General features: G+C 36.5%; 2 protein-coding genes and 1 non-coding gene across 6 annotated transcripts; 2 read left to right on the forward strand and 1 right to left on the reverse strand.

Moving 5' to 3' along the window:
• Nucleotides 1-30,262: 30,262 nt before the first annotated feature.
• Nucleotides 30,263-33,014, forward strand: LOC107630826 (gamma carbonic anhydrase-like 2, mitochondrial). Its single transcript, XM_016334077.3, has 2 exons — nt 30,263-30,766; nt 32,320-33,014. The coding sequence occupies exons 1-2, from the start codon at nt 30,376-30,378 to the stop codon at nt 32,694-32,696; spliced, it is 768 nt and encodes a 255-aa protein (XP_016189563.1). The 5' UTR covers nt 30,263-30,375; the 3' UTR covers nt 32,697-33,014.
• Nucleotides 33,015-34,257: 1,243 nt separating this feature from the next.
• Nucleotides 34,258-37,890, reverse strand: LOC107630827 (squamosa promoter-binding-like protein 13A). Of its 4 annotated transcripts, XM_016334080.3 has the most exons (5): nt 37,738-37,890; nt 37,469-37,522; nt 36,458-36,986; nt 35,681-35,814; nt 34,258-34,979 (listed from the first exon to the last, which is right to left on the reverse strand). In XM_016334080.3, exons 3-5 carry the CDS (start codon nt 36,937-36,939, stop codon nt 34,369-34,371), a joined length of 1,227 nt encoding a protein of 408 aa, XP_016189566.1. In that variant the 5' UTR covers nt 36,940-36,986; nt 37,469-37,522; nt 37,738-37,890; the 3' UTR covers nt 34,258-34,368. The 4 variants fall into 4 exon arrangements, with proteins under 4 accessions (XP_016189566.1, XP_016189564.1, XP_016189565.1 ...); XM_016334078.3 differs by lacking the exon at nt 37,469-37,522; XM_016334079.3 differs by having other exon boundaries at nt 37,469-37,890.
• A 25,434-nt stretch (nt 37,891-63,324) lies between these two features.
• On the forward strand, nt 63,325-63,432 carry LOC148572210 (small nucleolar RNA R71). Its single transcript, XR_015908374.1, has one exon. It is a non-coding gene; the product is annotated as a small nucleolar RNA R71 (small nucleolar RNA).
• Nucleotides 63,433-72,089: the final 8,657 nt, after the last annotated feature.

Genomic DNA, 72,089 nt, shown 5'->3' on the forward strand with positions numbered 1-72,089 from the left:
AAAGTCTTCTCTTGCAGGACCGAGCACCCCAAGGATCAGAGGAACCCCCGTTCCCCCAGAATAAAGGTTGTTAATTTTTAATTTCTGCCTTAACTCTGCGACAGTGTCTTTATAGAAGTTTACCTTAGGAGTCATATAGTAGTAATTAGTATCTATTTTGATTTTATCTCCAATTAAGCTATAGTTTATTTTTCTCATCATCAGCAAACATGAATAAAGTAGTAGATCTTTTGAATAAGAGGCAATAAAATTTCGAGTTTTAATAAGAGAAATTCTAATTAGTTAAATGTGGTGGCAATGCTTTCTGTCTTCTGAATGAATGCTTGAACAGTGCATATGTCTTCTGAATTTGTTGTTTAAGATTGTTAAATATGTTGGCTCTTGAAAGAATGATGAACATGAGACATGTTATTGATAATCTAAAAAATCATAAAAATGATTCTTGAAGCAAGAAAAAGCAGCAAAGAACAAAGCTTGCAGAAAAAAAAAATATATATATATATATAGAAAGAAAAAGAAAAAGCAAGCAAAAAAAGCCAAAAGCTCTTAAAACCAAAAGGCAAGGGCAAATAAAAGGGATCCCAAGGCTTTGAGCATCAGTGGATAGGAGGGCCTAAAGGAATAAAATCCTGGTCTAAGCGGCTAAACCAAGCTGTCCCTAACCATGTGCTTGTGGCGTGAAGGTGTCAAGTGAAAACTTGAGACTGAGCGGTTAAAGTCAAGGTCCAAGGCAAAAAGAAGAGTGTGCTTAAGAACTCTGTGTAAGACCCAGGACTTTGAAAAGTCTTATTATGATCAAGTCTCAAAATTATATAGTTATTTATAGCCTTAATTTCAGAAATTATTTTATTAAAGATAATTAAGGCAGATTGTGATTTATTGAATTTGAGACAAGTTATGATTTATTATCCAATTTGATAATTATTGGATTATTTTCTATAATTATATTATAAAGTTGGTAGTTGTGAAATAATAAGGATTTTATATGATTTGGACTAGATAAGTAATATTTTAAATATTAATACTGCTACTTTGGAAAAATAAAGGGGTTTAATTATATTATTTCTAATTATCTTGATTTGGGCATTTTATGAAAAATAATTTATGAAATTGATGAGCAAATTGTATTTCCTATATACAATTAGTGTTGGACTTAATTTGGGTTTCAATTACTATATTATTCCCAATTTTATGTGAAATTACCACAATGCCCTTAACCCTAATTTTATTCAAAAACCCTAACCCTAAAACTTTAACCCGGTTACCCGGTTTCCCCATCAGCAGCAGATCTCCCCTTCTCTCCATTTTGATGCGCAGCCCTATCCCACACACACTCACGGTTCCCTGAACCAGGGGATGAGAAAGAACGAAAATGGAAAGGAAGGGGGAAAGGGGAACGAGGTCGCTGCCCAATCCGCGCCGCCGTTGCCCTCACCGTGCCGCGCGGTGCTCCCGCCACAGTCCGACGCGTCTTGCCTGCGCCATCACTCGCGCCCATCGCCGTCGCAGGAGGAGCTAGCATCGCTGTCGAACGGTGCTGAGCCACCGGAGCCGTCGCCTCGCCGTCGTTCCTTGCCCTTGTTGCCGCACGAACAGAGGAGAGCGAGGGACCTAGAGAGAAGGGGCGAGGAACGAAGCCATCGCTAGGGCCCTGGTCGCCGCTGTCAGAGGCATGGAGGAAGGGAGAGCAGTCGCACATCCAGCTGCGTCGCCACCATGCCTTGCCTCGCCGCCGTTGACCTCTCTGCAGTCCACTTCCGTCGGAGCTCATGCCATCACCGACTGAGCACCACAAAGAACAGAGGGCGTGCGCGATGAGTGAGAGGGGATGGAGGCTGGGTTTTTGTCGCTGTACTACTCCATTTCTACCCCTACCGTGCCCTGTTGAAGCTGTCGGAGCCTCTGCCATCATCGGGGTGACTGTTCAGTTGATGCCGCTGCCCAGGTCGCTGCGGTACGGGCTGCCGTTAACGGAGCTGCCCTGTTCAGTGGTTTCGGCGAGTTTTGACACTGAGGTAAGGGTTTTAATTGAGATTTCCATTCTTTTGAATTCCGGGAAGATTGTTGATACTGCGTGGTTGTACAGCTGCTATTATCAAAAATTCGGGCCGCCGCCATCGCTCGGAATTTAACGGAGCCGCTGCCGGGTTGATATGGAGCTACGACCGTTCTGTTTTGTTAATTCAGAGCTAGAATCCGGTTTGCTTGTGCCAGTTGGGGCTGTTTCTACTTTTGAGAGAGCGGGCAGAGCTGAGATTTTGATTGTTGATTTCGGAGTGAGGCAGAAAGGACTCTGTGACGCGTTTGGATTATGGAATTGCGTTTTGAGGTAGGGGCGCTTTCCAAAAACTATAGTTTATTATTGGAATTATTACATATGGGTACTGACGTGAGATATTGTGTATTTGGTGATTGTATCTGCCTTATGTATTATTTGATTGACTCGAATGACTATGGATGTTGGTTTGGCTGAATTGTTGTGCGGCTTTGTGAAATGTAATGTCTGAAGTTGATTCTTTAAAGATTTGAAATGAGTTTAATCCGTTGAGGATTGGTTTGAATTGAGTCAATTATTTGGAAGATGTGAAAGATAGAACACTTTTGAATTCAGCCTGGTTTACTTTAATTGACTTGGTTTCGGACAAATGATTTATTGCTGAATCGATTCTTTAAAGCTTTGGAAATGAGTTAAATCGATTGATATTGAGTTGATTTTGAAATAGTATCCTTGAGATACGCCACTGAGGCGATTATTGGATTTAGCTTGCTTTTGAATTGATTTCTGGTTTTGAGCTGTTGAAAAGGAATGAGAAACAGTTTAGTTGGGACCCGAACCGGGTGGCAAAAGTCCAAGTTTTAGGGGAGGTGCTGCCGAAATTTCTATAGAACCCGAGTCCTTATTTGAAATGTTAATTGAGGAATTTTGAGTTTAATGCCTTTCCTATCTATTTTGAGGATTGTGAAATTATGGCTTCTTTATTACCTTTACTTAGAACAATTAAGAAAGCAATGAAGTTATGCTTTGAAAGAATTATTGAAAAGAGAATCATAATTTATCCTTATTTTCCAAGAAGAACAGTATGTCTTTGGGTACAAGTCATTTGAAAGAGAATTTTGCTTTGAGGCTGTTTTAAAAGGTAAAACGGGTTTATGTTTTTCTCTATTAAACACAAAGATTGTCCCTTGGGAGAGTTTTCGTGATTTTAAAAGGAATTGGATTTCGATTGATGAGCCTCATTATTTTGACGTTTTAAATAAGATTCAAAGTATCTTTTGAACTCTAGTTTAACACAACAAAAATGATTCTCTTATCAGTTTGAAACGCTTCAGATTTAATTATGGAATTGAAGCCGGTTTTGTTTAAGTAAAGGAAATGGTTTTGAAAGAAGTAAAGGTTACGTGACTCGGTTTGGCTTAGATCCTATTTTCTTACTCAAATCAGAAAGCCAATGTTTTAATGATTTTAAATGATTTTGGCGAAATGAGATATGTTATTCTCCCCTAAAGACTTGGGACTCTGCCGAAAAACTGTTGTTATAAAATCCCATCGTTGGATGGATGATTTTGAATACTGTGAAACAAATCCTTAACTTGCCATGGTTTTGGAAGTTTTGGAAAGAGAATGCCAAGAGTGGCTTTGTTTTAAAAAGGGGAACTCACTTTGAGTAAATTCGGCTTATGAGCCTGAGATGATTTGAGAAATGAGATTTCTAAAGCCATGGCTGAAAAGAGTTGAAACTCGATTTCAAAGTGAAATGAATTGAGAAAATGATTTATGGCTTAAATGCCGACTTTATGAATTTAATGATGTTGAATGGTGGAAGTGCTGTTTTGTTGTGAGCCGGAATGGCTGTGTATGATTATACATATTGGTTGGTTCTGGATTGAACCGTGAGCCGGAATGGCTGTGTATGATATGAATATTGGCTGGTTCTGGACTGAACCATGAGCCGGATGGCTGAGATGGATGTTGATCCATGGATGAGATTGAATGCATGTTTATGCTGAATCATTGATAAATGTGAATGTTGCACTTCCACTATCTGAGATACGAGTTTCCCTGGGTAGTAGCAGTGGCTAGCCACCACGTGCTCCGGGTCGAGACTTGATACTCTGTTGACCCTATGTCGTAAGTGTGGCCGGGCACTGTGAAAGGCTCGGATGAGCTCGCCCCCGTAAATATTCACCAGTGAGGGTGATGGATATGGATCATGATTATGATCAAGTTTATGATGAGTACAACTCGAGTTGGGGATGCACGACAGAGGGACAGTCCAATGGTTAGCTACCAGGACTTGTCGGGTTGGCTCTATAACCGACAGATGATATCATCAGCCACTAGGGACAGGCATGCATCATATGCATTTGTGTGACATTGGTTGGGTGTGCATATTATACTTGGTTTGCCTATGTGATTAATTGCTAACTGTTCTACTTGTAATAACTGTTTGTTTGTGCTTGAACTTCCTATCTGTGTTTGCATCTGGGACTCTGTTGGATTTATGGTGACTGGTTGTTGGTTGGATTATTTGGGCCTAGGGCCGTGGTTGGAAAGAGATGAACTGATGGTTGATTTCGGTTTTGTGTTTCTGGTTTGGAATAAAATTATGAAAGGCTATTTTGGTTCCGCATAGATAAACTGTTTTGAAAGGCTTTTGAGTTTTGAGAATTGAATGGTTCCTCTTTCAGTAAAGATTTTTGACTTTGCTTTTATTGAAAACCGTGTTTTTGAAAAGAGGCATAAGAAGGTTATTAATCACTGGTACGGTTTATCTTCATGTATCCTATTACAGTAATTCCCAAAAACCCTCTACTGAGAACCCTTTCGAGGATGATGTTCTCACCCCCCTACATTTTTCCCCTTTCAGGATATGGGCGCAGAAGTTACGAAGAGTTCTTTTAGTTGTGGTTGAAATGCTCTGTATTGCTTTAGACTATTATTTGTACCCTCGCCTTTATCTTGATATAATCTGTAAGAGGGATAGGAATTGTATTGGTTAATGCTTGTAAAGTTATTTATATGTATTTATGTATATATATATGGATGTACTCTTTATGAGTTTTTGCAAGTTGTATGGTATTTATAGATGTACGTTATCGAACGAAAGTATTTTTGGGAGCGGTATCACGGTTTAAAGTTTTAAACAGGCTCATATTTTAGTATTAAATAGTATAAGTGTCGTCGTAATGTCCGAGCTATCAGAGTCGCGCAGCCGGAAGTGTGAGCTCTGGTAGTTAGGGTGTTACATTATGGTATCAGAGCAGTTCTTCCTGTAGAGCCTGAGGAATGGACTGACTATGCTTCAGTTGCATACTCTGAGCGTTTGTCATGTATTAGGTCTTGTCGAATGACGAGAATTAGAGCTTTATGCACATGGCAGTCTATTGATTAACGCTGTTAGTCTTGCATTGCATAATTCCTGATATTAAGTTCGGCCGGCTTAATACTAGTGAAATATGTATATGAAAGCACTGATGGGTTATCATAGATGAAATCCTAGTTTTGAGTAAAGCGAATCGCGGGTTTTGGAAAAGTTGGAAACTACTTCTCGAGGCTATTCAGTTGTGTGTCTTGAATTCTGTTCGAGTTGACATGTTCTTTCATATCCTAACTTGAAGTTCTTATTTGCTAGACCTTTTGAAGAGTAATTTGATGTCTTCACTCTATTCCTCTATCCATATGTATTCTTGTTTGACCTTAAGTGCATATGCTGGATTAAGATCTTTGTTGCATCTATCTTCCTCTGTTTGAGTTCTTCTTGATTCAAGTATTCTTTGATATGGCCTTGAACCTGTCTTAATGTGCTGTGACTTTTAACTCCGGATTCTGAGTCCATTCTTTGAGAAATTGTTGATTCAGTTTTTCTCTTACTTGACAGTGATCACAGCCAATTTTGAGATTTTATAAATTGCTGTTGATTAGATATATGCTTTTCTATATATGAGACTTTGAAATTATTTATACAGTTTAACAACTATTTCTTTCTAATACTTTGCCTGTACTTTTACTGGTTTACGCAATTGTACTTATTTTAAAAGTAAATTCTGACCTTCTAGTAATTTTACTATAGTTCCAATGGACATCTTTATTTGATTGTGTATTTGGATATTTTCTGAAATACTGGAAAGAAAGAATTTTTCGCTTTCATTCCGGTTGAGTTTCGTTTGATAAGCTTTACTTAACTTATTTTGAATTGAGTTTGGTTTAGCATACTACATAGTTTATGCCATTGTTGTTCTTTTGAAAATGTTGGATTCATAGCTTCTTCTTATGAACGGACTGGTTCCTTCTTAAGCTTTTCACCTCTATGAATGTCATACGTGATTCTGTTTTTAACTAATCTTTTACATCTTGTGAACATTACCATTGATCTTGGTTTGTCCCCTCTTGTGAATCTCATCCTTATGTGGGTCAGCTTGATTCATTTCAAGATAGTGCATTGTTTATTCTCCCATTATCTCTACAAGAGTTTTTAGTTAAAGATTTATCATTGAAAAATTACAAATGATTGAGTTGTCTTTTTCTATGACTTTTGTATTCTTTTGGATCAATTGAAAGTTTGTTTGATGACTCATGCCTAGTGAATCTTGTTTGGACTACCTTGGTTTAAGATCCTTTCTTGCAAGGCTTGACTCCTTTTTAGTACATCTTAAACTTCTTGAATGTTCTTCTGAGATGGTAATTTTAAGGACACTTTTGGGAGTCTTGTTCTGAACTTTTTAAAGAAGTTTTGAATTCTCTTTGAAGAAATATTAAACGGAATTTACTTTCTGTTGCTTGATTGAGATTGGAACCATTGTTCAATTTTGATGAAGTTAATTTAAAAACCGGCATGCGCTATTTTAAATGAAGTTTTGAAAAGCTTCCTTGTTTAGTGGAAACCGGTTTGTTTGTAACGCACCACTTATTTCCTTACCAGATTGTAAGTAAATTTTTACCTCGGAATTTCTTTTCTAAAAAGAGTTTAACTTCCTCTTTCGTCCTTGCTATAAATGTTATACACGCTTGTTTGAATATGGACTTTGAGAATTTTTGAACAAGCATTTGATTTCCTTCCGAGTCTTCTGAACTACTTTTGGTTAAGATTGTGCACCTAACTATCTTTCTAAAATAGTTGAGGAAATATTTTTGCTCTTAGCCAAACCTGTGTGCATTTTGTTCTTAAAACTCTACATGATCTACTTCAACATGAAAACGTATTAAAAGCAAAACCACGTTTATGCTTTTATTTTGCTCTTGAAGGAGGCTTGTTGCTTAACTTTTCTTTTAAACTGCGAAGTGATTTTCCTGCAAGTTTTCGATTCTTTTAAGAACAATGTATTCAGAAGTACTTTTAATTATGCTCTTGAGTTTTGTGAGCTTTGCCTTGGGTTTGAGATATTCTCTTTTGTGAACCTCATACTTCTTCGACTCAGCTTGAATTTGTTCAAACTGATGCAATGATTTTCTTCTTATTGATCCTATTGAACTTCGATCCAAGGGTCATCTTTGAAGTTGCCAATTGAGTTGAGTCTAGCAAACTTCATTGCTTGAGAGTCCTTGTTTATCTGGACCTAGATACATTCTCCCAAATCTTTGAGTATTATCCTTGACATTTGACTCTCCTTTCTAAAGTCTTGTATCCTTCTGAGTAGAGTCGAGAACTATTTTGATATCACGTGCGACTTGTAGACGTAGTAACGCGATGCGTTAGTTCTTTAAGGCGTGATATGTGTATACGGAAGTTGAAGCGGTAGGTGTGCAACGTTATGAGTTGTGGATGTTCTGTTCCTTGTGAACGGGTTTGCGGAGGTTAGGCCTATGATTGGCTATGAGGTTATAAATGATTGGTGGAGTTGGGAAATTGAAGTTCTGAAGTAAGAACGAGATTTGTCGGCGAACGTTGTGGCCGTTGTTTTATTACCAACCTGTTTTGGTAGCCTTTATGTCACATTGATACCGCCTTGTTTTGTGAACGCCTATCTTGGTTTGCACCCTATTTTGTTACCTCAAGTTTTTGTAAAAGTCTTGAGATTATGTGACCTTGTGCATTGAGCCTACCTTGTAACGTTTGCCTTGCAATCACACTCCTACCTTTGCACCCTTATGCATATGACAATCAAAGTATTTGAAAATCGTATATATGATTATATTTTGAGATATTTTTGCTTCTTCCTTAAATGTGTTCAAAGGTGAACCGTTATGGAATTTCCTTCATTTTGTATCAATTTTCGAGGGCGAAAATTTTTATAAGGTGGGTAGAATGTAAGACCCAGGACTTTGAAAAGTCTTATTATGATCAAGTCTCAAAATTATATAGTTATTTATAGCCTTAATTTCAGAAATTATTTTATTAAAGATAATTAAGGCAGATTGTGATTTATTGAATTTGAGACAAGTTATGATTTATTATCCAATTTGATAATTATTGGATTATTTTCTATAATTATATTATAAAGTTGGTAGTTGTGAAATAATAAGGATTTTATATGATTTGGACTAGATAAGTAATATTTTAAATATTAATACTGCTACTTTGGAAAAATAAAGGGGTTTAATTATATTATTTCTAATTATCTTGATTTGGGCATTTTATGAAAAATAATTTATGAAATTGATGAGCAAATTGTATTTCCTATATACAATTAGTGTTGGACTTAATTTGGGTTTCAATTACTATATTATTCCCAATTTTATGTGAAATTACCACAATGCCCTTAACCCTAATTTTATTCAAAAACCCTAACCCTAAAACTTTAACCCGGTTACCCGGTTTCCCCATCAGCAGCAGATCTCCCCTTCTCTCCATTTTGATGCGCAGCCCTATCCCACACACACTCACGGTTCCCTGAACCAGGGGATGAGAAAGAACGAAAATGGAAAGGAAGGGGGAAAGGGGAACGAGGTCGCTGCCCAATCCGCGCCGCCGTTGCCCTCACCGTGCCGCGCGGTGCTCCCGCCACAGTCCGACGCGTCTTGCCTGCGCCATCACTCGCGCCCATCGCCGTCGCAGGAGGAGCTAGCATCGCTGTCGAACGGTGCTGAGCCACCGGAGCCGTCGCCTCGCCGTCGTTCCTTGCCCTTGTTGCCGCACGAACAGAGGAGAGCGAGGGACCTAGAGAGAAGGGGCGAGGAACGAAGCCATCGCTAGGGCCCTGGTCGCCGCTGTCAGAGGCATGGAGGAAGGGAGAGCAGTCGCACATCCAGCTGCGTCGCCACCATGCCTTGCCTCGCCGCCGTTGACCTCTCTGCAGTCCACTTCCGTCGGAGCTCATGCCATCACCGACTGAGCACCACAAAGAACAGAGGGCGTGCGCTATGTGATTAATTGCTAACTGTTCTACTTGTAATAACTGTTTGTTTGTGCTTGAACTTCCTATCTGTGTTTGCATCTGGGACTCTGTTGGATTTGTGGTGACTGGTTGTTGGTTGGATTGTTTGGGCCTAGGGCCGTGGTTGGAAAGAGATGAACTGATGGTTGATTTCGGTTTTGTGTTTCTGGTTTGGAATAAAATTATGAAAGGCTATTTTGGTTCCGCATAGATAAACCGTTTTGAAAGGCTTTTGAGTTTTGAGAATTGAATGGTTCCTCTTTCAGTAAAGATTTTTGACTTTGCTTTTATTGAAAACCGTGTTTTTGAAAAGAGGCATAAGAAGGTTATTAATCACTGGTACGGTTTATCTTCATGTATCCTATTACAGTAATTCCCAAAAACCCTCTACTGAGAACCCTTTCGAGGATGATGTTCTCACCCCCCTACATTTTTTCCCTTTCAGGATATGGGCGCAGAAGTTACGAAGAGTTCTTTTAGTTGTGGTTGAAATGCTCTGTATTGCTTTAGACTATTATTTGTACCCTCGCCTTTATCTTGATATAATCTGTAAGAGGGATAGGAATTGTATTGGTTAATGCTTGTAAAGTTATTTATATGTATTTATGTATATATATATGGATGTACTCTTTATGAGTTTTTGCAAGTTGTATGGTATTTATAGATGTACGTTATCGAACGAAAGTATTTTTGGGAGCGGTATCACGGTTTAAAGTTTTAAACAGGCTCATATTTTAGTATTAAATAGTATAAGTGTCGTCGTAATGTCCGAGCTATCAGAGTCGCGCAGCCGGAAGTGTGAGCTCTGGTAGTTAGGGTGTTACACTCTGGACACCTCTAATTGGGGACTTTAGCAAAGCTGAGTCACAATCTAAAAGGTTCACCCAATTATGTGTCTGTGGCATTTATGTATCCGGTGGTAATACTGGAAAACAAAGTGCTTAGGGCCACGGCCAAGACTCATAAAATAGCTGTGTTCAAGAATCATCACACTGAAATAGGAGAATCAATAACACTATCTGAATTCTAAGTTCCTATAGATGCCAATCACTCTGAGCTTCAATGGATAAAGTGAGATGCCAAAACTGTTCAGAAGCAAAAAGCTACTAGTCCCGCTCATCTAATTAGAATCTGAGCTTCACTCAAAAACTCTGAGATATTATTGCTTCTCAACCTATTAGTCTTATATTTTATTTGTCTAGTTGCTTGAGGACAAGCAACAGTTTAAGTTTGGTATTGTGATGAGCGGATATTTTATACGCTTTTTGGGGTTAATTTCATATAGTTTTGAGTATGTTCTAGTTAGTTTTTAGTTTATTTCCATTAGTTTTTAGGAAAAATTCATATTTCTGAACTTTACTATGAGTTGTGTGTTTTTCTGTAATTTCAGATATTTTTCTGGCTGAAATTGAAGGAGCTGAGCAAAAATCTGATTCAGGCTGAAAAAGGACTGCTGATGTTGTTGGATTCTGACCTCCCTGCACTCAAAGTGGATTTTCTAGAGCTACAGAACTCGAAATGGCATGCTTCCAATTGCGTTGGAAAGTAGACATCCAGGGCTTTCCAGCAATATATAATAGTCCATACTTTGCACAAGGATAGACGACGTAAACTGGCGTTCAACGCCAATTCTCTGCCCAATTCTGGCGTCCAACGCCAGAAAAGGATCAAAAGCTGGAGTTGAACGCCCAAACTGGCACAAAAACTGGCGTTCAACTCCACAAATGGCCTCTGCACGTGAATTGCTTAAATCTCAGCCCCAGCACACACCAAGTGGGCCCCAGAAGTGGATCTCTGCATCATCCATCATAGTTTACTCATTTTTTGTAAACCTAGGCTACTAGTTTAGTATTTAAACAACTTTTAGAGACTTATTTTGCATCTCATAACATTTTTAGATCTGAACTTTGTAATCTTTGACGGTATGAGTCTCTAAACCCCATTGTTGGGGGTGAGAAGCTCTGCTGTGTCTCGATGAATTAATGCAAGTATTTCTGTTTTCCATTCAAACACGCTTGTTCCTACCTAAGATGTTCATTCGCGCTTAACTGTGATGAAGGTGATGATCCGTGACACTCATCACCTTCCTCAACCTATGAACGTGTGCCTAACAACCACCTCCGTTCTATATCCGATTGAATGAGTATCTCTTAGATTCCTTAATCAGAATCTTCGTGGTATAAGCTAGAACTGATGGCGGCATTCATGAGAATCCGGAAAGTCTAAACCTTGTCTGTGGTATTCCGAGTAGGATTCAATGATCGAATGACTGTGACGAGCTTCAAACTCGCGAGTGCTGGGCGTTAGTGACAAACGCAAAAGGATGAAGAATTCTATTCCAGTATGATCGAGAACCGACAGATGATTAGCCGTGCTGTGACAGAGCATGTGAGCATATTCTTCACTGAGAGGATAGGATGTAGCCATTGACGACGGTGATCCCCTACATACAGCTTACCATGGGAGGACGTGCATGCGTGAATCAGAAGACAGAGGAAAGCAGAGATTCAGAAGACAAAGCATCTCCAAAACTCCAACATATTCTCCATTACTGCATAACAAGTAACCTTTAATTTATGCTCTCTTGGTTATTCGCAATTCAACTGATAAACATAACTGACTTCCTGACTAAGATTTACAAGATAACCATAGATTGCTTCAAACCAACAATCTCCGTGGGATTCGACCCTTACTCACGTAAGGTATTACTTGGACGATCCAGTGCACTTGCTGGTAAGTGGTACGAGTTGTGAAAAGTGTGATTCACAATTCGTGCACCAACCTCCAATATGAAGTTCGGACGGCCATCAAACCATAGTATCTGGCCGATTTTATCGCAGAATTCACAGATGCCCTAGAAACCCCCACAGAATGGAATCTTTACGTGGACGGTTCTTCAAATAAAACTGGAAGTGGTGCGGGCGTGATAATAGAAAGCAACCAAAGAACCCAAGTTGAGCTCTCCCTCAAGTTCGGGTTCCCGGCTTCAAACAACCAGGCGGAATATGAAGCATTATTAGCTGGTTTGAAGCTGGCTAAAGAAGTCAGAGCTCAAAAACTCAACATTTACAACGATTCACAAGTGGTCACATCACAAATAACAGGGAGCTACCAAGCCAAAGATCCCACCATAAAAAAGTATTTGGATAAAACCAAGCAACAGCTCGGACAAATAGGGGAGTATAAGATCTGCCACATACCCCACGAACAAAATGCCTGAGCTGACGCACTCTCAAAACTAGCCAGCACCAAACCAGGGGGCAACAATAGAAGCCTCATCCAGGAAATGTTGCAGAACCCGTCAATCTCGGAAGAGGAAAAAGTCCTGACTATAACAAGTCAGGACCAAGGATGGATGACCCCTATAGCCAACTACCTCAGAACAGGAACGCTCCCCACAGAAGAAAAGGACGCAAAAAGGCTAAAAAGGGAGGCACAGTACTACACCATCATAAACAACATCCTGTACAAAAGAGGAATCTCAACACCTTTACTAAAATGCGTGCCAACCTCCAACACAAGAGAAGTACTAGAAGAAATACACGGTGGTATCTGTGGCAATCATCTCGGAGCACGAGCTCTCACCAAAAAAGTGCTTCGGGCGGGATTTTATTGGCCAACTCTACAGAAAGAAGCCATAGAACTTGTAAAGACATGCCCACCATGTCAGAAACATGCCAACTTTCACATCGCCCCGCCAAAAGAGCTTATCAGCGTGACCTCGCCTTGGCCGTTCGCAAAATGGGGACTCGATCTTCTCGGCCCCTTCCCACAAGGATCAGGACAAGTTAAATTCCTCATAGTCGGGATAGATTACTTTACAAAGTGGATCGAGGCAGAGCCCCTGGCCAATGCCACTGCTCAAAGAAGCCAAAAAATTTTATATAGAAACATTGTCACGAGGTTCAGGGTTCCATATTCGATAACCACAGACAATGGCACTCAATTCACGGATGCAGGCTTCAGAAAACTAGTAGCCGACTTGAATATAAAGCACTAGTACACCTCCGTTGAACATCCATAAGCCAACGGACAGGCCGAAGCTGCTAACAAAGTCATACTGGCCGGATTAAAACGGAGATTACAAGATGCAAAGGGAGCCTGGGCAGAAGAGCTTCCACAGGTCTTATGGGCATATCGAACAACGCCACATTCCACCATGAAGGAATCCCCCTTCCGATTAGCATACGGAATAGAAGCAATGATTCCAGTAGAAATCGAGGAAGGGTCGCCCAGAGTAGTTCACTACAATGAGGGAGCAAACTCCCAACTTCAGAGAGAAGAGCTCGACTTGTTACCCGAACTCCAGGAAAGAGCTCGAATCAGGGAAGAAGCTCTAAAGCGCCGAATGGCTTCCAGATATAATTGAAAGGTAGTGCCGAGAAGTTTTGCAGAGAATGATCTAATCCTAATCCGAAACAATATCGGAACAACTCGACCAGGAGAAGGAAAGCTGGCAGCAAACTGGAAAGGACCCTACCGAGTTGTAGAAGTGCTTGGAAAGGGCTACTACAGACTGTCTGAACTCGTTGGACGAGAGCTTCCCAGGTCGTGGCACGCTTGCAACCTAAGAAGGTACTACAGTTAAGAAGAGATAAAAGATCTCATCATTGGATGCACTCTTTTTCCTGAAAAGGTTTTTTAATGAGGCACCAAGTTGAGACTCAGACAATCTCATATGTATCTATTCGCACTTTTCCTTTAAATAAAATATATTTTAGATATTCTACAAAGATTTCAAGACACATTAATCTGAAGCATTCATCGTCCGATTATAAAGCAACAGATCGGCAGAAAGTGAAAAAGAATTTTACTGCACGATCACGATAAAGACAACCGTCCGATAAAGGTGAAAACGCGATTCACTCAAAGGACGATCTAGAGATGACAACCACTTTCTACAAATTGGCAAAGATGAACACAGAATAATGTAAGAAGTTATCGAAAGTGATCTAAAAAAGAACCTGACGAGGTCTTACGGATCGCTAAAATAATAACTTAAAGACTGGTCGAACGTTAAGAAGTCGAACCAAGTCAAACCAAGTTATAAGTAAACCCTGGAAAGAGGTCTGGCCAACCCTATTAAAGAGGATTACTTTAACTTAGAAGGGCCCGACATAACAAAGTCAGCCCAAAACGAAAAGTTATTAAAGTAGTCCCTGAAAGATATCTGACAAAGATCCAAGAAAGAGGACTACAAAAAATAACTTAAGGGAGACCGACATAACCAAGTCGGACTCCTACTACCAAAAAGTTATCAAAGTAGTCCCTAAAAGAGATCTGACAAAGATCCAAGAAAGAGGACTACAAAAAATAACTTAAGGGAGACCGACATAACCAAGTCGGACTCCTACTACCAAAAAGTTATCAAAGTAGTCCCTGAAAGAGATCTGACAAAGATCCAAGAAAGAGGACTACAAAAAATAACTTAAGGGAGACCGACATAACCAAGTCGGACTCCTACTACCAAAAAGTTATCAAAGTAGTCCCTAAAAGAGATCTGACAAAGATCCAAGAAAGAGCACTACAAAAAAATAACTTAAGGGAGACCGACATAACCAAGTCGGACTCCTACTACCAAGAAGTTATCAAAGTAATTTATGAAAGAGACCTGACAAAGGTCCAAGAAAGAGGATTACAAAAATAACTTAAAAAGAGATCGACCTGACGAAGTCAATCTCCTACAAACAAGTTATAAAAGTAATCTCTGAAAGAAGGGATTACAATAATAACTTAGAAAGGGACCAACGCAAAGGAAACCGGCCACAAATACGGAAAACCGAGAAACAAGTTGGACCCCACAAATCGTAACCTCAAAGGATTCAAGCTACAAACAACATAGTAATCCAAGGAGGTCGAGCAGCAAGATTTCAAACGTCAATAGAAAACAAAAAAGATGTCAAGTCCAACAACTACTTCTACTTTATAAAGTTATCAGGCCTGGAAGGCCACCAAAACCTACCACAAAGAGATAACAAGTTACCTTTTGTTTTTCAAAATAAAAAGTTGCTAGAAAAGCAACTAGAAAGCGTCAGCAAATAAATAAAAAAGTTCTAAAAGAGCCCACAAGCCGGGCCAACTACACAAATTTTCAAGAAGAGATTAGCAAGCATCAGGAACCTTCTTGGCAGCATCAGGACAAGGAGAAGGAGGGCGAGTCTGGATCGGCACAGCATCCACAGTTCCATCCTCCCGATTTAGGATTTGGCAATCCGAGTTGGGCACAGCAGGAGGAACCGAAGAGGTCGGCACTTTGGTAGAAGACACAGGGGGAGGAACAACATCATCATCATCACCCTCATCATCAGGGACAATCTGGCCATCCCTGACTATATTATCCAGGCTAAAAAGGGTGAGATCGGCCTCGGGAGCAATGACCCGAACTTGCTCCTTCAAGTTCTCGTAAGCAGCAGTCACGCCGCCAACGAGATGACCTTGAAGCTCAGAATAATCTTCTCGGGCATGGTCGAGCTCCTCCCTCAAGCGCAGCACCTCTCGATAAGAGGTAACGTAACTATCCTTGTGCATCAAGACTGCGTCCTCAGCCAACCTCAACAAAGTTGCCAATGACTGAGAACTCGCCTCCTCATTCTTCAAGTCCTTCTCCAGCTTGGCCACCTTCGTCTCAAGCTCCTCCTTTAACTCTTTCATCCGATCAAACTCTTGTTTCGCCTCCTCCATAAACACTTTAGTGGCGTGGAGAGGGAGATTCTGAGCAGTACGATATATGGCAGCCGACATATACGCCATCTTCACATGATTTCGGGCCATGAATTCCAAGTGATGAAGGATGGACACATCGTCCATGGAGAGAGCGCCGTAGGGACCGATTTGTTGATCCACGAATTCAATAGCATTAAAATCAGGAGCATCGAGGTCGAAGGGCTCAGCAGTCTTTTATTTTTTTATTGGGAGGAGCAACAGAAGGAGCAGCAGAGGCAACGTGAGGATCTACCAAACGAACTCGGGGTGTAGGGATCACTTTCTTCACCCCGGCAGAACTCTGCACTAATGGCTTCTCGCGCGCCTGGGAGGATCCCTCCCCAGCTGCCCTGGCAGCAACATTTCTGGAAGCAGTCGCCCTCTGTGTCCTCTTAAAAGCTTTCATAACCTCATTATTCTTCATTGCCTCTGCAAACAAAACAGAAAATTCAGCTACAAGTCGGATAAGTCAGAAAGGACAGCTACAAGCAACATAAAACAAGATAATAAAAGAAACACAAGATACCCAGTTCAGTTTGAAGAAGAGAATGATTGGTTAGAAATTTCTTTGTGTCAAGATGGGGAGGTTGACCCCAGCGTTCTTCCAAGATAGTCACAAAGGCTCGCTCAGCCTCATCCAACATTTCCCACGAATACCTGGAGACCCTCACATCTTTTTGCCATTCCAAGGGAAAAGCAGGTTCGTCATTCTCATCCAGAAAAAAGGGCTGAGCTCCTTCAACAGCTCGGACCTTGAAAAAGTAGTTTTTAAAATCACGGAACGACTCGTCAAACATGGAAAAAACTTTCTTCCCCTAGGTAGAACGAAAGGAGACCCAGGCTGACTTCTTTTTTACTACACCGGGCTTAGTCAAGACAAACAGATAGAAAAAGAGAGATTGGGAAGCAGGAATACCAAAACCATCGCACAGCAATTGGAAAATTTTTATGAAACCCCAGGAGTTGGGGTGAAGTTGAGAAGGGGCAACATTACAAGACCATAACAGGTCGGTTTCAAATGGAGTAAAAGGAAGGGTAATACCCAGTTGACCAAAGAAAAAATCGTAAGCATAAAAGAAGGGGCGATTGTCAACAACTTGAGTCGAGAAGCAGACTCTCTCGTCAGAAGAAGGAGGAATAAGCTCGTAGTTCTTCTCATCACCAGAATTACTACAGACACTATGAAACTGCCTAAGCTAAGCACAAAACTCAGAATCAACCAGCAAGACACACATGAGAACCATGAAGTCCACCCAATCGGCCATACCCGCAGGGACCTGGGAAGGCATCTCTACAACGTTATTTCGGGAAGACATGAGGTCAACTAAATCCTACAAAAAGAAAAGAAGAATGGATTACTTAAAAACATCTCGACGGGCGGATAAACAAAAAAGGGAAAACCCCAAGATTTAAGACAAAAAGTCTCGGGGCATCCCTTGGAGGCAATAAACAAGCAAGGTCTTCAAGTTATTTCTACAGCCTACATCCTAGCACTCATCAAAATAAAATCCAGAAAGAAAACAAAGGAAGCAAAAACGCAAAAGGTCCACCCTTCTACAGTTTACCAGCAAAAAGCACTACTTCTACAGTATTTCAGAAATACCAAAAAGGCCAAGCAGCAAAGGCGCAAACTTTTTTAAATCAAGCAAAAAATCATCAGCCAAGGCACAAACAGAAACGGCGGCAACGTGCAAAAGAAAAAAGATTCAAGCAATAAGAAAAAGATTCGCACCAAAAAACGAAGAAATTCTAGAGCATGCAACAAATCAAGTATGATAAAAACAGAAAGATCCAAACTTTCTCCAAAAAGAAGATCAAAAAGAAAAACTCCATCGCAAAGTCAAAAACAACGAGGAAAATATGAAATGGGACTAACCTCGAGACGGAAGAAGCTTCGAGGAAGAGTGGAAGCGCAGAGATAAGGGCTGCCCAGAAAAACGCCAAGCGACGCCGCAAACACAAGAAAACAGAAGCGCAAGCGAAAGACAGAGAGCAGATGAGAGAAACAGAAAACAAGAGAGTAAAGGGAGAAGTTACGAAGAAGAAATGAAGAAGAGAAACTGTTTTTGATCGTGAAATTCAAAATAAAAGCCAAGAGAGAATGAAGGGCAAATTAATGCCAATTAAATGCAGATATTAAAACTGCTTGCGTTCCCAAAAAAGCGCTAATACAAAAGCGCGCGCTTTTAGAGGAAAACGTTCTACATTCAAAAAAGACTTTACAAAGAAAGGAATCAACAAATTCTTGAGTTCGACTTTAAGAAGGACCGAAGTCAAGGACTCGATCTCAAAAAGAAGATCGAGCTCAAGCAGGGGCACTGTTCATACCCTGAGTCGAGCTATCCGATCTGGGATGATTCGAGATAAAGCGACCAACCTCTTCAGGTCAGACTATCTGACCTCTTCTCAAAGAGCTCGGCCAAATCGACAGAAGAGCCCAGTTAAGGGCCCAAATAGAGGAGCACGACCCGAATCCTAAGGCGGCCTAAGCCTATAGAGATGAAGGCGGTTCCGTTGAAGATACACTGACCTCAACTCAAAGATAAAGATAAGATAAGATAACTAACTTATCTTATCCAAAAGGTCACATCTCACCATTATAAATACACTGGAGCACCCAGGTATAACTCATACTCTGATTCTACATAACACCTGTTTAATACCCATGCTAACTTAAGCATCGGAGTCTCTTGCAGGTACCCCCCACCCTTCGGTGACAGAGGATCAGCAGTACATCCAAGTCCAAACAAGTCGGACGCACCAGCTCCGGTCACCATTCACCAACCGGACACATCGGTTCCGACCAGCACAGAAGATCTCGTCCGAGATCGACCTACAGCTTCAGGTAACCCTCGGAACAAATACTATGTATAGTAAAAAATTGATATATTGAAGGATAAAATTAAAATTTAATTCTATGTATCATTTTTGTCCCCAACGTTTTCGTCCTATTTAAGTCCCTAACGTTTCAAAATCGTCTCAATTTTGTCCCGCCGTCAATTCTGTTAATGGATCCTTAATAGTAGGACAACATTGAGTCAGTTTTGAAACGTTAGGGACTTAAATAGGACGATTGAAATGTTAGAAACAACTTTGGGACTTACCCTAAACGTTGAGGACCAAAACGATACTTTACTCTAAAACTTAATAAATTTTAACTAAAAACAACTAGAAAATAAAGGAAAAAAGGATACAAGTTGCTCACGCATCAGGCTTCTCCTCCTCCCAAGGGCTCTAATACCCAAGTTGTTCCTCCCGTCCCTCCTTTTTCAGAATCAGAGAATGAGTCGAACTCGAACACCTTTCGCAAATGTAAAGCTCCTTCCATTAAGTACGGCAGTATCTATGACCATGGATTTGATGCTATTTCCTTTAGCAAGGAGTACATTCTCCCTGGGAATTCTATTGCCATGAATGATGTCTCTTTAGAGAAGAACATTGAAATGGTAGCAAAGGGGAGCGTTTGTACTGCCCTTTTGAAGAAGTTCCGTTAGACTTCTCTCAACACTATTCAGAAAGAAGTGTCCGACCTTCGTAAGGAGATGGGCAAGCTGAAAAAAGCCAGAAAAAATGAGAGGTTGAGAAGAATGTCTTTAAGTTGGATGCTATTACGCTGAGAGGGATGGTGAAGGACTCCAACGAGAAGCTTGATAGGGTGAAGGCTTTGAAGAAAAAAGCAGAGGAGAGTTATACCTAGGTCTATGAGGGAAACTTCGAGCTAATGTCCAAGTTAGAGGAGTTAAAGATGGAGCATGAGGAGTTGGAAGACTCTATTATAAAGGGTATGGATACTCTTGTAGAGAATTTGAAGGCCCAATTTCAAGTAATTGCCCTCGATATTGACCTCTCAACTATTGATCCCAATAAGATCGTGGTTAATGGTGAGATTGTCTTAATTTTGGAGGATGATAAAACCATAATAGCTCTTCAGAGCCTCAAAGCTTCTGCTTCAGTCATCAAAGAGATCCATGATCTGACTTCTACCCGATAGGTCATGTAGGCTACCCCTTGTGGGTCTTGTGAGAATAAATTTATTTTATAATATTTTAATATTGTTTTATCCCTTTCTTGGGATTTTGTTACAGTACTTTACTTCAATTGCTTGCTTTTTAATTACCATGATTTATTATTCTTATGATTTTGCATCATTTACTTAATAAGCATGCTTGTGTTCAGAAAGGTTACAAGTCATTTTTTGAATGAATTGTTTTTTTACCAAGTCGTATTTTGGATCTGACTTGCATAACTTGGCAGTCCGATTTATTAAAACTTAATGACTTGTGGTGGTATAAATCATTTCTAAAACCATTTTGATTTCATACGATTTGTTTTGATACAAATCGTTTTCTTTGAAACTTCATTTTACTAGTATAACCTCGTCCAACTTATTTGATGTGAGTAGTTTTAAGGTTTATTTGTAGCCTTTCAAATTGTTTAACCATAGCGATGCTTACTTTCTGGGTTTGATATTGTACAACTCGTTTAGATCCAAATTATTTTTCGAGATTTATGACTTTTTTAAGAACAACTCATATGAAATACATGTTATTTTTTGCTTGATTTCGTACAACTCATGAGCTGCTTCAAATTATCAAGTTGTATTATAACTATTAGACACTCATTTGAACCTCGTTGCTTTATCCGAACGCCACTTAATAGGTTGGCTCGTGATTTTTGCATTTTTCCGAGCATGAATTGGTGCGTTAGGTGAAGGGATTACATACTTATTCCTTCCCTTTTTAAGTTTTTATAAGGTTGTCCTCCTTGTATATAGAATAGCTCATTCTGTCCAAGCTGTTTTTGGAGAATTTATTCATATGCATGATCCAAAAACCTTTTTAACTTATTTTGACCGACCTTAAAAGATCGTTGTAAAAAAGAATTACGTAAAGAAATTTCGGAAAGGGAATTTATTATTTGTTCAAAATTATTTACAAGTATTTGCTAATTGCTACCAAGAGTTTTTTGATAACTTTAGCTCTTGCTATGATGCCTCGTTAAGGAAAAAGAGTACACCAGGGAGCAAGATTCGCTTTCTAGTTGTAGTATCTCTTCATATTACAAGCATTCCATAACTTGGGTAATTCGCTGCCCTTGAGGTCGGACACTTTGTAATAACCTCTTCCTAAGATTTCAGCAATCTTGTAAGGTCCTTTTCAATTGGCTGCTAGTTTTTCTTCACCCGACTTCTATATTCTGATGTAATTTCGGATTAGGATGAGGTCATTCATGGCGAATTTCCTCCTTATGACTTTCTTGTTGTATGTGGTTGTCATTCTTTGTTTTAGTGCCCTTCTCTTATCCGAGCTTATTCTCTGACTTTTGGGAGGAAGTCAAGCTCTTCTTTACGGGCCTGAATATTACCGACTTCATTGTAGAATCTTACCCTTGTACTTTCTTTATTGACCTCAATAGGGAGTTGTTTGATATGCCCATAAGACTTGGAAGTGCTCTTCAGCCCATGCTCCTTTTGCGTCTTATAGTCTTCTCTTGAGCCCTGTCAATATGACTTTATTTGTAGCTTCTGTATGTTTGTTTGCTTGACTGGTGTGAATTTATGCTTAATCTTTAGGCTTTCCACTAAGCTTTAAAATGTTGAGTCTGTAAATTGAATACCATTGTTAGTGGTAATGGAGAATAGAACTCTAAACCTCGTGACAATGTTCTTATAGAGGAATTTTTTACTTCGCTGAGCTGTGATTGATGCTAGGGACTCTGCTTAAATCCACTTATTGAAGTAGTCGATCCCTACTATGAAGTATTTTATTTGCCTGGCCACTTGTAGAAACGATTCGAGTAAGTCTAATCCTCATTTTGCAAAAGTAACACTGATAAGCTCTTCTGGTGGTGTCACATGGAAATTAGCATGTAGTGTAAGACCCCAGATTTTTGAAAATTTAATAATAAGTTATTTTATGATTTATTATATTTATTCAATATTATATTTTTAGAGATTTTTATATTAATGATATATTTTCTTGTTATTGATTTAAAATTTTGGTGATTGAAAAATAATGAAAATTTTATATGTTTAATTTTGAATATTTAGATTTTGAGTTTTATTTTATGATTTTAAAGGAAATTAATTTGATTATCTCTAATTATTAAATTAGAGTATTTCTTTGAAAATAAATCGTAATTTGATGATTAGTATTTTTATAAATATTAGTGTTGGATTAAAATTGGTTTTCAATTACTCAATTACCCATAATTTTACTAAAATTACCTAAACTACCTTAACACTAACCCTAATTTCAAAACACACACACACAAAATCCTAACCTAGCCACTACCTCACCGCCACTCACCCACCGCCATCCCCTTCCCATATACACACTCACACGGCAAATGAAAGAAAGAAAGAAAAGGGAGAAAGAAGAGGGAAAGAAAGGAAGGGGGAGAGGAAGGAGAGGGAGGTGGCGCGGTGGGCATCACTGCCACCGTCACCGCTACTGTCTTGACGGGAAGAGGGAGATCGGGAAGAGAGAGAGAAACTGCGTCTGTTGCCGCCATTGGAAAGCAGAGCCATCGTGGAGGAAAAGAGAGAGAGATGGAGAACGAATGCGAGAGAGGAGATGCGGAGGGAGTCGTCACCGTCGTCCGTTGAGCCGTCATCATGCCTCACCATTGATTCAGCCATTGCTGTCGCTATTCTGACGCCGTGGAGCTGCTACGTTGTCGTCCGTGGGTGAAGGTCGAGCTTTGAAGAGAGAGAAAGTATGCGAAGATGAGAGAGAGAGAGAGAGATGGGTCCAAGGCTAAGCAGATTTCGTCACCACCTCTTGCTGCCTTCGCCACCGTTGATGTCATCCTCCACCGTTGCCATAGTCGCCGATGAGTTGCACGCCATCATTGGAGTCATCGTTCTGTCACCGTTGCTACCAGAGGCCGTCTTCACCACTATTTGAGTCGCGGTGGTCAAAACCGCCGCTGATGGAGTTCACTGGACCCGTGCAGGGGTTGCCGCTATTCTGTCGTCTTGGTTCCTTCTTAATGCAGTAAGTTATTTTCCTCCGAAATCATTTTAGTCGCTGTTCTGTTATCTTATACAGAGGTTTTACGGTGTTATTTGTCATAGGGTTGAGTATCGGTACTTGTATGTTGTTGTTAGGATTACAGTTGTTGGCGAGAGAGCTATATGGAGCTGTGGTTGTAGCTGCCACCATTGCGGGCCAAGGGAAAACTGAGTTTTTGTCGCGTAGTTGAGTCGCGATTGAGGTAAGGGCGATTTCTTAAACTCATTTTACTTTCAAGAATTGTTATACGTTGTTATTAATCCGAAAAATATATTTTTATAATTTTGTAAGTCTTATGGTCTGAAGTGAGTTGCTTTGAATAAAAGTAATTACTTGCATGGTTAGTTGTTGTTGATGTGATCACTTGATGGTTATATTGGTTTCTTAATTGCATTAGAGTCATTGAGAATTCTGATTTATATTTTGTTAAATTGGTGGTTGCTGAAATAAATTGAGATCTGTAATTGTTTTAATATTGAAATTTGGTTTTGTTGATTTATCGGAAATGATTTTAAGAATTAGAAAATGATTTGATATTTGGAAGTTTGAATTTTGTTCGATTTTGGAAAAAGGATTTGAGATTTGAAAGTGGTTTGGATGGGACTTGAAAAGGGTGGCAGAGTCCGAATTTTAGAGGGGATGCTACCAAAATTTTATGAGAAATTGAAAGTTCTGCTTTGGTTAAATTGATTAAAGAACTATTTGATTTGATATTATTTTTTGCTAAAGGAAGGGATAGGTTCTGAGGTATTTTAGCAAATTTTTAAGTAGTATTAAAGGATAAGCGATTATGTTTCAATTAGAATCTATAATTAGGGATTTAAAATAGTTTTAAATCTTTTGGAAAGGGTTTTTAAAACTTAAAATGAGATTTATTCAATTAAGTCTAATTTAAAAGTTATGTTTCGGGGTTTCTAATAAATCTGAAGGAATGGATTATTAAAGTCTACTAAATGATTTATTGAATCTTTTGAAAAGAGTTTAAATTTGAAAATGGTTTTGAAGTTAGCTCCAGGAATTTGAGAATGAATGAGACATGATTATGGCAATGATGATACCGATGAGTTAGCTGTGGGGAAGGCGGTAGGGCGCTAATCCCTCGATTCATTCTCCCGCATTCTTTGTGAATTATGTTTTGTGGGATGTGGGAAAGGTTGTAGGGCATTAATTCCTTGATTCATTCCCCCGCATTCTTTGTGATTTGTGTTTTATGGGATGTGAGGAAGGTGGTAGGACACTAATCTCCAACGTTTTTCCTCGCATTCTATCTCTCTCTGTCTGCAAGGTGGTAGGGCACTAATCTCTCGACACAGCCTCACTAGAGGAAGGTAGTAGGGCACTAATCCCCCGATTTATTCTCGCTAATTTTTGCCTCCAGAAAAAGGTGGCAGGACACTAATCCCCCGATCTTATGCCTCTTGGAGATGCGCAGTCAAGAGACAGTATCCGGGTTAGCTATCGGATATGTCAGATTCTTGCAGTATAACCGACACGTCATGGCCAGTAGGACAGAGATGCATCATGTTGCATTTATTTGTTTTGTTTGGGTGTGCTTAAGTGTTTTGGTTTGCCTATCTGATGAATTCTGTTTAACTGGTAATTGTGATACTTGCTGTAACTATTCTTAAAATGTGTTTGCCTTGTATTTGTTTGTACTTGTGATTGATTTATATTTTGAAGTATTGGTGGTGGGTTGATGATAGCGGTTATTTATTTTGGATTGGGCCGAAGGCCGAGTTGATTGATTTGATTTGGGTCAGAGACCGAAATTGGTTGGATTTTCTTAGTAAGCGGTGCAATGTATGGAGTGTTGTTTTGTGTGAAATTTTATAAGAAAAATATAAGTTTTAAATTTGGATAATGAAATGATGTTTATTACGACTGAAAATAATTTTATTTAAAATATCTTCTTATAACAATTCTTTAAAATCCTCTACTGAGAACCAGCGAGGATGATGTTCTCACCCCCTACAGCTTTATCTTTTCAGGATGGACAAAAAAGCTTGTGTAGTTTTCGTTAAGTACTTAGATATGTTATTTCTGTTTGTTTACATATGTTATAGATTTTTCCCTCGCTCTTATTATTATAATATTATAAAGGGATAGGAGTTGTATGTTTTATATGTATATTATATTTAGGGTAAAGTATACTTTTTATCTCTGAAGTTTGGCAAAAGTTTTAAAAATACCCCTAAGTTTTATTTTGTTTCAATTTTGTCACAGAAGTTTTCGATTTACATCAAATATACCCTTGATGGCTAAATTTTCAAAAAATTTAAGACCAATTCAACAACAATTTCATAAGAACAACCTTCAACACAAGCGAATCAAGCATAATTTTTATGCATTATTGTTAGATTGGTCTTAAATTTTTTGAAAATTTAGCCGTCGAGGGTATATTTGATGCAAATCGAAAATTTCAGGGACAAAGTTGAAACAAAATAAAACTTAAGGGTATTTTTTAAACTTTTACCAAACTTCAGGGACAAAAAGTATACTTTACCCTTATATTTATAAGCTACTTATGTAAGAAGTCTTGTATATAAATATATGCTTGTTTGTTTTCAAGATAAAGTATTTTTCCAATTTTTGAAGAAATCAGAGATATAGTTTTGAGTCAAAGGATCATATTTTATTAATAAGTATATGAAGTCTTCGTAATACTTCTCGCCATCAGAGTGGCGCAGCCAGAAGCATGACATTTTGATAGTAAGGGTGTTACATGTAGCTGACGAGGTGGCCATTTCTTGACGAAGTCGGTCGCATCATGCTTCAAGATCGACCAGTAAAAGCCAGCTCGTAGACTTTCTTTGTGAGTGATTTTGTCTCTAGAAAATTTTTACAGATGCCACTCTAGACTTCATTTAAGGCTTCTTTTGTTCTTAAGGTTGGGACACACTTTAACAAGGGAGTGGATTCTCCTTCTGTAGAGGACATTGTGAACTAGTGTGTAATTTTGAACTTTCCTTATTAACCTTCTTGCTTTCCTTTCGGAAGGATATCAAATTTTAAATATTTGATAATGGGGTCATCCGTACCAAGTTCATGTTAGAGACTGTCAATATGTCTGAGTGGCCTATTTCCTTTGCCACTGAGGGTGATTATAGGATTTCTTATATCAGACTTCTATTATTGCCTCTTGGCTTTATGCTGGCTAAATTGGAGAAAGCATTAACTCGGGTATTTTGCTCCCAAGTTATAGGCCTAATTTCATATTCCTAAAAATTGGCCAATTGTGCTAGTGTTTTCTCCAAATGCATCTTCATATTGTGATCTTTTGCTTGATAATCACTATTTACTTGCGAGGTTACTAGTTGGGAACCACTAAAAACTGTGTCCTTTAAGGCACCGACTTCTTTGGCCATTCGCAGACCTGCAAGCATGGCTTCAAACTCAGCTTGGTTGTTGGAGGCCAGGAAGTCGAACTTTAGTGAGAGTTCTACCCGAGTTTCTTCTTCATTCTCAAGGATGATCCGTGTCCCACTATCAGCTTTATTTGACGAGTCATCTAAATACAGGTTCGAAGTCCTGGGGCTCCCTTATTATTCCCCAATATATTCTGCAAGGAAGTTGGCCAAATACTACGACTTAATGGTTGTTCGAGCTTCATATTTTAAGTCAAACTCAAACATTTTCGTAGCCCACTACATCATTTTCCTGACAATATTTGTTTTTTTATAGGATATGCTTCATAGGTTGATTTGTTCAAACTTTAATGGTGTGATCTTGAAAATAAGGTCACAATCTTCTGAAAGTTAAGACAAGAGCATAGGAAATTTTTCTATCCTTTGATAGTTTAATTCTAACCCTTGCAATGCGTTGCTTGTGAAATAAACAGGCTTCTTCCTTTCTTCACCTTCTCATATGAAGGTTGAGACTATAGCCTTGTCAGCGACAGTTAGGTATAGTACGAGCTCTTTTCCCACTTTAGGTCTGGTTAATATGGGAGGCTCGCTTCAGAATTTTTTGAATTCTTGAAATTTTTGAAAGGCATATTCACATTCTTGAGTCCATTGAAAATCATACCATTTTTTAAGTATTGCAAACAATGGTAGAAGCTTTTTCAAGTAGGTCGGGCTTTGCAAATCTATAATGGCCCTACATTTGTCCGAGTTAGCTTCAATGCTTCCTTGAGTGAGAATGAATTCCAGGAAATTTTTTGCTTCTACTCTGAAAATGCACCTTGTGGTATTTAGCCTCATCCCGTACTATCTTATTATGCTGAACACTTGTGACAAGTCGGATAGTAGGATGGATTCATCATTGTTCTTCACTAGCACGTTATCCACATAGCATTTTTCAACCCAAAGGGAATGATAACATAATAATAGTTGGCCCTAGGGGTGATGAAGGATGTCTTTTTCTGGTCTGGTTCATACATCGAGATTTAATTGTATCCCGAGTAGGCATCCATAAAGGAAAGGGTAAAGGTCCTTTGGACATGCTTTGTTGAGCTCAGTATAACCAACATACATCCTCCACTTCCCATTTTGCTTCTTTACAAATATGACATTGGCCAGCCATAAAAGTTATTTAACTTACTTTATGAATTCGGCTTCTAGTAGTTCTTGGACTTGTTCTTTCACGACTTGTGCTATTTCGAGGCTGAGTTTTCGTTGTTTTTGCTACATGGGTCGGAAACTGGGATACGCAGCTAGCTTGTGGCACATGAAGTCGAGGTAGGCATATCCACAACTTTTCATGGAAAGAAGTTAGAGTTTTCTTGTAGGAGCTGAACAAGCTCTTATTTCAACTTGGAGTCCAGGTTGGCTCCCACACTTATGATTTTTTCGGCTTCTTCTCATATTTGTACATCTATTATTTCTTCAGGTTGAGGTCTCAATTCTTCACAAATTCGGAGTCCTCCAAGCTCTATTGAATTGGCCTCTTTTCCCTTTATGCAACCTCGTAGATTCAAACTTTTATTGTAACATTTTTTAGCTAACTTCTGGTCTCCCCCTAGGTTACTATTCTCTTTAGGGTAGGGAATTTTATGCAAAAATGAGGTATTGATACGACTATCGTAAGTCGATTTAATGTTGACCGACCTATCAAGGCATTGTAGGCTAATGATATATCCACTATGATGTAATCTATGCTTAGGGTTCTTGCCTTCATACCTGTATCAAAAAAGGTGGTGTAGAGGGATATGAACCCCAAAGGTTGGATAAGAAAGTTCCCTAGACTAAAAAGTATGTCTGGATATGCTCTCAAGTCCTTTTCTTCTAGGCCTAACTTCTTAGAGCTAGTTTGAATAGAATATCGACCGAGCTTCCTTGGTTTACCAATGTTCTGTGAAAGTTTGCATTAGCGAGGATCATTGTGATTACTACTGGGTCATCATATCCAGGCACGATACTGTTAGCATCCTCTTTTGTGAAGGTTATTGTAGGCAGGTCGGGCGTCTCAGTGTTCTTTCCGACCTGGTAGACCTCTTTCAAGTATCTTTTGTGAGAGGATTTTGTTATCTCTCCTTCTGTGAATCCTCCAGCGATCATGTAGATATGCCTCTCAGGGGTTCATTATAGTCGGTATTAAGCTCTCTTTCTTTTACTATTGTCGTCTGACCTCCTAGCTAGGTACTTGTCCAGCCGACCATCTCTGGCCAACTTTTTAGTTACGTTTTTGAGGTCATAACAATCGTCGGTAGAATGTCGTAGATCTTAGGATATTCACAATATTCTGAATAATTTCTCTCTTTCTTACTTTTAATGGGCTTGGAAGGTGATATTTTTTCAATGTGACAGATCTCTTTGTAGACATCAACTAGTGAGACCTATAGAGGACTGTAAGAGTGATATCTTCTGGGTTTGTCTGAGTTATTGTATTATTTTTTCTTGGTCTCCTTCTCTTTTTCCCAAAGTTGATACTGATTTTTTTAGAGGTAAGTCTTCTTAATTGTGCAGTTTGTTCCATATTGATATATTTTTCAGCTCGCTCCTAAACCTTATACAAAGAGGTCGGATGTCTCTTTGAAATGAATTGTGAGAAGAGACTTTCCTTGAGGCCATTAACGAGCCCCATGATTGCTGCTTCAGTAGGAAAGTTTTAAATTTCTAAACATGCTTTACGGAACAGGGGTATGACAATTGCATGATCGTCATTGTGTTGATCAGGTTCTGATTCTGATACAGTATGTCCATCTTTAGGATGGTTGTCCGCCATGGTTGGGTATAGACTTTCAGGTCCCCGATAATGACGCCAATGTTCCTAGGTTTACCTAGAATCAATGTGATCTGAGTCTGAACGTGAGGTCCAGACTTCTTTTGAAATGAGATACTCCTATGTCTCCTTAGTAAGGGGTTGTTGTCCGAGCTCTTTAGAGAGGATGGTGGGATAACCTGCAAGAAACTCTGATGCTCAAATTAACAAGAATTTTAGGCAGGATTTTAGTAGATTGGAGTTCGAAAAATACCTGAAGGTGTCAAGGTACTTATAATAGTAGGGAAAATAAATTATCTTTATGAATAGGGTTGGGTCTATTGTAGCTTCACTCCTTGGGATAAGTTATCCAAACAAGTGGAATAAGTTGAACGTAGTGAAACGAAAAGCTCTATACGTATAGTCGAGATCTTGAGTCGAGTCCTCTCCTTCAATCCGTTGCTTGTTTGGTAGCTTATCCACTTATCTTAGTAGTTATTTTCTCCCTTTTATCTAGGAGTTGTGTAGATATCCTTTCTAAATCAGTAAGAAAATATATAAGAGTTAGTTATTTATTTAAACAAGTAGGGTTAAACCCATATGCTATGTTCGACCTCTTTCAGGTCGGGTAGACCACGGTATAGATATGAATTCTTGCTCTATAGAGTGTTGATTGAACTTTTAATCATTTTGAGTCTGACTCTTGTAATGGACCATGATATAAACAAAATTTTTTTATTTTATTTTAGAAAAAAAATTCCGTTTAAGGAAGTTGTAGAACATATTAGACATCGAAATATGATTATTTAGTAAATTTTTTTTATTAATAATTTAATATAGATAGATATAGATTAATATTTTAGTTATTTATTATGGAGTTTTATATAGCAAAATATTCCTATAAAACTTAGGATATTAGTATTTATCATTTTTTTTTCAAAATTAATATCACTATACAAATTATTGAAAAAAATAATAAAAAGAATGTAGTGTAAGAGTAAACAAGCAATTGGACCGGGCTAAAATTGTTAGCCCAACTTGTGAAACCAGTAAATCATATATTGGGCTTAAAATACCCGGGTTCTCTTGGATAGTCCAGAGACACATTCCCCCTTCCCTCACTCTCTGTTGTCGTCTCACACCCACCATCTCCGATTCCACACTCACTGTTTCACCATCACAGTTCTCTCTTTCACTGTGTCTCATGGCGAGTCTAGCACGCTTCTCTAGAAGAGCCCTAAGGAGTGCTCACACAATAGCAAACCGCCACGTGGAATCGCCACAGCTGCTGCACACAGCTGAGCGCGCTTTTGCGACGCAAGCTCCCAATTCGATAACTGCATCGCCGGATCGGGTGAATTGGGACTACAGAGGGCAAAGGAAGATAATCCCGCTGGGTCAGTGGCTCCCGAAGGTCGCTGTCGATGCCTACGTGGCACCCAATGTCGTCCTCGCCGGACAAGTCACTGTCTGGGACGCTGCTTCCGTCTGGCCCGGCGCCGTCCTCCGCGGCGATCTCAACAAGATCACTGTTGGATTCTGTTCCAACATTCAGGAGCGCTGCGTCCTTCACGCTGCTTGGTCTTCTCCCACAGGTTAGGTTATTTTCCCCCTTTATATTTTTCTGTTAGGTTATTACCGTTACAATAGCTTGTAATTTTCGTTGAGTTTGTTTGCTTTCTGATGAAATATAACATCAAACAGCGGGAGTTTTGTTTTGGCGTTGCAAATTGTTCATTTATTTGAGCAGGTGGTTTCTTTCTGAGCAGGTAGCCACATGCTAGTTTCTAGGGGTTTAGATTCATAAAATTCATGCTTTGGAAATGTTTTATCCTATTAATTGGATTTTTCGCCTTTTTATTTTATTTTTTTAATGTTATGCCTATGTATATGTATATGAAAATTCTACAACAATCAAGATTGTGTATTTTAGCATGTTCGCCACAGTTTATGCCAAAATTGAAATCATAATTCACCTAATATAATGTCTTGCAGCTGAATTGCGTCCTAAGATTTTTATACATTGTTTTATTCGCATTATATCCTTATCCTTCATACTTGTCTGTGCTTCATATTTTTATATCGGATCTTGCGTGATGTAAGCCTTTAACTTGTAAATATGCTTGATGTTATGTCCTCTGCAACACTTGTAATGCCATATTGCAATGGTGAAAGATAAACTAGCTTAAATGAGTTCATTTGATAATCTGTTTTCAAATCTCTTAGTGTTGGCACATAATCATCATATATTATTAGCTAGCCTTTGATTTATTCTTTTTGTTTCACGATTTAATGGATTCTTAACTTCTAATAGTAAATTGATGAATGGTTCAGTTTTCTGGTCATTTTCAACCGTTTCCAATTGCTTTCTTCCCTTTCTCAACTATTGTGTCACTGTGTCATTTAACTCGAGAAGCTGGAGTACAATTGGATGGTTACCTGTGCCTCGATAGATATGAGCTTCTAGTATAAAGCCATTAATTTGCTTTTAGCAGGGACGGAAGCATGTAATAATTTTTGGCATCATCGAAATACTTTAATCCCTATATTTATGTTCTTTAATTGTTGAATTCTTTGCTGTTGGTGCTGTTTATGGTGGAAGTACAATTCAGTTTTTCTTAATTGTTTAGAGATTTACAAGTTCATTATGTTAATTCTGTTGCTTATACTTATAACTCTTAATACATCATAGATTTCCAAGCTCCTGCTTTCCTTTATTAAGAATCACCTTTGAAGGCTTGATAAAGAAATGTGGATAAGCCATATATATAAACCAAAAATTGTCGTTTCCTATCATATTTGGACTTTTCAGATAGAGAAATGTGGATAAGGGGGGTAATTAATCCAGTTACTTCACTTTTGAAGGCTCGATTCTTTTACAGTGTTGCATTAAATGAGTTGATACACTAATGTCTATGGAAGCTATGATAAAGAGAGTGAATTTGATGGGGGTAATCCAAGTAATGGTGGAGGGAGGCCAAGAAAAACTGTAGCATGGTTTGATATGACATCAGTGAATCATTTGATCCTTGTCTAATCATCCCCATCTGGTGGAATAAAACTTTGTTGTTGTTGTTGCTGCTGGTGGTGGTTATATATTTGTGTATGTATTGCTTATTTATTGCATATGCTTTCTTCTGTAAATTAGGCCTTCCAGCTGAGACTTCTATAGAGAGGTATGTGACGGTTGGGGCATACTCCCTGTTGAGGTCCTGCACTATTGAGCCAGAGTGCATCATTGGGCAGCGCTCCATCCTCATGGAAGGTTCACTAGTGGAAACACAGTCAATCCTTGAAGCTGGGTCAGTTCTTCCGCCAGGGAGGCGAATTCCATCAGGTGAACTTTGGGCAGGAAATCCTGCCAGGTTTGTTAGGTCTTTGACCCATGAAGAAATAGTAGAAATCCCCAAGCTCGCTATTGCGATAAACGATCTGAGCAGAGATCATTACTCAGAGTTCCTTCCCTATTCTACAGTATATTTGGAAGTTGAAAAGTTCAAGAAATCATTAGGTATTTCTGTTTGATATCCCAGGTTGCCATTCCTCAATGTTGATGTTAGCTGGAATTTTGCTTGTAAGGAAATAATAATGTGAACAGTGAGAGAAAACTTCTGTGTTTTTGTTGTATTCCTTGCTGCAAGTTACGAGAGTTAAGACATGATGTCCCATATAATTGACTCGAGTAATCTGTCAAGAGACGAGATGCATCTTGCGAGATATGGGCACTCTTTTTCTACTTCCCCATTTGATGGGGGTATGTCTCTTTTTGGTTGTTTGAAGCAAGTGTATTAAAAATGGACTTAATTTGATTAATAAGTTATATTAATTTGTACCAAAAGAAAACTGGATTCTGTGTTTTAAATTTGTATTACCTCGATGATCATTGGTAAATAATAGTTTTTTTTTTTTTCCAGTCATGGTTACATTTCATGTTTGATTTATATCCCATGATTTTAAAAGTAATAAATGGACCAGAGTAGACCCAATAGTTGTTTTTTTTTTCCAGTCATGGTTACATTTCATGTTTGATTTATATCCCATGATTTTAAAAGTAATAAATGGACCAGAGTAGACCCAATAGCATCAATCGTACTTGTATCTGATATGCTTTGCGTAGTTCTCCGGAGTCCGGAAATGTTTAGGTTGGGGCCTTTCGGTGTTTGTATCTTCTGAGACTGAATGGAAGAACGGTAATGCCATCAGCTTATGATTGTTTTGTTTGGCATTTCAATGCTGCGATTCAAGAAAGAGCGGAAGAATAGTTATGCGATTAGTTCGATTGGTATTTGACAGTTTGGCGATGCAATTTTTTTGAGGAACAGCAGCGTGAGCAAACCACTGCAGAGAAGAAGGATCCTCTATAACATTCTCCGGTTAGCATTGTTTTTCATTCAAATTAGTACCTCCTTAAGATTTAAACTTAGTTATCGTTAAGGGTTAAAATGAATCGAGTTGATTTGACGCAGTGAAGGATCTTACTAGTCTTCTTGATTTTGACTGCTCAGTTTTGCAGTATCAATGCTGCTGCCATGTTTGGCTTAACTTGCTGCTGATCAGTCCCATAGCCATAGGTAACTTTTGTTGGTGGTTTGGTATGGTCTCTCTTTTATGTTTCTAACATCATTGGGCCTCCTCTCCAGGTTCACCATTGAAGCACCAAGCACGTCAGCACAATCAATAGCAGAGAGAACGCCGGCAGCAACGTCAAAACGGCAGGCTGCACCATTTGTTGGTACTTGATACTTGACTTAGCGAAGCAGTAAAGCATGTGCATGGGACTCGATAGGGAACTTAATGAACTTATAGCGAATAACAATGCATGTTGCATCGTACTTGATAGGCACACAAGAATTCATCTTTTTTGTTAAAAAAATTGTTTATCAGACATAGTTTGGAGGGGAACAGATGAGTTAGGTCTATCCATTTGATGAATCATGCACTGATATAAAGCCAATTAAATTCACAATATAATTAAACACATAAGATTATAAAATACATTGAATAGGTGCTGTAAATTGTGGACCATGCGCAGCGTGGCAACCTCGTCGCTTTTAACCAAAAAAGAAAAAAAAAAATCATGCCAATGTTTTTCCTTGTGGGATAGACATCAACTTCTTTAAAGATTAAAGATACAATGATAACTCAAAAATTCATTCGAAGTTAATGAAAACAAGCAAAAGGGTGTGTGTCAGAGTCTTTATTCCCACTGAAAGGGGAATAGTTGAGGGGGATCACTCCCATGGGATCCATGAGAATCCATATTATACATTGAGGAACAATGTTCAGTCTCACTGTGGCCCATAACCGGGTCCACCGACTCCATGCTGCTGCTATCGTGGAGGCTGAGGCCTAAGGATTGTTGCATCAGGGAAGAGTGATGAGTATGATGAGTGTGAGGCTGCGGCACCAATTGGTTCAATCCATTCCCAGGATTGTGTGTTGTCTGTGGTGATGACAGAAGAGAGAGAGCACAGGAAGAGTCATGAACCGAGCTTGTTAGGGTGTTATCACAGAACATGTTCCTCAGGCACATGGAAGAAGCAGCACCAGCATGATGGTGGTGATGGTTATCAACTTGTAAGAATGCAAGTTGTTGCTTCCCTTCTTTGTTGTTATTGTAGGGTGTTGGTGAGGATCCAAGGAACAGGTCTTGTTTATCAACCATGTGCATCTGTTGCTGTTGCTGGCTGCTGTGGCTGTGGAGCCTGACATCTCCGCAGGATGTAACAAGTCCTGCACTCCACCCAGCATTCACCACGCCAGATGAGGGGAACACATGCGAACCTGAGAAGGGTAGCAACTGGCTGCCTGAACAAAAATTAATGACACAAAAGTACTAGTCAACTAAAATTTTCAAATAATAGGGATAGTATCACTCTTTGGGATTCATTACTTTATCATGATAGGATGAAGTGTAGCTCCTGCTTCAAATGGGAGCTCTGTCAGCTCACACTCCACCATACGATGATAATCCTAAGTCAATGCACTAGAAAAATGAAACATACATATATTTTTCATTTTCTAAAAAACAGTGACTTTATTTACTTTGTTGTTATCTTGCAGCCTGCAAGTCATGAACATTTATGTCCAAACAAAGCAAAGTAGATATCTGAGCAAAAGATAACTAATTCACAAATCATAGTCTCTCAAAATGTGAAAAGTCTATCTTGCCCTCTCAAAAAAGCAAGAACCTTTATTTTTATTTTAATTTTTACTAGTGTGTACTGACATGTTATTTTAGTGGCCACTAGATTGTGATATGAGAGAGGACATCAATGGACCAAATCAGGGATGTTGGCAGCGCACTGAGGTTAGCTAAGTGCATTGTGCAATTGTGTCAATTCCTTACTCTTTTTTAAGAGTTGTGTACCTGTTTGGGGGGGGGGGGGGGGGTGGGGGATCCTCAGAATGTGTCTGCCCCAAATCAAGACACATGTGGGTCCACTCAGATAATGCAAATGCAGCTAAGCTAAGCTAGAAACTGTAACTTGGGAAGAAGCTAAGCTAACCTTGGAAACTGGACAAAAAACTACCACCTCTTGTGATTGGTTCTGGTTGTGGCTTTCTCCTCCTTCGGTTGTGTCCATCTAAGCGTTTTCTGCAGCTTCTCTTTCCTTCATCAAACTCCTCCAGTGAATGAAACCTTTCAGGAAGGAAAAAAGGACAAGTCAATTTGAATTACTTCAGGAACTTTAGCACATGTCTTGTGTCAATAACTCAATAATGGCATGGAATATTGCAGCAAGTAAAAATCAAATGCACATGAAGCTAACAAGTAAAAAATGGAAGTAAAAAACCAACCGGAAATAATACAAGCAATGTGCACTGTACAGAGCTTATTAACAGAACAATGTACAGGCAAGTCATTTTCTCAGATTCCATTAAAGGTTTTGTAACTTTGTATAGTGTACCACTGATAGATATATATATATATATATATATATATATATATATAACTTCAGTTTGTTTCCCCCATTTGCAGAATCTACTGGTAACTGGTAAGAGGGCTTGCGAATGTTACATTGTAACTAAGCAGGAGATCATGCTGATTAATGTGCTAAAATTAAGATGCTAAGAGCGGCAGAAAGCAAAACAAAGTAACTGGCTCGCGTATTTGTGAAGCCAACATGAAAAATTAGATACGGAAGAAGCACCTGAGATTAGAATTTTGTAGTCAAATAAACAACTTAAAAAAAAAAGAACTAATTAAGAGAACAACAAATATAAGGCATAGGCAAACAAACAATAAACAAATAAATTTCATAGCAGTATAGCATAAGAGGTACCTGCTACACTGTTGGCAGAACCTTTGTTTGTGGCCAGCAATTGTGACCTGAGGAGTCTTGGAATGGAGTTCACAGACCTTATGGCGCCTGTGATAGTCTCTGCAAGTGCTGAGATCTGAATTGCACCCATCAACGAGGCATGACACTGTCTGTGTCCCATTGTTAATGGCTCTAGCTCTCTTTGATGACCCTGAGGAAGGTGATTGCATTACCATTTTGGAGTTGGACACCCCAACACCAACACCAACACCAACACCAGCAGCAACAGCATCTTTGTTGGACTTATTTGAATTAGTCACCAACACTGGTTCGGTTGCAGAATTCCCAACCTGGCCAAGTTTCAAGTCAACAGAGAATTCCCCTCCTTTTGTTCTGTAAACACCAAATCTGGTTGAGCCATCCACTGTTTCTATGTTTGGTAAGGTTGCCTCATCCACTTCTGTCAAATCCCAAGACGGTGGTGCTTTCAAATTCCAATCCATAACTAAATGAATGCTTCCACTTCCTCTATTGTTTGCTTCACTCTTCTCTGCTCTCAAATTGCATGGAAAAAAGAGAAGAGAGTTAACCAAAGTAAAATGAAAGGACTTCAAGAAATTGTGTGTCTTCATTTGGTTTCAGGGCAAATATATGAAAAATTCCAATTCGACAAATATATCACAGTAATATAACCGATAGAAGAGGAAACAGCCAATTAGCCATAGGCACTTCACTTATTAAACAAACACATTATTGGACCAATCTTTGTCTGTATTTGAGTAGAGAAAATTATTAAAAAGTAGGGAAGAAACATGCATCAGGGGAATAAATATCACAAGCAGATTAAACACCTAGTGGCCATGTTGTACAAGTTCCAAGGAAACTGGAAGTTACAAGTTACAATTTAGAAAAGATTACAACAGCATACATACATATAAAATAGTAAATAGTATAGTATCCTAATGAAGCAACTCAATGCCGAGAAATTCAAAATAAAAAAGTAAGTGGTAATTGGAAGAAGGAAGAGAATACTTTGCAGCAAGCAGCTAGAATGTTGCTTTCTACTTCTTCCCTTCACCAAGACCACTGCCAGCCATAGATTAGATTCCAGGAATACTCAATGGAGTAAGTGAGTGACTGAGTGAGTGAGTGGATAGTGAAATTAATGAACTAGATTTTTTTATTAAAAAAATTGAAACTTTCTTCATTTTAAGGAAGAAGTGAATGAATAAAATAATATAAAAGAGACAGAAGGAGAAAGGATTTAATGATGTGTTAAGAAGGAATCCCCACAGACCTACCTTGTTAGCCACTTAAGAAGATGAAGTTGCGGATTTATGCAGACAGGAATTCGGATAATGTATTGAAAGTTGAAGTAGAAACTCACAGAGAGAGAGAGAGAGAGAGAGAGAACACAATGGAAACTCAAAAAGGTGGGTGTGGGATGGGATGATATGCCGTGTTTAAGTGAGTTGAACACAATATTTTAATTAATATAAATTTATTTTGTTATATACATATTATATATTGTTTTTCCAAAAATAGGGGTTCTTGCGGGAATGCATTGCTTGAGAAAGGAAATAAAGATGATATATAATAAGGACAGGCTGTTGGTTGCTTTCAACTTTTACGAGTCAGGAAAAAGAAGTACAAAGAATGGATGCTCAAGACAAGGCATGTGGCATTGTGTTTCACATTTCATGGCATGCCTTTCCCCCTTCGGTTTTCCTTCTATCTTTCTTTCCCTTTCGTTTTTTTTTTTTTTTCGTGGCATTCAATTTCGAACTTGCAAGTGTAAAGTGTTGCCCACACCCTCTTGGACCCAGTCTTGGGGAACAATCCAAAATAATTCATTACCACTTCAAATCACATCAAATTTGAACACAATAACTCAAGGTCCTAGGCTCCTACCATAGTTCAAGGTAAAAATAAATAAATAAACTACTCTACTTATTATTTGAGTTTTTCTAATAAGTTTCTTTCTTAAACAAAATGTTTTTTATTTTTCCAATAATTTTAACAGTGTAAGATTTATATTTTTGTCTGTTTGTGCTTTTTAGTATGTTTGTATAGTTTGGTTTAGTAAGACTATAATCAAAGTAATAAATTGTATCTTTTAAAAGAATAAATAATTTTAAGATTTTGTTAACTTGTATCTTAGAAATATAGATTAAATATATCATAAAAAAATATTTTATAAAGTTATTGTAAAAATTAATTTTTTTTTTTATGTTTTCGACACACTGAATACATTAAAAATATTTAAAAAAAAATTATTATTATTTTTTAAAAATATATCCTTAAAATACAAGTAAATTAAATTCATAATTTTAACATTAAAAATTTATCCGAAGAAAGTCAGAGTAGAAAAGTCTTTGATGACGGTGATATTATCTCCTCCCCATGTTACTGTTCGGGAATGGTGTTGTTCTACTTCTCAGAAGTTGTCACCTATGGCCTATATATGGGTCTTTAATTAGTAAGGCATTGGATACATACTAGTTATAGTAAAAGCAGGAAGGGTTTAATTTAAGCCTTAGCTTAGGGTAATGTGAATACTTTATAGTAATTTGTTGAGAGAAGGCTAATGATAATGATGAGTGCATGTTGGTGGGCCTGAGAGTAGATGGCCACTATTAATTTAGAGGGCTCCAGGCTTAGGTGCCCTTGCTGATTTAAGCCACAGCAACCCATGACTCACCGTGACACCTTCCCATGCCCACCACACCCTCCATCCCCTCCCCCTCTCTTATCTACACGTGACCATTCTTTTTTTTTTACAGATTTATGATGCCACATAGTACACCATCACTTTTAATTATTAATTAACATAATAAGTTGCCCTACCATTATGTTTTTAATCCTTTTTAACCAAACTTGCACATCCATCTATCGCATGTCAGTCGTTAATTATGATGATGTCACGAGGGTTCTTAGAGTACGAACGCAATAATCAAATCCTCACACTCTAATTTAACTAGTAAAACATTACAAGCTAAGGGACGGTAGTTTTTTAAGAGAAATGTTGGTTACGTTTGACATTATATATAAATATTCTAATCCACATATGCCACATATCATTAAAATAATAAGTGGTAAATATTTATGTTGATTCCATAGGTTGGTTGGCCTGTAAAGTGAGTGTGTATGAATGACAATAATGAGCATTTTCAGTCCTGCTGCATATATATTCAATACTTTAATTATTCAGCTATGACAATCCTAGATATTTTATTGGGAACAAAATGTCAAAATCTCATGTTTGACCGCCATATCTTTCAGTTGTCAAAAAATATTATATATAATAAAGAATAAACTATCATATTCATAAATTTATCTATAGATAAACAAAATTAGTTTTGTATACGTAAAAAATTGTATAAATTGTAATTTGTATAAAAAAATTCAAAATACTAGCAAACTTATTCATAAATACAATTAACGCCAGGATATAATAATAATAGAATAAATATAAGGAGTCAATGGCTTAAGCGTATAATGTATATAATGGAGGTTTAGAAAGTATTAGAGATATGATTATTAGTGTTACATTGTCCTGTCAGGTTACGCTTTTGAAATGAGTAATTTCATGATATGGTATTAGAGTTCTAGATTTGAAAGGTCAAGAGTTCGATCTTTGGTGAATCCTAAAATCAGTTTAAGCTTATGGTTATTCTGGATAGTATGAATAGTATGAGTGATATGTTCATTTTATTCATGGACCAAAAATTTAACTCATTATACACATTGTACGCTTAGTCCATTGGCTCTTTAGTAGTACTCAACAATAATATGGGAGGTAGGAGATAGAAAGGAATAATGAATTAAAGTGTATGTGGGTAGGAGAGTTTTGTGTTATGGGAGGGAGGCAATTAATACCGATTAAGTTTGCATGGGGCCTTGCGATGTCATACATGTGTAGAATTGGTTAGCATCGTTTTAATTTGCATATAATTGGTATTACATTAGATTTGCACCACACTTATTCACGGTTCAGAGAAAATCTGATTTTGGTGGTTGTATTTAATGCCCTATTCACTTGCGACAAGATGATCAGTCTCAACCGATAATTCAACTCTGAACAAATAGTATAATGAAGTTGAATGTGTTGCTAGCTAGGAAACTGCAAGAATAATTCACAACTGATTGTAAATGTGGACGGTGTTAATATGCACGTAACGACGCTATCTCTTCATTCAAATAATTGCTTATCTGGCATAATATACGTTTCCAAACAAATCAATGTTAGAAAGCTAGTTATAAAAGCTACCTTAAATAAAATGAAGAATTGTTATGCCAATTCCTAAATTTGTAAGCCAAAGTTATCTTAAATAGCTTAAACCCTAAACTCTGTCAAAGTTAGGCTTGGGCAACTTAAAACATATTCACAAAGATGTTTAATTAATATAAAAAAACGATGAATTCTATGGTATTTATTATTTAATGTCTAAATTTTGTTTAATTTATTTTTATATTTTTAAATTAAATATATTAATTTTTTATTTTTTTAAATAAGTTAGATACTATGCCAAAGAGTTATAATTCAAATGGCATAATTTATTCATATTTACCTAGAAATTACGAGTTTTAGTCTCACTCATAACTTAAAAAAAAAAAAAGAAAGGTTAGATATTATCTTTAAGCACCATAACAATTACCTTTTAAATGAAGTTGGGTGAAAATAAAAATAAAAAATAATCTTTTAAAAGAGCATGTATTGCACGTAATATTTTAATTTTTTTTTATTTTTCCATTATAGAAATATATTTTTTTCTTTTTATTGAAAAATATTTTTCACTTTGGCTTATAGAGATCTAGCCATTTGAAGGGGGGATAGAGGATGGAGGGGAGGGGGGAATCTAATTAGCTGGATCATAGAGTTAAGAAAAGTCTAAAAATAGTCTGGATGACCCGAAAGAATTATATGTCTATACTCTATACTGATTATTTGAGGCTCTCTTGATCACCATTTCTATCTCAATAATCCATACAGTTTAAGAAATAAATTAATATAATACATAAAATAAATGAAAAAAAATATTGATATCTCTTGAAATTAAATGAAATTATAAAAATATTATTTTCTTAACTTTTATAATAGTCACACCAATTTCTTCGTTAAGTTTGTGCAGGCATGATTAAAAAGAAATAAATAAATAAATAATGACATAATCTCTAAAAGTATAATTTATCCTAAAATATGACGCAAATAAAACGATTAGGTCCGAAGCGTGATAGCTACGGAGGTGGAGAGCGATTGAGGGGAAAGATTAGAAAGTGATGAGATTTTTTTTTTTTTAACTCTCAATTTTAAGTATCACAACACACATCTACGCACCCGCACTTTAAGATTTTATCAAATCTCATCCGAATCTCAGCTGAGGTTCAAACTTGGTGTAGTTTGATTAAGAAGCAATATGATTATCACTTGGTCTAGGCTTCCGCTGCTGAAGAGGGGGTTGGATGCATGTAGCCATGTAGGTAGTTTTATGGTATTATCTTATGAAGCCCGTATTACTTGGACTCTCTCTCTCTCCAATTCAAAAGTTTAAACTTTGGGTTAATGCTTAAAATAGGGACTGAAAGAAAAATTACAAATAAATCAAATAGATTCTTAAAAGATCAATTAACTTATGTATGCTTTTTTATAGACTATTTTAATTTAAATATTGTTTATCTTTTGAACTCGATGGAATTTCATATTTTAAAGAATAATAAAATAAAATACTATAATAATCTGTAAATAAAATTTTTAGAAACGTCGGTTCCCAAATTTAAGAGTATTTAAAATTTCAGATTATCCGATCCAAAACAAATATAAATTACATGAAAGATTACTGCATTGTATTGTATCTAAATTTCCAGCAGGCATATAAATTTGGGGAAAAAACACATAGTTAGACCAAACCATTTTTAATATTTTATGAATGTTCTAAAACAAAAATTGATACATCAAAGTCCTATGCACATATTTAATTTGAATTGATCTAATTTAAATTAGTCTAATTTAAATTAATTTTTTAGTAATAAATTAAAATGATCTAATTTGATTTACATGGAATATATATAGTGAATACTAATAAATCGAATTGACCTAATTTAATTTATTATTGAACAGTCTATATAGTAAATCGAATCAGTTTAATTCGATTTAATACTGGTACAGATTATTAATATTTATTATTTTTAAATTAACTGTTATTAACTTTAGAACATAAACGTTAATAAAAAAATATCTTTTATTTGGATTCAAATAAAATATCAAAAAAATTAAAACAAATAAGAATAAATATCCAATTTTTGTGTTTTTTAGTTCAAATTCTAGAAAATCTATATTTTTATAAATTTATGAATTTAAAATGGAACAATAAATGATTTCTAAAAATTTTTTAAAAATCATTATTTGAATCATTAGCATGTAAAAAATTATTACCGGAATTTTTGATGTTGAAAAAATTAATATAAAGTATAGCCCTCCAAAATGACATAGGACTTAAAACTTGAATTTTTTTCAAAGTAAAAAATAACAGATAATTATACATTATAAAATGACTAAATATTATATTTATATAATATATAATTTGAGAAATAATATATTTAAAGTTTTAATTATTGAAATATATTATTTCTCAAATAAATATAATTGGTTATTTTAATATATTTCAATAATTAAAATTGTAAAAGGGGATGAGATGAAGATACAATTAATGAGTTATTGGCGTTCAAATCCAAATCGATTTAAATTAAATTGTTCATCTAATATAATTTAATTTAAAATTAATTAGAATCACACTAATTTAAATTTGATTGGATTATATTTTTAACAAACTCCATAGATTGAAATCCAATCTAATCTAAATAACATAATGTGATATAATATTATTTTTTAGTATTGTATTTAATATTTATTTATAATATATTTAATTTATTTTTAATAAATATTTTATAAATTAAAATTATTTATTTATTTTAATTAATTTATAATTTTATTTTTATTATTATATTATTGTTAATTATTTAAAATTTAATGTTAAAATTGATTATGTATATTTAATTTTTTTATTTATAAAATTATAAATCTAATTCAATCTAAACTGTTTAAAATTAGATCAAATTATCTAAAAAAAATTATTCAATTCAAATTGTACTACAAACACTCATAAATATATTATTTATCGAAAATATTTAATAATAAAAAATTAATTAAAAATAATTAAAATTTATTTTATTTAATATTTATTAATTATTTTTAGAATTAATAAATATTAAATAAAACAAATTTATATTTTTTTATTTTTTAGTATTACCCAATATAAAAGAGGTGAGTTGATGGTAATGGACAAATGGTTGGATGGTGAGAGTTGCTACAAGGAAGAGTATTATTATTATTTAAAAAAATGAAATAATAAAGGCGTAAATAAATAAAAGTAGAGAGGAATAGGGCGAAAGAGAGACAGTGCCTTTAAAACCCTGCAACCACCAAAAAGTCAGTGTGGCAGCTATGCCTGTCATTGCCATTGCCATTGCCATTGCCAGTAGGGACCAAGCTCGTAAGTATTTGTCAGTCTCTCTCTCTCTCTGCACTGTGCATCTCAATTATTTGCCATGTATATCCCCCCTTAACCGCAATGGACAAAATCCCCTCATCTTATGTGGTTTTTGTACAATCCCGAATCATATTGGTACCTGGTCTCCATGATAATAATTCATCACACAACGCAAAACAAACAATCTTCTTATATGTACACTTCTGTATATATCCTTGTTTGTGTATTTCTTTTAGTATTTAAATTAAATGATAGAAAAGAGAAAATGTAAAATATTCATTTATTATTATCGAAAAAATATATTTGAAGTACAACAAAAAAATTATGCACGGTATTGTTTCTCAAATTTAAATAGTATATGCGAAATTATGAATTCAAATTATGTTATCATTATGCATTTTTTTTTCTTTTTTTTTTCTAATAAAATCTTATTAGCACTGTCGCGTACTTGAAATGAGTTTCGTGTTGTTAACTGAGACCTATAGAACAATCCCTTAAAAAAATATTCACTATTATCCATATATTTTTTACATTAGACGCCTTATTTGTTTTTAATTTTTTACCGTATTTTTTAAGTTTTCGAATTTAGAGATGACAATAAGTAGAGTATGAAATGTATGATAAATTTGGACTCTACTCTAATCCTATCCGTAGGTTAAAAATCTTTTTTAAACTCAGCCCTATTCTATTCGCTGGTTGAGAATCTCTCAATCGACTCTAATCCTATCTGTATCTCTATCATTCTCAAACCTATTCTACCCACACAAAAAAAAATCAATTTTTTTAAACAAATATAAAGTTCAATCATTCTATATTTCATACATATTAATAAAATAAAAAATAAAAAATTAAATTAAAATTAAAATTAAAAATAATAAAATCTTAAAAAAATTTAACATAAAATTACAATAGCATAATCATCAAGTTCTTAATAAAACTAAAATAACACAAGTAAAAATAAATATCTTATCACTCTTCTTCTAACTCTAAATTCTTACAATATTACTCTTTAAATAACAAATGTACTAAATTAGTAATTTAAATTATTAACTTTAGTGGTTATTCTAAAGTTTTATAAGAAGGAAGTTAGATTTAATTCACACTTCCTTTACTACACATATAATTTTTAAATATATATTATATAATATATTAAGCGTGTAGATAGGATAAAATATGGTATATCCTGAATCTGTATCTGATTCTAGTCGCAAGCAAACTCGCACTGTAATCTATTCTATTCGCATTGAGTCAGATAGGCAATCCTATCCGATCGGATTGGATTGGGTTAGATATTCGTAAGTAGAGTATATGTTGTCAATCATATTTAAACTTTTGATACTTATTTAAATAGATTAATAAGTTAATTACTACACTAATCCAATTTGATTTTAGTGACTATATTCAGATAAGTTGATTTTGTCTGGACCTTCAAATTTTCAAACAATAATACCTTATATGCTAGTGGGTTTCATAGCTCCATCTAGACCAAAATTTTTGTTTGGCCCAAACTTCTTAGTAAAATCTAAGCATAAATGTATAACATTTGTATAGGCTTGTATAATTTAATTTTAGTATATATTTATTAATCAACTTAGGTTGATTGTTCGTCCTTTAAATTAGTGGTAAGAGTTCAAATTTTATATTATGCTATAATAACTCATTCATTAATGATAAATTTTTAAATAAAATTTTGATTCACAAAATCTATCGAGTTAGATAATACTATGAGAATAAAAAATATTATTTTAATTAATTTCTTTTATTTCCAATGCTCTTGATGTAAGCACTTTGGGACCTGTTTTTTCTATTATACTAATTCAATAATTCATACCAAGTAATTAAAATCTTAGTAAGTTGATTCAATAGCAAGATTATAAAAAAAAATGAGGGGAAATTATTTTGAAGGTAGCCTTTTATTTTAGGATTTAGTTAACATGTATTTTTTTAAGATATATGTTAAAGTTATTAATTAAATTTTTTTTTTTATAACAAAATCGTAAAATTTAGGTTTTGATATAAATATTATGCATCTATTAAAATAAAATATTTAAAGTTTTCTATTAGTAATAATCTTAACTGTTAGCTAAATTCTTTATTTTATTGGCCCCATTCATTTTCCACAATGCATTAAATTAAAGTAATCATCTTACTTATTAATGATCAATGATTAGAAAATTTGAATATACGACATGCCTAAATTTTGAAAGTATGGTGTATTTAATTAGTGAGGCTGGTCTTACCTTGCAGTGAGGCACTTGAGATTCCAGGAAATCAAAACAGGGAATAAATTTCTAAATAAGAAAAAAAGTATTCAAAATATTTGAATACATAAATGTACTTAATTTCTTTTAATCTTTCCACTTGTTGAAAACAGAGGAAAAATGACAAGGAAGATATTCTAAGAAGATACCAGTACTACATTATAATTGTTGTTGAAATTGAATCATAATGGTTTTCAAAGCAGCGGCAAATGACCCCACATACCAGAAAAAAAGCAAATGCAAATTTATTGAATGATAGCTTATGCGCCAGATGAGGGGAAGAGAAGTACAAATTGTTTTAACCATAACACTTAAAATAAAGAAGCCACAGATACCGTTGGATTTCATGACATGGTGATGTAAGAGTGGACCATGGTAGGAGCCCCCAACAAGAAGGTATATTCGCATGGATTAATACAAACACAGGTAAGTCCCTCTTAACTTGTTCTATCGTGTTGCCTTGTTGTTTTCAGTGATTATATTATTATTATTTTGTCTACCACCACTCCCACTGCCTTGCCCCAACATAAATCAACATCCCTAGTTCCTATAATTACATTTCAAATCGGCTTCCACTATGTATCGCAATTCGCATCTCTATATATATACGCCAAAATGTTTGCTACTTGCTATGCTTAAATTTAATTAATTAATGATCCTTTATTAGCTTTGGCAGGACCAAAATCGATATTGCTGTTTGCTCGTGAGGATGAAAGAAAGGACAAGGCATGTTTATCCATCTTTTCTATGTTTCCTAGGCAAATTACCTTCAGCCGATAATTTTGTCCCGGAAATTCAACAAACCATTGGAATATTGCGAAATAAGAGAGACTACACTAGCTCTACTACACCTACTATTCACCGTTGCCAAACAGAAGAAATTTCAAATTATCCATTTTTCTAAACAAACTAGTAGTAATAAGGTGATTTCTAGTCAACCCTTTTATAAATAGAGTTAAAATTTAGGATAATTCACACTAATAAATTAAATAAAATTTAAAATTACGTAAATGTTCTAAATCAATTTTCATTACCCATCCTAAAACATCTTTATATGAATCGAATTAATTGGATTCGATTTAGTTATATTAGTAGTAAATCAATTAGATTTGATTTACTATTTATACAACTAATTGACATATAAAAATCAATAAGCAAACATTCTTCTCATTTGAATTCAAATAAAATATAAAAAAAATCAAAACAAATAAGAATAGAAATCCAACTTTTATGTTTTAGTTTAAATTCCAAAAATTTATCTTTTTATAAACTTGTGAATTTAAAATGGAACAATAAACAATTTCTAAAAATTTATTAAAAATCATTCATTGATTCATTAGCATCTAAAAAATTATTACCGAAATTTTTGATGTTGAAAAAATTAATATAAAGTATAGTCATCTAAGGTGGCATAGAAATTAAAATTTGAATTTTTCTAAAATCAGAAATAACGTATAGTTATACAATATAAAATGACTAACTATATTTATATAATATGTAATTTTAGAAATAATTAAAATACTATATCAATTAAATTATCATTTAATTTGTGAAATTAAGTATCATTTAATTATCAAAGCATAACGTCATCATCAAAGCATAAATTTGTACCTAATTTCACAAATTAAATGATAATTTATTTAATATAGTATTTTAATTATTTTTTAAATTATATATTGTATAAATATAGTTGGTCATTTTATATTGTATAATTATCCGTTACTTCTGACCTTGGAAAATTTTAAGTTTTAACTCCTATACCATCTTAGAAAGCTATATTTTATATTAATTTTTCAACATCAAAAGCCTCGGTAATAATTTTTTTAGATACTAATTATAACACCCTCACTATCAGAATGTCACGCTTCCGGTTGTGCCACTCTGATAGCAGGAGGTATTACGACGACTTCATGTACTTAATAATAAAATATGAGCTTTTGACTCGAAACCATGTCACTATTTTATTTGAAAAACTAAAAAAATATTTTTACAATAAAATAAACAAGCATGTACATAAATAAAACTTCTTACTCAGATAACTTATATATATTAGATACATACAAATCATACAACTCTTATCCCTCTTACAAAAATTATAATATTAATGGCGAGGGAAAAATAATAATAACTAAACTAATACATCCATATCGCATAAGTTAAACTAAAAAAAACTCTTCATAAGCGTCTTCGTCCGTTTTCTGAAAAAAAAGTTTGTAGAGGAGTAAGAACATCGTTCTCGAAAGGATTCTCAGTAGAGAATTTTTAAGAATTGTCGTAAGAAGATATTGTAATTAAAACTATTTTCAAAACATAGTTTTAATCAAATCTAAAATTCGTATTTCTCTTACAAAAATTTCATGTGAAATAATATTTTAATCAAAACTTATCTCTAATCCAGTCAATCATGGCCTCCGGCCCAAACATAACTAAATCTTGGCCTTTGGCCCAAATCAAAATAATTTACCATCAAAACTCAATCTCAACATAATCAATCACAAACACAATCAAATTCAAGGAAAACAATATACAGAACAGTTACCGGTTAAACAGAATTCATCAAACAAGCAAACTAAAACACTTAAGCACACCCAAACAAAGCACACAAATACAACATGATGCATGTCTATCCCTAATGCAGGTAATGAGCTCATTTATCGGTTTCGACCCGCACCCAACGCAATCCGACTCACAAGTCAGATAAGGCATTCCAGCGGCATAACCTCTGAAGGTCCCAAACCTTTGCAGGCGCTGATTCTCCAGCTGAAGTATGCTGAACATGACCTCTGCAAGTACTTGCAAGCGCTGATTATCTAGCTGAAGCATGTGCCCCTTTCTCCTGGAAGCCATTCCATATACACCGGCATCTCCGCACAATCATTCACACATAAAGCCCTTGGCTTAACATTTTCACATAAGCACCTTAACCACTTACTTTTCGTCACCCTCTCGTGACCTTTTAATCATTTTATAAATCACACGTGTCGTGTTCTCCTTTCCCTTTCTTTCTTCTTCTTAATAAACCGAACTCAAATAATTTTTATTTAAAACCAACACCAACTTCAAGTCTTGAGACTTAGGAAAGACGACAATCAAACTCGTTCTTTAAAATTAATAAACTCCTTGAATCATAATTCCTTAAAATGTAGTTCTTTAATCAAATTCAAAACATAAAGTCTTCTTTAATGAGTAAAAATTCAATATACATAATCTTTTCTTAACAAATCACATTCAAAACATAAAGTTTTTCCTTAATAAATCAAACCCAAACATAAATCTTTTCTTAATAAATCAAAAACCAAACAATACAATTTCTCAAGTCCAACCTTTTTCTAAATAAACAAAGTCTTAAGTTTCATAATAAAATTTCAACAACATCTCCCCTAAAACTTGGACTTTGCCACCCTTTTCGAGTCCCAACCGAACCATTCTCAATCCCTTTTCAACCATTTCCAATAACTCAGACTAGTTCCAATATCAGAAATTATTTTCGATAAATCAATAAAACTCATTCCCAATATCTCAGATCGTTTCAAATACAGATTCATTCTCAATATCAAATTAACCTCAAACCAAGAAAATCATTTTACATAGTATTTAATCAAATCAACTTTCCAACTTAATAATCAGAAACAGTCAAAATTCAATCATCATCATAATAACCTTAAATCAAGTACAAAAGTCAACTAAACATTTCCAATCAATCAATAAACCATTCAAACTAGCATTTATATTCATTCCAGGCAACTCAATTCAATTCATAAAACTTGCAAAATCATAAAAATATATTTTCACTACTAATATCGACTTAAAACAATTCTTAGTAGTGAATTAAGTTTAGGAAATCGTCCCTACCTCGTTCGCGACTTAACTACGTGACAAATTCTGTTTCCTCTCAGCCTATACCCTCAGCAGTCACAACCACAGCCTATTCCACCCTTGCAGTAACGGCGGCACCCCAAACGCGACATGCAACAACCAAGAATCAATCCTACATTACCAAAACTTCAGAATTTTTACCAAAAATATAACATAACGCATATACACTAGCTGTGAGGGTTTTGAAATAAAAAGGCTTACTGTAACAAAGGGAAAACATAGAAACATAGCGGCAGTGGATCTCGGCAGCAGCAGCAGCGTTTCCCGGCAACAGAGGCGCGGTGGCGCAGCTGGTTCCCCCTCCGGCAGCAGGTGTAACGGAATCAGCTTCTTCTCCCCCTTCGAAGCCCCCCAACGGCGATGCGATGGATCTGACAGTGACGGGATTCTTGGCGGCGGCAGGAGATTCTGATGGCGACGGCGTCTGGTTCACGAACGACAGCGACGACGGAGCACGAACGGTGACGGCGACGGCTTCTTCCTCCCGCTCGCGCCCTTCCTCTCCGCCTCAAACTCGATGATGGCGACGCGCGGAAGACAGCTCCCTCTCTCGCACGGTTTGTTCAACGGCGTCCCCTTCTCTCCTCTTCGTCAGTGGAAGCGGTGGCAGCTTCGCAGCCCATAGCAGCGTCAATGGTGGTGGTGAGACCCACGGCGCTGGCACTATCTTTCTCTGCTTCTCTCTTCTCCTACAGCTCTGATTCTCCCTCTCTGTGCCATTTATCTCTTTCTCCCTTTTCTTCTGCTATGTGTGAGTGTGTGGTGTTGATAAAAATTATATTGGGTATTAGGGGTTATATCACAATAGATAAGGATTATTCAGTAAAGGTATACCCAAGACACAGTGGAAACATAAAAGATAGATAAGGATTTTTCTACTAGACCTTTAAGATACCTGTTCTTAGCAATCTAGGTCACCAGAAAGAATTTTCTACTAGACCTTCAAAGAACTTGTCCTTGACAACCTAGATCAGAGGGTTGAAAATTGAATCACTCAATTTTCTCCATGCAACAAGCAAAGCAAATCACTCACCTCACTTAATCACACTAAAAAAAACGTGCATAAAGCACTAAAGAAATTTTATTCATAAAAAATTATGTAAATTGTCTCACCAAAGGTGTTTAAATAGGCACCTAACAAACTAACTAAAAGATAAGATAAGATAACTTAATTTAAGTCTCTTAAAGATAAGATAACTAATTTAAATCAGATTTGATCTTATTGGATTAGATCAAATTTGATTTAAATTTTAAAATCCTAAAGATATGATAACTAATTTAAATCAAATTTGATCTTATTAGATTAGATCGGATTTGATTTAAATTTAAAATCCCTAAAAATACTACTAAGCAAATCAAAAGTAAATAAAATCTTCTAACAAACTCTAACAGCAAAACGAATTAAAAATAAGTGACTGAAATTCAAAAATTAATAAAAATTATGTCTCCCATTGAATTTGAAAAGCTTTATTGGACTTCTTGTTGTCTTGCCTTAGCCCAATGAGCCTTATGAATTGTTGCACTTTCAGCACCACTGTTTTTGAGACGGACTCTTGGTTTTCTTGATGTCCAAGACTGGCATGACACAATTCTTCTAGAATTCAGATCCTTGAATATGACAAAATTATCATTCCATCCCTTAGCTCTAAGATGACGGAAATGCCCTCCTGACCACGTAATAGGTGTTGTGTGTGTTTGTGTGTCGTGTGTGTGCTTGGGGAGGGTGAGAGAGGTGAGGCGGTTAGGTTAGGGTTAGATTTAGGACAAAATTAGGATTTTGTGTATGAAATTGGGGATTTTGGGTAATTTTAGTAATTTTAATAAAATTAGGATAATAGAGTAATTAAAACTAATTTTAATCCAACACTAATATTTATGAAAATACTATATTAATTATCAATTTATAAATTTATTTTCAAATAAATACTCTAATTCAATAACTAGAGATAATTGAATTAATTTTTTTAAATCATAAAATAAAATTTAAAATCTAATTATTTAAATTAAAGCAGATAAAACTCTTATTATTTTTTTGATCACTAAAACTTTAAATCAATAATAAGAAAGTACTCAATATAAAAATTTCTAAAAATATACTCTCGAATAAATAAAATAAATCCTAAATAGTTTAAATTTTCAAAATCTGGGTCTTACACTAATGAATCAAAGAATGATTTTTAATGAATTTTTAGAAATCGTTTATTATTCCATTTTAAATTCACATGTTTATAAAAATATAAATTTTTTCGAATTTGAATTAAAACACAAAAGTTAGATTTCTATTTTTATTTATTTTAATTTTTTGATATTTTATTTGAATATAAATGGAAGTATTTTCTTATTGATATTTATGTTTTAAAGTTAATATAGAATAAATAAACAATTAACTTTAATTTACTGTATCAATAAACTGGATAAGTAGTAAATCGAATCCAATTAATTCGATTTACATAAAGATGTTCTAGAATAGGAGTGTAACGAAAATTGATTAAGGCCATCTGCATAATTTTAAACTCTATTCCATTTATTAGTGTGAATTATCCTAAAATTTAATTGTGTCACCATAATTAATATTAACCATCTCTTCTTCCTTATTTTTAAAAATCAAATAACTTAACTATAGTAATTTTTTTCAAATTAAAAAATTTCAATTTTCAAATAAGTCTCAATTTGTAATTTTTTATTTTATTTCTTAAATCATCCAATTTATAAATCAGTTTTGATAAAAAAAAAGGGTGAAAATAATGATATATATGCATTGCTGTTGTATAATTTTATATGAAGCTGATAAACACATTTTAACACTTAATAATGTTATCTTAATTGATTATGTTTAATATAGTAGAATTTAGGTTGGATATCTGTTGATGTGGTGTTCTGCTAGTATATTTTGTATGTTTAGAAGTTTTTTGTGTTCCCTTATCCCTATATATGAAATTGGTGAGTGATAACAGGCTTTTTATTTTTGATATTAGAGAAGATTGTGTGTAATACCCAGAAATGAGACTCCGGTTGTGTTATGCACATATATAGGATTCATAAGTAGTGTCTTCAGGAATCGGCAATGTCGATTTCAAACAAATCGTTAGTAACGTTCTCTATTAGGAGAGAGAATGTAAAAAGATAAACAGGAAGCGTTGGATAAGTTAGGAACGGCTAGGATCAATAAAAAAAATGAGTACCAATTTTATGGGGGTGAGCACGTGGTGAGAGAGAAAGATAGAAAGAAGGAGATGCTCCACGGGAAGAGAGAGAGAGAGAGAGACAGTGGATAAAACCGTAAGATTGGTGATCAACGGTTGGGACGCATGAAAGAAATCGGTAGAACTGATTTGTTGTTGTGTCCACGTGGCTCGCATGCGAGGAGTCCATGTGTGGTCCGTGACTCCTCTCTTCCCACACTCCCTCACTTATCATTTAGAAGACCAAAACACCAAAACACAACTACTGGTTAACTCTCCGGCTCTCTGCTTCGGCTCCTTTCTTTCAAAAGCCATTGTTTTTTTCCATTTGAAGGTTGCATGTTCTTTGAAACTCCAGATTTATTTTTTTCAAGATGGGAAAGAAGAAAATTTCAATGGATAAACACATTGTGAAATATCTTAATCATCATTTATATGTAAGTAATTATTTCAATGGCTTAATCGCTTCTGCAATAGTGTTTGAGTCCAACTTCGAATGATCCTGAGAAATGATGGCTCTAGTACAAGTATGGTTGTCATTGTATCGTCTAATCTCCTATCAATACTTTCTTCGCATCATGCTAACCCTGATAAGCCAATCACAACTTTGCCCATATTGCACACATTTTGCGTAAAATGCCGTCGACTCAGACTCAAAAATCCGATAATCAACACCTCTGTGAATGGTATAATTTTTAACTACCTTTATCACGGCCTATCTAGAATTAAATTCCATCCCTATGACAAATTCACTATCTACGACCACAGGTGGATCTGCAGTAACACCGCAACACCATATTTATACAGTGCATAATATTAATATAGAAACATAATATTTAAATTACTAATCCAAATACCGTGTGATGCAACTACAAACCCACATTGGCATACTCTGAAAATTCTGAAGCATTCATGGCATCGAGATCCAAAGCGCACATGAAAGATGGTTCTTCGAATGGATGCTCACTTGCTAGTGCATTTGCAACGTCTTCCACGTCTGACTCAACGGTGCAGTCCTCTTGTTCCTCGTCTGCATTTAGATCAATGAAATCGTAATTGCCTTCATATTCCTCTTCGCTGTCACCGTTATAACTTTTCCAGTTGAAATCATGATCATGTTCTTCGACGGTATTTGGTAACTGCTCAAACTCCACATACAGCTCAATAACAGACAATTGTGATTGTGTTTGATAGTAGATTGAGAACATCTCTTGCAGACTTGTGTCATCATTGATGCACATCGCCTGAAATTGAACGAACCTACCAAACACTAATATAGGTCGTCTGTATAAAATATTTGTCACCTTCTTTAGCATATGAAAATCTATATTTTGACAAATATAACTCTTAAATTCTTCGAATGATACCATAAAAGAAAGAATAAATGTACAAGAATTATTACACATAAATATCACACCTTCAGCTATTTCAGATAAAATTTGACCATTATAATAAATTTTAAAACTAATATTATTATTCATTTTTGTGATTTACGAAAATTTAATTTCTATTATAATAAATAAAACGAATTAACTAACTATCATAGTCTTAAAAAAATTATATAACTAAAATGAATAAAAAAAATTACCCAAAATATGAATAAAAAAAACTTACACACAACAAAGAAGAGAAATAAGAAGAATAAGAAGTAGAAGAAGAGCATTAGAAAGAGAAGAAGAGATCGATAATTGCAAGACATTACATTCACACACTCTATATATAGAGAAGTTAATAAACAAATTGTTACTCACGTTTATAATTTCAGAATTTTTATACAAGAAAATTGGTACTACTTGTAACACCCTAATTAGCCTAAGCCTTACCTCGCGTCGTAAAGCAAATGTTAATCAAAGGTTACGATAATTCTAAAACTTTTACATATTTATATATGGAAGGAGTAATATATTCTAGAAGCCCGATGAAGGATACAGCTGAAAAACAGGATTTGAAAAGCGCAAAACGTACACACGAAGCTACTAACTTAATGCACAAGATATATATAATATAACAAAATATCATAGTATAATAGTATGAAGATCTAGCCATGGCTCACAGAGTTTAAGCCGGCTAGCTATATACAGACCATACAGAAAACTGAAAGTTTAAAAAATATCTTATACAAGTTTTCCTCTCAAAACAAGCCTCTAGGCAAAAGTAAATACAAAAGATGAGAGATATAAACAAAAGAAGCAAAAAGACTCTGTCACCATCGAAACAACTTACTGAGGTGGGTTGCGACCTGCATCTAAAAAATAACAACAGAATATGGTATGAGAACCGGAGGTTCTCAGTATGGTAACAGTGCTTAGTGATGTAAGATATAAGACTCCGGGACGCCAGAGGCAATCCTAGAACTTCATATCCATCACAAGATTCATCTTAAAGCATGACTAAAACAGTAAAGCATAACTTAAAACTTAACATAATAAAATGGTAATCTAACTTAGTGGATTCTCTAACTAACAACTCTCCGCTGTCCCACAGCCTTCACCAACCTATCCTCTATGCGATCCCATCGCCACCGCATTCCGAACCTCCTCAATCCCAGTAGAAAACATAATTAATTACAATGCAAGTAAAACACAAGTATAGGCATATATATCAAGTAATTCAAATAGGCAATTAGACATGTTATACAATTAGGCAAGCAATTACAAGTCGGCAAAGCATACAAGCAAATAGAAAATGCACATGATGAATGTCTGTCCTATTGGCTGTGATATCACATTGTCGGTTCAACTGCCAACCCGACACATCTCCATGAAGATGTCGCCCTTCGGAATCATAATTGGAAACCCCCGAGATATGGTGCTCGGAACACCGTCCAAGATTTTGTGCCTGCACACTCTAGTAATCTGAAGGGATGCGAGCGGGATACTCTTGCCACAGACCTCACATCTCAACGCAAGCGGGAGGAACCACCGCCCTTACGCTGCTGCCGCTACCTCGACTGGCAGGATCCAACCACCGTCCCTGCTGGCGCATAGCGTCTCAACAATCTCAATATAAAACAGTGATACAGTGGTTTTCAAAAAATATTTTTAGTATATCAATGATTCATCATTGCAATTCCAAGTCCTCGACTCATATCAATCACTGCCAATTCAACATTTCCATTCCGAACTCGTTAGTTCATCAGTTTCTCAATTCATATATCTTTCTCCTTTCTCACTCCACCAAACCCATCCTCAGTACACCAGAAATCTAAGCCTCCATTCTCTAACTTTTCAAAGTAATACCAATTTAAATTTTCTAGGACCATTCCCATGTTTTGTTAGCTAAAAATAAGTCAAAAAGTCTTAAATATGTGTCACAGAAGGTTACAAGCTTCTTGGGAAGGTGAAATAGTTAAAAACAAAGTTTTAGTTGAAAAAGAGGACATGTGCGTACACACAGGGGTGTGCGTGCGCACGCCCAAGGAGATTCTCAAAAAGTGTGCGTACACATAGAGGTGTGCGTACGCACAAGTTCAAGATTTTCCAATTTTTTTCACTCGCACAAGGCGTGTGAACACTCTCAACAGAATGCACCTTCTAATGTGTGCGTGCGCACATCTTGTAAAACTTCGTTGGTTGTATGTGCGCATGGTGCACGAAATTGTGATCATCAACAATGGTGCCAAAGACTTGGAGCTCTCCAACGTGAATCACACTTTGTCACAATTCTGCACAACTAACCAGCAAGTGCACTGGGTCGTCCAAGTAATACCTTACGTGAGTAAAGGTCGATCCCACGGAGATTGTCGGCTTGAAGTAAGCTATGGTCATCTTGTAAATCTCAGTCAGGAAGATTCAAATGGTTATGGAGGATTGATAATTAAAAGATGAATAAAACATAAAATAAAGATAGAGATAGAGATACTTATGTAATTCATTGGTAGGAATTTCAGATAAGCGTATGAAGATGCTTTGTTCCTCCTGAACCTCTGCTTTCCTATTGCCTTCTTCCAATCATTCATACTCCCTTCCATGGCAAGCTTTATGTTGGGCATCACCGTTGTCAATGGCTACTTCCCGTCCTCTCAGTGAAAATGTTCTACGCACGCTGTCACCGCACGGCTAATCATCTGTCGGTTCTCGATCATGTTGGAATAGGATCCATTGATCCTTTTACGTCTGTCACACGCCCAACACTCGCGAGTTTGAAGCTCGTCACAGTCATCCCTTCCCAGATCCTACTTAGAATACCACAGACAAGGTTTAGACGTTCTGGATCTCAGGAATGACCGCCAATAATTCTAGCCTATACCACGAAGGTTCTAATCTTAGATTAGAAACCCAAGAGATACACATTCAAGCTTGTTTGCATGTAGAACGGAAGTGGTTGTCAGGCACGCGTTCATAGGTGAGAATGGTAATGAGTGTCACATAATCATCACATTCATCATGTTCTTGGGTGCGAATGAATATCTTAGAGAAGAAGTAGACGTGAATTGAATAGAAAAACAGTAGTACTTTGCATTAATTCATGAAGAACAACAGAGCTCCACACCTTAATCTATGGTGTGTAGAGACTCCACCGTTGAAAATACATAAGAACAAGGTCTAGGCATGGCCGTGAGGCCAGCCCCCAAACGTGAAAAGGTCTATCTCAGTATATAAATACAATAGCAAAAGGTCCTATTTATAGAGAACTAGTAGCCTAGGGTTTACAGAAATAAGTAATTAATGCAGAAATCTTCTTCCGAGTCCACTTGGTGTGTGCTTGGGCTGAGCATTGAAGCTTCAATGTGTAGAGACTTTTCTTGGAGTTAAACGCCAGCTTCTGTGCCAGTTTGGGCGTTTAACTCCAGCTTTTGTGCCAGTTCTGGCGTTTTGACGTCAGAATTCTTAAGCTGACTTGGAATGCCTGTTTGGGCCATCAAATCTCGGGCAAAGTATAGACTATATATATTGCTGGAAAGCCCAGGATGTCTACTTTCCAACGCAATTAAGAGCGCACCAATTGAGCTTCTGTAGCTCCAGAAAATCTACTTTGAGTGCAGGGAGGTCAGAATCCAAGAGCATCTGCAGTTCTTTTTCAGCCTCTAAATCAGATTTTTGCTCAGGTCCCTCAATTTCAGCCAGAAAATTCCTGAAATCATAGAAAAATACACAAACTCATAGTAAATTCTAGAAATGTAATTTTTATTTAAAAACTAATAAAAACATAATAAAAACTAACTAAAATATACTAAAAACATACTAAAAACAATGCCAAAAAGCGTATAAATTATCCGCTCATCACAACACCAAACTTAAATTGTTGCTTGTCCCCAAGCAACTGAAAATCAAATAGGATAAAAAGAAGAGAATATACAATGAATTCCAAAAACACGTATGAAGATCAGTATTAATTAGATGAGCGGGGCTTTTAGCTTTTTGCTTCTAAACAGTTTTGACATCTCACTTTATCCTTTTGAAGTTCAGAATGATTGGCTTCTATAGGAACTCAGAATCCAGATAGCGTTATTGATTCTCCTAGTTAAGTATATTGATTCTTGAACACAGCTACTTTATGAGTCTTGGCCGTGACCTAAAGCATTTTATTTTCCAGTATTACCACCAGATCCATAAATGCCACAGACACATAACTGGGTGAACCTTTTCAGATTGTGACTCAGCTTTGCTAGAGTCCCCAATTAGAGGTGTCCAGAGCTCTTAAGCACACTCTTTTTGCTTTTGGACCACGACTTTAACCGCTCAGTCTCAAGTTTTCACTTGACACCTTCACGCCACAAGCACATGGTTAGGGACAGCTTGGTTTAGCCGCTTAGGCCAGGATTTTATTCCTGTGGGCCCTCCTATCCACTGATGCTCAAAGCCTTGGATCCTTTTTATTACCCTTGCCTTTTGGTTTAAAGGGTTACTGACTTTTTCTGCTTGCTTTTCTTTCTTTTTCTTTTTTTTTGCATTTTTTTCGCATTTTTTTTCGCATATATATTTTTTTTCTGCAAGCTTTTCACTGCTTTTTCTTGCTTCAAGAATCAATTTTATGATTTTTCAGATTATCAAATAACATTTCTCTTTTTCCATCATTCTTTCAAGAGCTAACAATTTTAACATTCATGAATCAACAAATTCAAAAAATATGCACTGTTCAAGCATTCATTCAGAAAAATAATAGTATTTCCACCACATCAAAATAACTAAACTATTTTAAAATTTGAAATTCATGCACTTCTTTTTCTTTTTCAATTAAAACACTCTTTATTTAAGAAAGGTGATGGATTCATTTTCATAGCTTTAAGGCATAGACACTTAGACACCAGTGATCATGTAATAAAGACACAAACATAGATAAACATAAAGCATAATTTTCGAAAAAATAGAGAAATAAAGAACAAGAAAATTAAAGAACGGGTCCACCTTAGTGATGGCGGCTTGTTCTTCCTTTTGAAGATCTTATGGAGTGCTTGAGCTCCTCAATGTCTCTTCCTTGCCTTTGTTGCTCCTCTCTCATGGTTCTTTGGTCTTCTCTAATTTCATGAAGGAGGATAGAATGTTCTTGGTGCTCTACCCTTAGTTGTCCCATGTTGGAACTTAATTCTCCTAGGGAGGTGTTGATTTGCTCCCAATAGCTTTGTGGAGGAAAATGAATCCCTTGAGGCATCTCAGGAATTTCATGATGAGAAGTTTCCTCATGCTCTTGTCCATGAGTGGGATCTCTTATTTGCTCCATCCTTTTTTTAGTGATGGGCTTGTCCTCATCAATGAGAATGTCTCCATCTATGTCAATTCCAACTGAATTGCAGAGGTGACAAATGAGGTGAGGGAAGGCTAACCTTGCCAAAGTAGAAGACTTATCCGCCACCTTGTAGAGTTCTTGGGATATAACCTCATGAACTTCTACTTCCTCTCCAATCATGATGCTATGGATCATGATGGCTCGGTCTATAGTAGCTTCAGACCGGTTGCTAGTGGGAATGATTGAGCGTTGGATGAACTCCAACCATTCCTTAGCCACGGGCTTGAGGTCATGCCTTCTTAGTTGAACCGGCTTCCCTTTTGTATCTCTTTTCCATTGGGCGCCCTCTTCATAGATGTCCATGAGGACTTGGTCCAACCTTTGATCAAAGTTGACCCTTCTAGTGTATGGGTGTGCATCTCCTTGCATCATAGGCAAGTTGAATGCCAACCTTACATTTTCCGGACTAAAGTCTAAGTATTTCCCTCGGACCATTGTAAGCCAATTCTTAGGGTCCAGGTTCACACTTTGATCATGGTTCTTGGTGATCCATGCGTTGGCATAGAACTCTTGAACCATTAAGATTCTGACTTGTTGAATGGGGTTGGTGAGAATTTCCCAACCTCTTCTTCGAATCTCATGTCGGATCTCCGGATACTCATTCTTTTTGAGCTTAAAAGGGGCCTCAGGAATCACCTTCTTCTTGGCCACAACTTCATAGAAGTGGTCTTGATGCACCCTTGAGAGAAATCTCTCCATCTCTCATGACTCAGATGTGGAAGCTTTTGCCTTCCCTTTCCTCTTTCTAGAGGTTTCTCCGGCCTTAGGTGCCATAAATGGTTATGGAAAAATAAAAAGTAACGCTTTTACCACACCAAACTTAGAAGGTTTGCTCGTCCTCGAGCAAAAGAAGAAAGAAGAAAGTAGAAGAAGAAGAAATAGAGGAGATGGAGGGGGCTTAGTGTTTCGGCCAAGGGGGAGAAGTAGTGGGTATGTTGTGTGAAAATAAATGAGTGAAGATGGGTTTATATAGGAGTGGAGAGGGGGGGGGTATGGTTCGGCCATTATGGGTGGGTTTGGGAGGAAAAGTGGTTTGAATTTGAATGGTGAGGTAGGTGGGGTTTTATGAAGGATGGATGTGAGTGGTGAAGAGAATGGTGGGATTTGATAGGTGAGGGGTTTTTGGGGAAGAGGTATTGAGGTGATTCGTGAATGGGTAAAGAAGAGAGAGAGAGGTGGGGTGGGTGGAGATCCTGTGGGGTCCACAGATCCTGAGGTGTCAAAGATATCTCATCCCTGCACCAAGTGACGTGCAAAAATGCCCCTTTCTGCCAATCCTGGCGTTAAACGCCAGGCTGCTGCCCATTTCTGGCGTTTAATGCCAGCTTCTTGCCCTTTTCTGGTGTTAAACGCCAGTCTGGTGCCCATTTCTGGCGTTAAACACCCAGAATGGTGCCAGACTGGGCGTTTAACGCCCATTCTGCTACCCTTACTGGCGTTTAAATGCTAGTAAGTTTCTCCTCCAGGGTGTTCTGTTTTTAATTCTGTTTTTCAGTCTGTTTTTGCTTTTTCAATTGTTTTTGTGACTTCACATGATCATCAACCTACAGAAAACATAAAATAACAAAAGAAAAGAGAAATTTAACATAGATAAGTAAAAATTGGGTTGCCTCCCAACAAGCGCTTCTTTAATGTCAATAGCTTGACAGTGGGCTCTCATGGAGCCTCACAGATGTTCAGAGCAATGTTGGAACCTCCCAACACCAAACTTAGAGTTTGACTGTGGGGCTCTGTTTGACTCTGTATTGAGAGAAGTTCTTCATGCTTCCTCTCCATTGTTACAGAGGGATATCCTTGAGCTTTAAACACAAGGGAGTCTTCATTCACTTGAATGATCAATTCTCCTCTGTCAACATCAATCACAGCTTTTGCTGTGGCTAGGAAGGGTCTGCCAAGGATGATGGATTCATCCATACACTTCCCAGTCTCTAGGATTATGAAATCCGCAGGGATGTAGTGGCCTTCAACCTTTACCAAGACATCCTCTACAAGTCTATAAGCCTGTTTCTTTGAATTGTCTGCTATCTCCAGTGAGATTCTTGCAGCTTGTACCTCAATGATCCCTAGCTTCTCCATTACAGAGAGAGGCATGGGGTTTATACTTGATCCTAGGTCACACAGAGCCTTCTCAAAGGTCATGGTGCCTATGGCACAAGGTATTGAGAACTTTCCAGGATCTTGTCTCTTCAAAGGTAATCTCTGCCTAGTCAAGTCATCCAGTTCTTTGATGAGCAAGGGGGTTCATCCTCCCAAGTCTCATTACCAAATAACTTGGCATTTAGCCTCACGATTGCTCCAAGATACTTAGCAACTTGCTCTTCAGTAACATCTTCATCCTCTTCAGAGGAAGAATACTCATCAGAGCTCATGAATGACAGGAGTAAATTCAATGGAATCTCTATGGTCTCTGTGTGAGCCTCAGATTCCCATGGTTCCTCATTATGGAACTCCTTGGAGGCCAGTGGACATCCATTGAGGTCTTCCTCAGTGGAAATCACTGCCTCTTCCTCCTCTCCAAGTTCGGCCATGTGAGATGTGGTTATGGCCTTGCACTCTCTCTTTAGATTCTCTTCTGTATTGCTTGGGAGAGTACTAAGAGGGAGTTCAGTAATTTTCTTACTCAGCTGACCCACTTGTGCCTCCAAAATTCTAATGGAGGACCTTGTTTCAGTCATGAAACTTTGAGTGGTTTTAATTAGATCAGAGACTATAGTTGCTAAGTCAGAGTGGCTCTACTTAGAATTCTCTGTCTGTTGCTGAGAAGATGATGGAAGAGGCTTGCTATTGCTAAACCTATTTCTTCCACCATTATTGTTATTGAAGCCTTGTTGAGGCCTCTGTTGGTCCTTCCATGAGAGATTTGGATGATTTCTCCATGAAGGATTGTAATTGTTTCCATAAGAATCTCCCATGTAATTCACCTCTTCCATTGTTGGGTTCTCAGGATCATAAGCTTCTTCTTCAAATGAAGCTTCTTTGGTACTGCCTGTTGCTGCTTGCATTCCAGACAGACTCTGAGAAATCATATTGACTTGTTGAGTCAATATTTTATTCTGAGCCAGTATGGCATTCAGAGTATCAATCTCAAGAACTCCTTTCTTCTGATTTGTCCCATTATTCACAGGATTCCTTTTAGAGGTGTACATGAATTGGTTATTTGCAACTATTTCAATGAGTTCCTGAGCTTCTGCAGGCGTCTTCTTCAGATGAAGAGATCCTCCAGCAGAGCTGTCCAATGACATTTTGGACAATTCATACAGACCATCATAGAAGATACCTATGATGCTCCATTCTGAAAGCATGTCAGAAGGACACCTTCTGATCAATTGCTTGTATCTTTCCCATGCTTCATAGAGGGATTCACCTTCCTTTTGTCTGAAGGTTTGGACTTTCACTCTAAGCTTGCTCAATTTTTAAGGTGGAAAGAACTTTGCCAAGAAGTCATTAACTAGATTTTCCCAAGAGTTTAGGCTTTCTTTAGGTTGTGAATCCAACCATGTTCTAGCTCTGTCTCTTACAGCAAAGGGAAAAAGCATAAGCTTGTAGACCTCGGGATCAACCCCATTGGTCTTGACAGTGTCACAGATTTGCAAGAATTCAGCTAAGAACTGATGAGGATCTTCCAATGAAAGTCCATGAAACTTGCAATTCTGTTGCATTAGAGAAACTAATTGAGGCTTAAGCTCAAAGTTGTTTGCTCCAATGGCAGGGATTGAGATGCTTCTCCCATAGAAGTCAGGAGTAGGTGCAGTAAAGTCACCAAGCACCTTCCTTGCATTGTTGGCATTGTTGTTGTTTTCGGCTGCCATGGCTTCTTCTTGTTTGAAAATTTCTGTTAGGTCCTCTCCAGAGAGTTGTAATTTAGCTTCTCTTAGCTTTCTCTTCAAGGTCCTTTCAGGTTCAGGATCAGCCTCAACAAGAATGTTTTTGTCCTTACTCCTGCTCATATAAAAAGAGAGAAGAAGAAAATATGGAATCCTCTATGTCACAGTATAGAGATTCCTTGAGATGTCAGAGGAAAAGAAGAATAGAAGGAGGAGGTAGAGAAGAGAGAATTTGAATTTATCAAGGGAAATAGAGTTCGAATTGCTCAGTGGAGGAGTGTTAGTCCTTAAATAGAAGGGTGTGAAAAGAGGGGAAGAATTTTCGAAATTAAAGTAAAAGATTTTGAAATAATTAAAAGAAATTTTGAAAATTTTATTGATGATTTTGGAAAACTAAGATTGGGAAAGAAATTAAGTGATTTTTGAAAGAGATTGTGAAATTAGAAATAAAAAAGATATGATTGAAACTTAATTTTGAAAAAGATGTGATTGAAAAGATATGATTGAAAAGATATGATTGGGAATCAAATAGAAAAAGGAAAGTTTGAAAATTAAAGTTGATTACTTGACTAACAAGAAATTAGAAGATATGATTCTAGAATTAAAACTTTTGATCCTTTCTTACTAGGAAAGTAATAACTTGAAAATTTTGAATTAAATCACTAATTGTGGCAAGGATTTTCGAAAATAGTAGTAATAAAAAAATTGAAAAGAAATTGATTTTGAAAAGATATGATTGAAAAGATATGATTTGAAAAAAATTGATTTTGAAAAATTATGAATATTTGAAAAAGATTTGAATTAAAAACAAAATCTTCCCTCTAGTGTCTTCCTGGCGTTAAACGCCCAGCCAAGGCGTTTAAACGCCAGTTTTCCTTCTTCACTGGGCGTTTTGAACGCCCAGCTTTTTCTGTGTAATTCCTCTGGTGAATGTTCTGAATCTTCAATTCTCTGTGTTATTAACTTGAAAAGACACAATTTAAAATTTTTTTGAATTTTTAAATGATGAGAAACAATAATAAGAAGAATACAACTAAGATCAAATAAACAATGCATGCAAGACACCAAACTTAGAAGTTTGTATACTAAGGACTATAACAATTTGAAAATACATATAAGAAACAACAAAAGACACAAAATAAGAGAAATTAAAGATCAGAGCACTGAAATCATCAAGAACAACTTGAAGATTAGTGAAGAACATAATGCATATATTCAAAAAATGCAACAAAGAATAAAGACATGCAATTGACACCAAACTTAAAAATTGATATTAGACTCAAACAAGAAACATAAAATATTTTTGATTTTTATGGTTTTATAATTTTTTTTTGTGATTTTTTGAAAATTGAGTGGAAAAGAAAATAAAGGGGTTCAAAATTTTTAATAAGAGTTCCAGGAATCATTGCAATGCTAGTCTAAGACTCCAGTCCAGGAATTAGACATGGCTTACTAGCCAGCCAAGCTTTCAATGAAAGCTCCGGTCCAAAACACTAGACATGGCTAATGGCCAGCCAAGCTTTAGCAGATCATTACTAACAACAGCAAAATCGATAGAAATCAACAAGCTCTTGTGATGATAAGTTGAAACCTCGGTCCAATAAGATTAGACATGGCTTCAAAGCCAGCCGGACTTCAACAGATCATCATGAAACTCTAGAATTCATTCTTAAAAAATCTGAAGAACAAAATAAAATTTTTGTTTGTATTTTAAAAATTTTTTCGAAAATAAAAAGTAAAATTACCTAATCTAAGCAACAAGATGAACCGTCAGTTGTCCAAACTCGAATAATCCCCGGCAACAGCGCCAAAAACTTGGTGCACGAAACTGTGATCATCAACAATGGCGCCAAAGACTTGGAGCTCTCAAACGTGAATCACACTTTGTCACAATTCCGCACAACTAACCAGCAAGTGCACTGGGTCGTCCAAGTAATACCTTACGTGAGTAAGGGTCGATCCCACGGAGACTGTCGGCTTGAAGCAAGCTATGGTCATCTTGTAAATCTCAGTCAGGCAGATTCAAATGGTTATGGAGGATTGATAATTAAAAGATGAATAAAACATAAAATAAAGATAGAGATAGAGATACTTATGTAATTCATTGGTAGGAATTTCAGATAAGCATATGAAGATGCTTTGTTCCTCCTGAACCTCTGCTTTCCTATTGCTTTCTTCCAATCATTCATACTCCCTTCCATGGCAAGCTTTATGTTGGGCATCACCGTTGTCAATGGCTACTTCCCGTCCTCTCAGTGAAAATGTTCTACGCACGCTGTCACCGCACGGCTAATCATCTGTCGGTTCTCGATCATGTTGGAATAGGATCCATTGATCCTTTTGCGTCTGTCACACGCCCAACACTCGCGAGTTTGAAGCTCGTCACAGTCATCCCTTCCCAGATCCTACTCAGAATACCACAGACAAAGTTTAGGCATTCCGGATCTCAGGAATGACCGCTAATAATTCTAGCCTATACCACGAAGGTTTTAATCTTAGATTAGAAACCCAAGAGATACACATTCAAGCTTGTTTGCATGTAGAACGGAAGTAGTTGTCAGGAACGCGTTCATAGGTGAGAATGATGATGAGTGTCACATAATCATCATATTCATCATGTTCTTGGGTGCGAATGAATATCTTAGAGAAGAAGTAGACATGAATTGAATAGAAAAACAGTAGTACTTTGCATTAATTCATGAAGAACAGCAGAGCTCCACACCTTAATCTATGGTGTGTAGAGACTCCACCGTTGAAAATACATAAGAACAAGGTCTAGGCATGGCCGTGAGGCCAGCCCCCAAACGTGAAAAGGTTTATCTCAGTATATAAATACAATAGCAAAAGGTCCTATTTATAGAGAACTAGTAGCCTAGGGTTTATAGAAATAAGTAATTAATGCAGAAATCTTCTTCCGGGCCCACTTGGTGTGTGCTTGGGCTGAGCATTAAAGCTTCCATGTGTAGAGACTTTTCTTGGAGTTAAATGCCAGCTTCTGTGCCAGTTTGGGCGTTTAACTCCAGCTTTTGTGCCAGTTCTGGCGTTTTGACGCCAGAATTCTTAAGCTGACTTGGAACGCCTGTTTGGGCCATCAAATCTCGAGCAAAGTATAAACTATTATATATTTCTGAAAAGCCCAGGATGTCTACTTTCCATCGCAATTAAGAGCGCACCAATTGCGCTTCTGTAGCTCCAGAAAATCTACTTTGAGTGTAGGGAGGTCAGAATCCAACAGCATCTGCAGTCCTTTTTCAGCCTCTGAATCAGATTTTTGCTCAGGTCCCTCAATTTCAGCCAGAAAATACCTGAAATCACAGAAAAACACACAAACTCATAGTAAAGTCCAGAAATGTGATTTTTATTTCAATGGCTTAATCGCTTCTGCAATAGTGTTTGAGTCCAACTTCGAATGATCTTGAGAAATGATGGCTCTAGTACAAGTATGGTTGTCATTGTATCATCTAATCTCCCATCAATACTTTCTTCGCATCATACTAACCCTGATAAGCCAATCACAACTTTGCCCATATTGCACACATTTTGCGTAAAATGCCGTCAGCTCAGACTCAAAAATCCGATAATCAACACCTCTGTGAATGGTATAATTTTTAACTGCCTTTATCACGGCCTATCTAGAATTAAATTCCATCCCTATGACAAATTCACCATCTACGACCACAGGTGGATCTGCAGTAACACCGCAACACCATATTTATACAGTGCATAATATTAATATACAAACATAATATTTAAATTACTAATCCAAATACCGTGTGATGCAACTACAAACCCACATTGGCATACTCTGAAAATTCTGAAGCATTCATGGCATCGAGATCCAAAGCGCACATGAAAGATGGTTCTTCGAATGGATGCTCACTTGCTAGTGCATTTGCAACGTCTTCCATGTCTGACTCAACGGTGCAGTCCTCTTGTTCCTCGTCTGCATTTAGATCAATGAAATCGTAATTGCCTTCATATTCCTCTTCGCTGTCACCGTTATAACTTTTCCAGTTGAAATCATGATCATGTTCTTCGACGGTATTTGGTAATTGTTCAAACTCCACATACAGCTCAATAACAGACAATTGTGATTGGGCTTGATAGTAGATTGAGAACATCTCTTGCAGACTTGTGTCATCATTGATGTACATCGCCTGAAATTGAACGAACCTACCAAACACTAATATAGGTCGTCTGTATAAAATATTTGTCACCTTCTTTAGCATATGAGGATCTATATTTTGACAAATATAACTCTTAAATTCTTCGAATGACACCATAAAAGAAAGAATAGATGTACAAGAATTATTACACATAAATATCACACCTTCAGCTATTTCAGATAAAATTTGACCATTATAATAAATTTTAAAACTAATATTATTATTCATTTTTGTGATTTACGAAAATTTAATTTCTATTACAATAAATAAAACGAATTAACTAACTATCATAGTCTTAAAAAATTATATAACTAAAATGAATAAAAAAAATTACCCAAAATATTAATAAAAAAACTTACACACAACAAAGAAGAGAAATAAGAAGAATAAGAAGTAGAAGAAGAGCATTAGAAAGAGAAGAAGAGATCGATAATTGCAAGACATTACATTCACACACTCTATATATAGAGAAGTTAATAAACAAATTGTTACTCATGTTTATAATTTCAGAATTTTTATACAAGAAAATTGGTACTACTTGTAACACCCTAATTAGCCTAAGCCTTACCTCGCGTCGTAAAGCAAAGGTTAATCAAAGGTTACGATAATTCTAAAACTTTTACATATTTATATATGGAAGGAGTAATATATTCTAGAAGCCCGATGAATGATACAGCTGAAAAACAAGATTTGAAAAGCGCAAAACGTACACACGAAGCTACTAACTTAATGCACAAGATATATATAATATAACAAAATATCATAGTATAATAGTATGAAGATCTAGCCATGGCTCACAGAGTTTAAGCCGGCTAGCTATATACAGACCATACAGAAAACTAAAAGTTTAAAAAATATCTTATACAAGTTTTCCTCTCAAAACAAGCCTCTAGGCAAAAGTAAATACAAAAGATGAGAGATATAAACAAAAGAAGCAAAAAGACTCTGTCACCATCGAAACAACTCACTGAGGTGGGTTGCGACCTGCATCTGAAAAATAACAACAGAATATGGTATGAGAACCGGAGGTTCTCAGTATGGTAACAGTGCTTAGTGATGTAAGATATAAGACTCCGGGACGCCAGAGGCAATCCTAGAACTTCATATCCATCACAAGATTCATCTTAAAGCATGACTAAAACAGTAAAGCATAACTTAAAACTTAACAATAAAATGGTAATCTAACTTAGTGGATTCTCTAACTAACAACTCTCCGCTGTCCCACAGCCTTCACCAAGCTATCCTCCATGCGATCCCATCGCCACCGCATTCCGAGCCTCCTCAATCCCAGTAGAAAACACAATTAATTACAATGCAAGTAAAACACAAGTATAGGCATTGATAAACCCCATTTTTAGGGTTTATCTTGTATTGGATTTAGAGTATTTTGATGACCTTTTCCCGCATTTAACCTATGAATTAGTATGGTTTTGTTATCTCTCCCGTATTTGTGCTTAAGTGTAAAAACATGCTTTTCAGGCCTTATTTTGATGAATTTTTATTTCTCCTTGATTCCATAAGAGGCCTTGATGTGTTTGCTAGCAATTCCAGGATTGAAATAGGCCAGGCAAGGATCAAAGAAAGCAAGGAAGGAAGCATGCAAGTGGGGAGAAGCACAAAAAGCCAAAGAATTGATTACGGCCAAGCGCGCGCACGCGCACAAGGCGCTCGCGCGCACATTGCAGAATCAGCCAGGGACGCGCACGCGTACCGTGCGTGCACGCGTCGATGTCTGCACATGACTTCATTAAGGCAACACGTGCCTGGCGATTTTGAGGGGTTTCTGAACCCATTTTTTGGCGCCAATTGCTGATAGCAAGGAATAAAAGGATCAAGGATTGAAAGGGTAGGAAGAAGGAGATTGGAAGTTAGTGATAGCTTTAGTTTAAAGCAGTTTTAGAAAGAGAAGCTCTCATTTCTCTCTAGGATTAGGATTAGGTTTAGGTTAATATCTCTTCTTAGATCTAGGGTTAATTCATGCCTTAATTCAATTCTCCTTTGCCAATTCTTAATCTTCTCCTCTCCCTCTCTTTAGTTATGTACTTTAATTCTTGTAATTCTTCACTTTGTTTTGGATAGATTGTTATTTCTTTTATTCCCTTTCAATAATGAAATTTGAGGTAATTCATGATAATTGTGATTTCCTTGATTGTTGTTGTTAATTCTTTGTATTCAATTGTAGTTAGAATTCGTTCTTGTTGTGATTTGCTTTACTTTTCTTTTGTGCCTTCCGAGTGTTTGATGAAATGCTTGGTTGGATTTTCGTATAGATTTTGTTCCTCTTGGCCTAGGTAGAGTGATTAGTGACTCTTGAGTTATCTAATTCCTTTGTTGATTGATAATTAGAGTTTGCTAATTGATTTGAATGCCTCTAAAGCTAGTCTCTCCTTTAGGAGTTAATTAGGACTTGAGGAATCAAATTGATTCATCCACTTGACTCTCCTCCATGGTTAGAGGTTAACTAAGTGGGAGCAATGAACAATTCTCATCACAATTGAGAAGGATAACTAGGATAGGACTTCTAATTTTCATACCTTGCCAAGAGCTTTTATAGTTGTTAGTTTATTTTCATTGCCATTTACTTTTCATGCTTCTTATCCAAAACCCCAAAATAACTCACAACCAATAACAAGACACTTTATTGTAATTCCTAGGGAGAATGACCCGAGGTCCAATACTTCGGTTTATAAATTTTAGGGGTTTGTACTAGTGACAAACAACTTTTTGTATGAAAGGATTATTGCTTGGTTTAGAAACTATACTTTACAACGAGATTTCATTAGTGAAATTCTAAACCGTCAAAAATCCAATCATCAAAATGGCACCGTTGCCGGGGAATTGCAATGGTGTTATGTTATTGGTTATTGTATATATGTGAATAGTGTGAATATGTTTGCTTTTGTTAGCTCTTGCTAGTTTTAGGATTTAATTTTCTTGCTTCTTATTTGATTTTGTTTTCATTTTCTTCTTGCTATCATGAATTCTCACCTTGGCTATGAGTTTGGTTATCAACATGTTGAAGGAAATGAGGACTATAATGAAGATGTGTATCAAGAATGGGATGACCAAAGGTGGGAGGAGCCATATGCATATGATCAATCTTCATGGCAACAACCTCCACCAATGCACTATGAAGAAGAGCCATTCTATGATGCATACCAATCCAATGGCTATGGTGACTCACCTTGCGATTTTCAAGAACCACCACCATATGCCTATGATCCATACCCTCAACATAACTCCCAACCATACTCACAAGCCCCTTTCTACCAAGTACCTCTATGTGACCCTTATCTATCATATAACCAATCACCCATACCACATCCTTGTGATCATTATGAGCAAGAACCTTTAGAACCACCACAACCCTATCAAGATTACCCCCAAGAACCACCTTCCTACCATGGACCCTCTCTCCACCCACCCCAAGCCCCAATAGACGATCCTCTCACTTTGTTACTTCAAAGACAAGAATCCATGAAGCGGGATACACTTGAATTTGTGACCAATTTGACCAAGGTGGTGCACACTTTAGCCCACCAATGCTTGAATACTCAAGGTACCTCCGTGACCACATGTGAGAAGTCAAAAGAAGAGCAAAGCATGAAAGAGAAATTGGAAAATTCGGTGGAGAAGGAGGAGTCAAATTTTGTATTGGAGCAACTAGAGGAAGCTATAATCATTGAAGAAAAGGAAGAAGTGGTTGAAGATTTAGGAGATGTTAAAAGTCCAAGGCAATGTAGCCTCATGGAGCACTCTTCCAAGGAGCTCGATATTGAAGTTGAAGAAGGTGCGCAACCTCTAAGGCATACCGTTGTTGGAGACTTGGAAGCAGTTTATCAAGAGATGGATTCAATCATGGATGAATTTCTCTCTACAATGGAATCCTCTCCCATTGGACATGGAGTTGAAAGTATAAAAGAGTGTGCACAACCTATACCCTTGGTGAGCGATGAGAAAGAGAGCTACCAAGAGGAAAACGTCGGCATGGTGTACATTGAAATTGAAGAATATGAAGAGGTTGACCAAGAAATGGATTTATTCATCAATGAATTTCTATCCAAAATCGAA

Source organism: Arachis ipaensis, chromosome B3, assembly GCF_059453495.1.
Source record: "Arachis ipaensis isolate K30076 ecotype BB chromosome B3, ASM5945349v1, whole genome shotgun sequence".
Classification (NCBI taxonomy): domain Eukaryota; kingdom Viridiplantae; phylum Streptophyta; class Magnoliopsida; order Fabales; family Fabaceae; genus Arachis; species Arachis ipaensis.

Bases quoted from the DNA above. Each gene is read 5' to 3' on its own strand.
- LOC107630826 (XM_016334077.3), top strand. From the start codon at position 30,376: ATGGCGAGTCTAGCACGCTTCTCTAGAAGAGCCCTAAGGAGTGCTCAC. The intron at 30,767-32,319 runs GTTAGGTTATTT...TCTGTAAATTAG, and splicing joins TGCTTGGTCTTCTCCCACAG to GCCTTCCAGCTGAGACTTCT.
- LOC107630827 (XM_088509232.1), bottom strand. From the start codon at position 37,068: ATGAAGACACACAATTTCTTGAAGTCCTTTCATTTTACTTTGGTTAAC. The intron at 35,815-36,457 runs GTACCTCTTATG...CCTTCCTGAAAG, and splicing joins TTCTGCCAACAGTGTAGCAG to GTTTCATTCACTGGAGGAGT. The intron at 34,980-35,680 runs GTTAGCTTAGCT...ATTTTTGTTCAG, and splicing joins TTTTTTGTCCAGTTTCCAAG to GCAGCCAGTTGCTACCCTTC.